The sequence below is a fragment of the Enhydra lutris genome, unplaced genomic scaffold, assembly GCF_002288905.1.
Source record: "Enhydra lutris kenyoni isolate GAN:26980312 unplaced genomic scaffold, ASM228890v2 scaffoldscaffold4, whole genome shotgun sequence".
Classification (NCBI taxonomy): Eukaryota; Metazoa; Chordata; class Mammalia; order Carnivora; family Mustelidae; genus Enhydra; species Enhydra lutris.
In genome coordinates this window covers 2,482,124-2,554,212 of record NW_019154088.1, presented here as the reverse complement: position 1 = coordinate 2,554,212, position 72,089 = coordinate 2,482,124, and the positions used below count along the sequence as shown (strand labels likewise).

At 37.8% G+C, this 72,089-nt stretch overlaps 1 protein-coding gene across 1 annotated transcript; it reads right to left on the bottom strand.

Moving 5' to 3' along the window:
* Nucleotides 1-30,036: 30,036 nt before the first annotated feature.
* On the bottom strand, nt 30,037-67,836 carry LOC111160950 (katanin regulatory subunit B1 like 1). Its single transcript, XM_022524355.1, has 10 exons — nt 67,686-67,836; nt 42,614-42,744; nt 41,662-41,702; nt 40,040-40,319; nt 34,980-35,098; nt 34,005-34,055; nt 33,831-33,920; nt 33,428-33,517; nt 32,521-32,614; nt 30,037-31,023 (listed from the first exon to the last, which is right to left on the bottom strand). The coding sequence occupies exons 2-10, from the start codon at nt 42,728-42,730 to the stop codon at nt 30,991-30,993; spliced, it is 915 nt and encodes a 304-aa protein (XP_022380063.1). The 5' UTR covers nt 42,731-42,744; nt 67,686-67,836; the 3' UTR covers nt 30,037-30,990.
* Nucleotides 67,837-72,089: the final 4,253 nt, after the last annotated feature.

Below are 72,089 nucleotides of genomic sequence, written 5' to 3'. Positions count from 1 at the left end.
AATTGATGTTGAGCATCTTTCCATGTGCTTCTCAGCCATTTGCATTTCTTCTTTGGAGAAATGTCTATTCAAGTCCTTTGCCCATTTTTTAAAGATTTGTTTAAAGATTTTGTTGTTTTGGTGGTGGTGGCTATTGTTGAGTTATAAGACTTTTCATACATTCTGAATATTAACTCCTTTTTTGGATATATGATTTACAAATATTTTCTCCTACTGTGTGGGTTGTCTTTTTCACTCTGTTGATAGTGTCCTTTGATGTATAAAAGGTTTTTTTTTTTAATGTAGTACAGACATATATACATGGAATAGAATTGAGAGTACAGAAGCAAACCCTGACATTTACATTCAAATTATTTTTGATAAGGGTACCAAGATAATTCAATGGGGGAAAGAATAGCCCTTTAAACAAATGGTCCTGGGACAACTGGATATCCACATACCAAAGAATGAAATTGGACCCCTACCATATGTCATGTAGGAAAATTAACTCAAAATGGATCAAAGACTTAAAGATAATAACTAAAACTATAAAAATCTTAGAAGAAAACATAGACATAAATCTTCAAGACCTTGGGTTAGGCGATGGCTTCTTAGATACGACACCAAAAGCACAAACAGCCAAAGAAAAAAATAGATTACATGGATATCATAAAAATTTAAAAATTTTGTGTTTCAAAGGACACCAACAAGAAAGTAAAGAGATAATCCAAATAATGGGAGAAACATTTTGAAATTACATATATGATAAGGGACTTGTAGCTAGAATATATAAAAAGTCTTACAATTAACAACAAAAAGACAAATAATCCAATTTAAAAATGGGCATAGGCTCTAAACAAACATTTCTCCAAAGAAGAAATACACATAGTCAATAAGCACATGAAAAGACACTCAGTGTCAGTACCCATCAGGGAAATGCAAATCACAATCTCAATGTGATATACACAAACACCAGGACAACTATAACCAAAAAGTCAGATAATAACAAGCATTGCTAAGAATGTGGAGAAGTTGAAATCTTTATATATTGCTGATAGGAATATAGAGTGGCCACTTTGAAAATAGCCTGCCAGTTCCTTGAAATGTTAAACAGAGTTGCCATATGACCCAGCAATTCTACCCTAAGTATGTACCCAAAATGTACAAGAACATATGTCTACACAAAAACCAGGGCATGAGTATTCATAGCACCATAATTTATAATAGTCAAAAAGTGGGAATAACCCAAAGCCCATCTACTGACAAGTGGCTAAACAAATGTGGTATATCCATACAATGAAATATTATTTGGCTATAAAAAGGAATGAAGTACTGATACATGCTCTAATAGTAAGAATGAACTTTGAAAATAATATGCTAAGAGAAAGAAGACAGCCAAAAAGGACCACAGATTATATTATTTCACTTATATGAAATGTCCACAGTAGGTAAATTCATAGAGAGAAAGCAGACTAATGCCGGGATCTGGGGGGAAGTGAGAAAATTGATTGCTAATGCATACGAGGTTTTATTTCGAGGTGGCAAAAATGTTTTGAAATTGTAGTGAGAATTGCACAGCTCTGTGAATACACTAAAAGCTTTAAATGGATGAACTGTATGAAATATGACATATCTCAATAAAGCTGTTAAAAAATTTTGGAGGCGCCTGGGTGGCTCAGTGGGTTAAGCCTCTGCCTTCAGCTCAGGCCATGGTCTCAGGGTCCTGGGATCAAGCTCCACATTGGGCTCTCTGCTCAGCAAGGAGCCTGCTTCCCCCTCTCTCCCTGCTTCTCCCTTTCTCCCCGCCTGCCTCTCTGCCTACTTGTGATCTCTGTCTGTCAAATAAATAAGTAAAATCTTTAAAAAAAATTCTTGATGTAGTACAATTTGTCTATTTTTACTTGTGTTGCCTCTGCTTTTGGTGTCATATCTAAGCAATTATTGCCTAATCTAATGTTACGGGGCTTTTCTCCTGCATTTTCTTCTAAGTTTTATAGTTTCTTTATTGTCTTTTTACGACCACCTCTTCCACATTTGTTGGAAGATTCCTCTCCTTCTTAAGATCTGAACTACTCATTTTTTGATGGGTAGAGGTGGTGTTGACCAAGGATTTCTCTCTCTCTCTCTCTCTCTCTTTTTTCCTCCTCAGTCATGTCACTTTTGAAGAATTCTTCCCTATTAGAATGCAGAATAGTTCCTAGGTATAGATTCTTCTAAAACTGACAGTGCCTTTCAATTTTCTCATGCATACATATCACCTGAGGAATTTGTAAAAACCAAACCAAACCAAAACAAAACAAAACAAAACAAAAAACAAACCCGAAAACACATTCTGATTAGGAAGCTCTGGATAGGGCCTATGGTTCTGCATTTCTGATAAACTCCTTTATGCTGCTAGAGCATGGACTATATTTTGAGTAGGGATGTTGTTGGGAGAGCTGTAATCAATAAAAATGGTCCTCCATTCATGGGTAGGCTATGAGTATCCTCCAGTCCAGATGCTAAAATTCAAGTTCTTCCTTATGATCACATGACAAACAGTTCCATAAAACTTCATATAACACTAAATGATATGTTTTGTAAGTTATTAAGAGTGATTGCAATTTGGCATCCATGGGCTACATTAGCAGAGTATTAGAGTTTTGCACAGAGCCTTATGATTTGGGGAGGTTCTAGGCACTTTTGCCTTTGTTGACCTCTTCTTCCATTAAAAAAAATTAAAATTCTATCTTGTTACTGCACTGGTATAAAGACAAATGTAATTCAGGCAAATTCATTATTGTTTTATTTATTTTCTTCTTATTTTAAAAGAAATTAAGATATTTTTGTGGGCTCCCTAAAAGTCTCCTGGGCCCTAGGCATTGTGTCACTGGTGCTTAATATATAAGTCGGCATTGGTTTGCCAAAGCTAAATCAGAGTTCCATGAGGAATGCTGGCAGTCATACAATACTTGGCAGGCTGCTGCTGAGCTCCCACAATTAATGAGCAGTCAGATAGTTAGAATTCCTACAATTTTCAGACAGGATGCTGTCTGAAACACTGCATCAGCAGTGTTGTGAGTTGGTCACAATTTTTAATTGCTGCTTTTCTTGCTTTTTAATTATAAATCACAGTTACTGCACCTTATCTGTTAGTTTGCGTGGAAGTTAACCCAAGAAAGTTTAGTGTAAAAATCAATGTATTTTTCCAAAAATTAGACTTGAAGATATATATGTATTATTGTAGTTCTAAATGTCAATAATTCAGTCCCTTTTGCTAAAGCAGATATAGAATTTCCCATGGTGTAATTTTCAGTTGTCAGAGCATGTCTATATGTTCATATTATTCTCTTATAAAGTAAATACAAATGACTCATAAATGGGGTTTTATTACTATTGTTCTTTGTTTTACATCTGAAGAATCAACTTGAGGGCCACCTGGGTGGCTCAGTCAATTAAGCATCCAACTCTTTTTTTTTTTTTAAGATTATTTATTTATTTATTTATTTGACACAGGGAGGATGAGAGAGGGAGAAGCAGGTTTCCTGCTGAGTAGGGAGCCTGATATGGGTCTCCTTCCAGGACCCTGGGATCATGACCTGAGCTGAAGGCAGATGCTTAACGACTGAGCCACTCAGGAGCACTAAGTGTCCAACTCTTCATTTTGGCACAGATCATAAGATGCAGCTCTGTGTTGGGCTCTGTGCTGGATGTGGAGCCTGCTTAAGATTCTCTCTCTCGGGAGCCTGGGTGGCTCAGTGGGTTAAGCCGCTGCCTTCGGCTCAGGTCATGATCTCAGGGTCCTGGGATCGAGTCCCGCATCGGGCTCTCTGCTCAGCAGGGAGCCTGCTTCTTTCTCTCTCTCTCTCTCTCTGCCTGCCTGTCTACTTGTGATCTCTCTCTGTCAAATAAATAAATAAATAAATAAAATCTTAAAAAAAAAAAGATTCTCTCTCTCTCTCTCTACCTCTGCTTATCCTCCCTTCTCCTTCCCTAAAATAAGTAAATACATAAATAAATAAATAAAATTATTTTTTAAAATGAAGAATCAACTTGACTATTGAAGAGGTCATCAGTGATGGTAGGTGTCCAGCTGTAAAAGAGGAGGTGGGAAAATATCTTGAATCAGTTGGCTAAGAGCAGCAAAGAGAGATCAGAATAATTTCAGGAAAGAAGATCCATGATACAAGGACAACCGGCTGCAAGTATCAGAGGAGACAGAGGAGAGTGATGGCTTCTCATTCTGGCCCCAGGAAAAGGATATTGGGAAAGGGACTGTGTCATATTCTGGTCCGTAGAAAGAATAGTGAAAAGGAAATGGGTCCCTGGAAGAAGGAGTGTTAGAGTCAGAAGTTCTTGGACAGTGAAGACATAAATGTGCTTTTTCCTTTGAGCTTCAAAGTAGCAAATCAATCACAGGAAGCTGGTGTGCACTATATTTCTCATTTAGAAGAGACTTACTGACAACCGCCAGGTCTTTAGAAGGTCCTGAACATCTCACAGAGAAAGTAAACAACATCTTCAACCTTCAATCTCGTGGCAACATCTAACACAGCATGCTAATGATATTAACATAAAATGGAACACTCAGAATGCTTTGAGAAAATGTAAGATCACATTCCTTTTTCTGCCATTTGGACCTCTCTATTTAAATATCCCCAAATAAGTCTCTCTCTATAGAATTGCTAAAATATATATTTTTAAAAATATGAATCATGAATTTAGTCGAAGTCCTGTCATTCTAAGTGCCTCTCTCAGAAAGTAGCCTGGTCATGGGACAAACAGCTTCCGTTGCCCTGGTCATGGGACAAACAGCTTCCGTCAAATAGTAAGACATCCTGCGAACTTCCCAGAAAACAGCAATCAGGGAGTGACTTTCTTGAGTCGAGGTTTTGGCTGATGTGGGTAAGACATTCTGATAGAGGAGTCAGAACTAGGACCAGTGTACGAAAGCTCTAGAGAAATAGGTTTCACCTTGTTAAAGGGGCGAATTTCTAAGTCAGACGGAATAGACTGTTTCCAGGGAGTGGCCGCCATCTCACAGGAACTGGCCACTTCATCACTTGGTAGAGATGCTGTGAAAAAGAATCAAGTAACACATGATGACTTTAGTCTTGGGATTTTGTGATTCTTTATTTGGAGTCTGAATAGTTGTTGTGTTAAACTGCTTGAGATTTTTATTAATAGTGGTTACAAGAAATATAACTACCATTGCTCACATGCCGAATAAGAAAGACTTGAACACACACAAAACGGAGTGCTAGCTATTATCATTAACAATCTTTTAACAGGGAAAAGGAAAAATGAGGTGACAATCAGTTCCATTAGCAAAGATCATACCACACCACAGATGTTGCCAATTGATAATTATTCTATAAATTTAGACAGGATGATGGTTTGAAATTCATGAGTTATAAGTTAGCCATCCCTAAGCTTCCTATGAGGCCCTCAGTAAATCTACAAACCTGAGGATTATCATTCCTGAAAAGAGCCCTCCTACTCTTCACAGACCTCAGTGATTCAAAACCTTCTATGTGTCAGAATCACCTGGGAAGCCTATTAAACACCAGGTGCCCTGTCTCCACCCACGGAGATCCTGACTCAGTGGGTATGGGATGGGGCCCTGGGTATTTCCAGGTTTATAATCTCCCCAGGTGACTCTGATGCATCCCAAATTTGAAAGCTGCTGACCTAGCTCAACAGAAAACATTTGCATTAAACAAGCAGTCTAGTAAACTCTTAGAAAACAAAGTATAATATAAATGCTGACCTTTATTTTTAAACAGAATGCTTCCTGCATGGCTACTGTTAGCAAATTCCCAGAAGCAGGAATTATTATGTTCATATACTAGTTTACTAATGAATTTCTCTTTAGCTCAACTCAACTCTTAAAAGTGTAGGGGTTAAGTATGCATAAACCAGCTGTGGGGTTGAAGCAGCAATTGGCTGCTTCAATTACTAACAGGGAGACCTTGGCCAAGTGGCTTCACTTTGTCATGCCTCAATTTCCTCAAGTAGAAAAAACAGGAATTAGAGTACTTATTCCACAGGGTTGTTATGAAAATTAAATAAGCTAATATAAGTGGGGAACCTAGCACAGCTACAGGTATGTGGAAAGCACTCAATAAATGGAAGTACTATCATTATGATGACCAATCACTAGATGATTTCAGTGTGACCTTGCTGTGATTAATGCAGGATTTGAAATAGGATTGATTTAATGAGCTTTCTGTGACCATTTGTTCCCGGGGAGGGTGAAACATATGTGTGTATCCATTATACACACTTAAATCAATATTTCATCTATTTTAAAAATCATTTTATCTAGTCCTTTCCATTCCTCTTTTGTTTATATCACTTAGAAATAAACTCTCCTATTATCACAGGGATATGATTTTACAGAAAAAATTTAATGCCCTGAACAGGATGCCTGTGTCATATTCCAGACCACACAGCAGACATAAGCTATGGAAACTGGAGATTTGGGAGTTCTCCCTCCAAGCTGGAATGTGTTTTCTAAAACAAAAAAAGAAATTAGTCTTTCAGTGGTGACAAACATTTGTCCCGACACCAGACAGAAAAGTGATAAGAGTAATCAGCAAACATTAACCACTGCTCTTTTTGCTGGAGTGCTCTGACCCATTAAATTAAAATGAATATGAACAAGGATGCATGGGTGGCTCAGTGGGTTAAGTGTACCTCAGGTCATGATCCCAGAGCCCTGGAACCAAGCCCTGTGACAGGCTCCCTGCTGAGCAGGGAGCCTGCTTCTCCCTCTCCCGCTCCCCCCAGCTTTTGCTCTCTCCCTCTGCCAAATAAATAAAATCTTGAAAAAATAAAATGAATATAAACAGTTATTAGATAAATAATCAACAACTGTATTTCCAATAAAGCAGTTCAATCCCCCATCCCAGATTTACCCAACTCTGGTTCTCAAAGATCCCTAATCTTTTTCTATAAGAATAACTTTTCATGGGGCACCTGAGTGGCTCAGTAGGTTAAGCCTTTGCCTTCGGCTCAGGTCATGATCTCAGTGTCCTGGGATCGAGCCCCACATTGGGCTCCCTGCTTGGTGGGGAGCCTGCTTCCACCCCTCTCTCGCTGTCTGCCTCTCTGCCTACTTGTGATCTCTGTCAAATAAAAAAATAAAATCTTAGGGGCGCCTGGTGGCTCAGTGGGTTAAGCCACTGCCTTCGGCTCAGGTCATGATCTCAGGGTCCTGGGATCAAGCCCCACGTCCGTCCATCCGGGCTCTCTGCTCAGCAGGGAGCCTGCTTCCCTTCCTCTCTCTCTGCCTGCCTCTCTGCCTACTTGTGATCTCTGTCTGTCAAATAAATAAATAAAAATCTTTAAAAAAATAAATAAAATAAATAAAAATCTTAAAAAAAAAAAAGGACAACTTTTCATTTCCCAGATACTAGGATTTTGTATGAGGAGGGGCAAAGGGGAGGTAAGGCCAGAAAAAGGCTCACGGTGAGGTCCCTGAACAGAGGCGGAGAGTGCTGACAACAAAGTTGCTGAGCGCCCTATTCACATTCCTCTTGGGAACAGGTCAGCGGATCGACCAATGTGGTGAGCAAAAACCTTTAAGCCTGATCCTGATGAGCTGCTCCCCGTCCTCTGGGTTTTATCATAAGGATCTGCACACATCTATCAAACAATGAAACCCTAAAAGGTATTGTGTTGGGTACCTTATTGAGCAAGCACCTGACATTAAATCTGCAACAAAATAGGCAAGTCTTACAATCAATGATCCAAGTGTAAGGCAGCAAATCCCAATGGTAATAACACAGGGTTTGCAGATGTGCTCACAGACAGCACAGCGGGGTCCTGTTACGGGAGTTCTATTACTGAGTGAATCGTCCCTTGATAGAAAAACAGGTGCTCGCTGGTGGCTACAGCCAACAATGGATGACTGGTAAGTACAGGCACCCGGGCCTTATCTGAATATTCTAGTTGAGTAAAAACACCCAGCAGCCTTTGGCTCTTCGACAAATTTGTACAGAACATTTCTTCTTTAGGACGCACCAAGCTGGGAGGTGGGGATAAAATGGTGAGTTAAACAGACTGATCCTGCCTGAGAAGCTCCTGACAAGTAAATAGATAAAAATGCAGTAACTCAATTATACCATGTCCCACGAAAGGGGAAGTGCAGCGTCCCCTCAAAGCACAAACACCTGGCGTACACCAAAATTAGATGGGCAGAAGAAACTAAGACTCACAGGTTCATGGGAAAATTAAGAGAAGGTGGAGAGGATGGTTGGAGGGAAGAGGTGGAGAGGGAGGGAGGCGAATTCTTGGCAGAGGGAAGAGAAAGTTTGAAAGCTTGGAATTGGGAAATTGCAGGGCAGGTCAGACCTACCGGCTGAAGCACATGCTAGCTCCCAGCGGTGTGCGCGCATGCGTGTGACGTCAAGATGAGATGAGGCTGGAGGGGAAAGCGAAACCAGGAACCCGAAGGGTCCAAGGATGGAGGAAGCCAAAGCACTTCAGCCTGAAACTACAAACAACCACTGAGGAATTTCAAATCAGGAAACAAATGGTTCCAAGTTGGAGAGATCCATCTGTTGTCCCAAAAGAGAAGAGAGAAGACTTAGTCATTTTCTCAACTCCTACCTCTAAGACAACCTGCCAAATAGGTTCATGAAGTTTAACCATCCCAAACAGGAGCCCGTGGTATTTTCTAAATTTACGAAAACCATACTAAGGTTGCCAGGTAGGTCCAGCTGGGTCACCAGCAGCTGTGAGGTAAAGTGATGAACGCCAAGCAGATTCTGAGGCAAATTAAAGAGGGCTCGGCCAAACTGTGGAAGGAGCCAAGATGCCCTTCAACAGATGAATGGATAAAGAAGATGTGGTTCATATATATAATGGAATATTACTCAGCCATCAGAAAGGATGAATACCCACCATTTGCATCGACAAGGATGGAACTGGTGGGGACCATGTTAAGTGAAATAAGACAAGCAGAGAAAGACAATTATGATATGGTTTCACTCATATGTGGAATATAAGGAATAGCACAGAGGACCATAGGGGAAGGGAGGGAAAACTGAACGGGGGAAATCAGAGAGGAAGATGAACCATGACAGACTCTGGACTCCAGGAGCCAGACTGAGGGTTACAGAAGGAGGGTTACAGAAGGGGGGATGGAGGGATGGGGTAACCAGGTGATGGGCATTAAGGAGGGCTTGTGTTATGATGGGCACTGGTTGTTATATGCAACTAATGAATTGTTGAACACTACATCAAAAACTTACGATGTACTATATGCTGGCTAACTGAACATAATTAAAAAAAATAAAGGGAATGTGGTCAGCAGGAGAATTGGATCTACCATTTAACATTGAGTCAGTGACTAGCTTATTGTAACATTAACTCATATGAGATAGACATTATGCATGAGTAAATAATCATAGCTAGACATATTTTAAAAAATAAGATAAAGAGGGTTTGGCTTTTTTTGTATCTGCTGTATGTGTTGGTGCTTTCTCTCCTTATCTTTCCAAAACCTATCTAATCCCAAATAACCATAAAATTGAAGAACATGTTACTTTGGTTTATATCAGTAATAAAACTATTCTGATTAGAAGACACAGGTGAAGAAATTCTATCTACCATAAGCTTATATGGTATTTGAACAAATTAGGTATTTGATATATACTGCCTGAAATTGCTAATTTGAGGGCAGAGACCATGTTTTCCAGAAGCCCTTTAGGCTAATTGATCTCCAGCCAACCACAGCCACCAAAAAGGAAAATATAAACAAAAACAATAACACAACCATACCCCTCCTTCTACATGCTTTATGCTATTTATTTCAATTTTACTCTAGCGTGTTTCCTTATAGAGCCTATAAAACCTTGTACACAGCAGGTACATATAACAGGGTCTTTTTGCAATGACGATATGTTTTTATTTTTTTTTAAAGATTTTTATTTATTTATTCGACAGAGAGAGATCACAAGTAGACAGAGAGGCAGGCAGAGAGAGAGAGAGAGAGAGAGGGAAGCAGGCTCCCTGCTGAGCAGAGAGCCCGACGTGGGACTCGATCCCAGGACCCTGAGATCATGACCTGAGCCGAAGGCAGCGGCTTTAACCCACTGAGCCACCCAGGAGCCCCACGATATGTTTTTAAATCTGTGTGTTAATTTGTATAGCAATTTGTTGGTCATAACACACTTGAAAACTTAATTCAGAGCTCATGCTCTCCCAAACTTTGGTGTTGAATTGGACGGGAAAAGTAAAGTAAAAAAATAAAGTAGTGGAGACTTCTACACAGACCAGCCCAAAAGATTCCCAACATGGGCGAGAGGGTTGTCAAAGGGACCTCAGCTGTGCTGATTTCATATGCCCCTCCCATTGCAAAAACTCTACATTTAAAATATTTGAGATTATGATTGTTATCCTTAAATGGTGCTCTGTGGTACTCCCGACCTTTACGTTTCTGAAGTAGTGGGTTGATACGGGCTGGCTGGGCCCAAGGACCTAGAGGGGTCCTGCAGGACCAGCCAAGAGCATTCTTGGCTTCACAAAGGATAGAAATAAAATGCAAGTGGCAAGGAAGTGAGAGCAGAGTTTGTTGAAGACCTGGAGGGAGTGCAGATACAGCCAGGATATTTGGGAGATTTGGAAAGGAAATGAGAGTGATTCTCCCCTTTCTTGGGATCTGGGATTTTTATTGAGGACTGTGGTCTGGTGTACATGTCTTCTCAAGGCATCCAGGAACTTGTTAGTACCAAGACAAGTGTTGAGATGTTCTCCATAAGTTAATTATGCCCTGGAACCAGGAGGTCTTGGTGAGTCAGTGGTCTGGAAAACCTGCATGATTACCTTGCCAGGTTGCTCCTTAGAGGGCATATATTGGATTGGAAGACTCCACAAAGAAATCATTAACTTCTTGACCTTTACATGAAGGACATACATTATCTGAAATACAAGGCGTGTGGAAGGTGAGGGTGTAGGTCCTAGCCAGAATAGAGGCAGCAAGAAAAGCAGTCTTTCCTGGTCTCCCTTCAGTTTCCCTTAGAGTAATATGGTGATGGTCAATGGAAAACCCATAACCCATATTCTATGGTATCTTTGTTTAACTGTTTGAACAACTACCACGCTGTGTTCCACAGTGGCTGCAGCACTTTACATTCCCATGAGCAGTGTACAAAGGCTTCAGTTTCCCTACATCTTTACCAGCTCTTGCTGTAATCTGTGTTTTCTATTGTAGCTGTCACAGTGGATATGAGGTGATATCCCATTGTGAATTCGATTTGCATTCCCCTGGTGGCTAATGATTTGAGCAACTTCTCTTGTGCTGGTTTGCCGTGTCTATCTTCTTTGGAGAACTGTCTATTCAGATCCTTTGCCCATATTTTAATTGGATAGTATTTTTATTATTAAATTGTAATAGTTCTTTACATATTCTAGATACGAGTCCCCTACAGATATGTGATTTGTAAAAAATTTCTCTTATTTGGTGGGTTGCTTTCTCACTCTTTTACTAGTGTTCCTTGAAGCACAAGTTTTGGGTTTGATAAAGCCTAATTTATCTGATTTTTAAATTTTGTTGCTTGTGCTAATAGCTAAGAAACTGTTTACTAATCCAAGGCCAACGATTCATGCCTATGTTTTCTTTCAAGAGTTTCATAGGTTTTGGTCTGATATTTAGGTCTTTGATCCGTTTTAAGTTAATTTTTTGTGGGTGATATGAAGGGTCCAAATTCATTCCTTTGCGTGTAGTATCTGATTGTCCCAGCAACATTAATTGAAAAGATCGTTCTTTGCCCATCTGTTTTGGCACCCTTGTGGAAAAATCAACTGACTGTGAATGTGAGGGTGTTCTTCCTATCTCCACTCCATTTCATTGATCCATATGTCTATTCTTATGCCAGCACTACCTTTCTTGGTTATTATAGCTTTGAGCTAAGTTCTGAAATCACACAGTGTGAGTCCTCTAATTTTATTCTTCCTTCTCAAGATTGTTTTGGCTCTTCTTTCTTTTTTTTTTAAAAGATTTTGTTTATTTATTCGACAGAGAGATCACAAGTAGGCAGAGAGGCAGGAAGGGGGGGGGGTGAAGCAGGCTTACCGCTGGGCAGAGAGCCCGATGTGGGGCTCGATCTCAGGACCCTGAGATCATGACCCGAGCCGAAGGCAGAGGCTTAACCCACTGAGCCACCCAGGTGCCCCTGTTTTGGCTCTTCTAGTTCCCTTGCAATTCTTTTTTTTTTTCATTTTTTATTTTTTATTAACATATAATGTATTATTAGCTCCAGGGGTACAGGTCTGTGAATCATGAGGCTTACACACTTCACAGCACTCACCGTAGCAACATACCCTCCCCAATGTCCATAACCCAACCACCCTCTCCTTACCCCGCTCCTCCCAGCAACCCTCAGTATGTTTTGTGAGATTAAGAGTCTCTTATGTTTTGTCTCCCTCCTGATTCCATCTTGTTTCATTTTTTCCTTCTCTACCCCCCAAGCCCCCCACAGTTCCCTTGCAATCCTATATGAATTTTAGGATCCTCTTATCAATTTCTGCAAAGTCAGCTGGGAATCTGATAGTGATTGCATTGAGTCTGTAGATCAAGTTCAGGAGTATGGCTGTCTTAACAATATGTATTCCAAACCATTAACATCTTTACATTTCTGTAGGTCTTCTTTAATTTCTTTCTACAATGTTTCATAGTTTTCAGAGTATAAAATTTCTTAGGTTATACTTATTTCTAAGTATTTTATTCTTTTGTGCTATTGTAAATGGAAGAGTTTTCTTAATTTCATTTTATTTTTTTAAAAGATTTTACTTATTTCTTTATTTTGAGAGAGAGAGAGAGAGAGTGTGTGTGTGTGTGTGTGTGTGTATGTGTGTGAGTAGGGGAGAGGCAGAGAGAGAGAGAGAGGATCTCAAGTAGACTTCCTGCTGAGCATAGAGCCTGAAGTGGGGCTCAGTGTTGTGACCCTGAGATCATGACCTAAGCCGAAATCAAAAGTTTGTCACTTAACAGACTGAGCCACCGAGGTGCCCCCAGTAGGTTGCCTTTTAAAACAAACTACTTTTGATATAATAGCAGCATAATTGTTTCTTTTCTCTACCATAACTTAAGGCACAGGCTTATTAGCTATTTTAGCATCAAATTTTTCTTTCTTTTTTCTTGTTTATAAATACCATACATTTATTTTACTTTAATTGTGGTAAAAAACACATAACAAAATTTACCATCTTAACCAGTTTTTTTTTTAAGGAGGCCACACACCCAGCATGGAGCCCAACATGGGGCTTGAACTCACAACATTGAGATCAAGACCTGAACGAAGATCAAGAGTCTAATGCTTAAACAACTGAGCAACCCAGGTGCTCCCCATCTTAACCACTTAAGTGTACAGTTCGGTAGTGTTAAGTGTATTCACATATTGTGCAACAAATTTCCAGAATGTTTTCATCTTGCAAAATTAAAAATTGAAGCTCTACACCTATTAACCAACTCCCTATTTCTCCCTCCCTATCCAGCTCCAGGAAACTGCCATTTTACTTTCTGTTTCTATGAATTTGACTTATCCAGAGAAGTATCTTGATAACTAGTAGACTTATCTAGGGTAGTCTACTCATATGAGTGGAATCATACAATATGTCTTTTTGTGACTGGCTTATTTCACTTAGCACAATGTCCTCAAGTTTCACACACGTTGTGGCATGTGTCAGAATTTTCTGCCCCCCTTTTTTTTAAGATTTTATTTATTTATTTGACAGACAGAGATCACAAGTAGGCAGAGAGGCAGGCAGAGAGAGAGGTGGGGAAGCAGGCTCCCTGCCGAGCAGAGAGCCTGATGCAGAGTTTGATCCCAGGACCCTAGGATCATGACCTGAGCCGAAGGCAGAGGCTTGAACCCATGGAGCCACCCAGGCGCCCCAGAATTTTCTTCCTTTTTAAGACTGAATATGGGGCGCCTGGGTGGCTCCGTGGGTTAAGCCTCTGCCTTTGGCTCGGGTCATGATCTCAGGGTCCTGGAATCGAGTCCCACATTGGGCTCTCTGCTCAGCGGAGAACCTGCTTCCTCCTCTCTCTCTCTGCCTGCCTCTGTGCCTACTTGTGATCTCTCTCTCTGTGAAATAAATAAATAAATAAATAAATAATCTTTAAAAAAAAAGACGAATAATGTTTCATTATATACATGTCACATTTTGTTTTGTTTCCATCTCTTGGCTATAACAAATAATGTTGTATGAACATGGGTATAGAGTTATCTCTTTGAAACAGAACCATGTTTAAATCTTAGCTGCATTCTGCTCTGTTAACTTGGCTTATTTTAACCATTAGGAAATCAATAACTCGACATACAAGACCACCCTATTTTTGCAGTATTTGTTCACGTTGTATCATACAATTGTAATCATGAGGAATGCAGCCTTAGTGTAGCTGAGTGATAGGGTTGGAAGGACCTGGCCTCATACCTGGGCAGGTTTGTCTGCAACAGACCACATCGCTGCCGCAAGGGAAGCTAGAAGAGTGAGCATCAACCATTTTCAGCTTCAGGTACATAAGATGAAACGTCTCTACACAAGGTGGTAAGGAGTCATTGCTGTGCAGGGAGACAGAAGAATAATTTAGCATCAATTTTCTTAAATAGTTTTGCCTGTCTTTTATAGGGTATTGATGAATTATAATATAGTCACAGATTGAGCCTGATCTTGCCGATTTTGATGCAAAGAAGGTTTTGATATCTACTAAAAATATCCACAGTTAAAAAATAAAAGCAGAAACACCTTTGATTTCTTACTGTATTTAACAAAATAAATTTTTTAAAGTTTTTGTTTAAATTCCAGTTAACATACAGTGTAATACTAGTTTCAGGTGTACAATATAGTAATTCAATACTTCCATACATCACCCAATGCTCATCACAATTGCCCTCCTTAATCCCTATCACCTATTTATCCCATTCCCCTCACCCCCACCTTCCATCTGGGAACCATCAACTTGTTCCCTATAGTTGAGTCTGTTTCTTGGTTATATTTAGTAAAATAAATTTTAGACAGAAATTTTACTTTCTTGCTCTACCTTTAACTGGAAAGGCACAGCACCATGGGATTATTTTGTGTGGTGCTGTGTTAACAAAGATACATGGTTAAAAGTATGTATCTAACAGGTATGAACACACAAGATATATTCTAGACCTTATTACAGAGAAATGATTACTACTGAGAATAACAGACTTAGTAGAAACTAATCAAAACATCCATTAAGATTTATTATGTTCTCTATAATTGAGACTGTTTCTTGGTTTGCCTTTTCCCCCCTTTGTTAATTTCTTTTGTTTCTTAAATTCCACACGAGTGAAATCATATGGTATTTGTCTTTCTCTGACTTACTTCACTTATTATAATACTCTCTAGATCCATTTATGTCATTGCAAATGGCAGGACTTCATTCTTTTTTATGGCTTATATTCCATTATATATATATATACAGAGTTATATATATATACACCACATCTTCCTTATTCATTCATCAGTCAATAGACCTTGGGCTGTTTCCATAATCTGGCTTATTTCCCTTATAGGGAGTGCTGCTATAAATATCGGGGAGCATGTAACACTCTGAAACAGGATTTTTGTATTCTTTTTTTTTTAAGATTTTATTTATTTATTTGATAGAGCGAGAGACACAAGCAGGCAGAGCAGAGAGGGAGGGGGAGAAGCAGGCTCCCCACTGAGCAGGGAGCCCAATGTGGGGCTCGATCCCAGGACCCTGGGATTATGACCTGAGCAGAAGGCAGTTGCCTAACCAACTGAGCCACCCAGGCGCCCCAAGGATTTTTGTATTCTTTACGTAAATACTTAGTAGTGCAATTGCTGGATACCAGGGTAGTTCTATTTTGAACTTTCTGAGAAACTCCCATACTGTTTTCCAAAGTGGCTATATCAGTTTGCATTCCTACCAACAGTGCAAGAGGGTTTCCCTTTCTTCACATTCTTGCTGTCTTGTATTGTTGATTTTAGCATTCTGACAGGTGTGACATAGTATCTCATTGTAGTTTTGATTTGTATTTCTCTGATGATGAATGATATTGAGCATCTTTTCATGTGTCTGTTAGCCATCCATATTTCTTCTTTGGAAAAATGTCTATTCATATCTTCTGCCCATTTTTAAATTGAATTATTCATTTTTGGGGTGCTGAGTTTTGTAAGTTCTTTATATATTATGGATAACTCTTTACCAGATATGTCAGTTGCAAATATCTTCTTCCATTGCATAGGTTGCCTTTTAGTTTTATTGATTATTTACTTTTCTGTGCAGATCCTAACAAGAAACAATCTTTTTGTTTTTAAAGATTTTACTTATTTATTTGAGAGAGACAGCAAGAGAGAGCATGAGCAAGGAGAGGGACAGAGAGAGGGGCAGAGGGAGGGATAGAGGGAGTGAGAGAAGCAGACTCCCTGCTGATTCGGGACACCTTGATTCCCAGGACCCTGGGATTGTGACCTGAGCGGAAGGCAGATGCTTAATGCACTGAGCCACCCAGGAGCCCCAAGGAACAGACTCTAAAGTATAGGGAACAAACTGATGGTTACCACAGGGGAAGTGGGTGGGGGGATGGGTGAAACAGGTGATGGCATTTGAGGAGTGCACTTGTGATAAGCACTGGGTGTTGTATGAAAGAGTTGAATCACTACATTGTACACCTGAAACTAATATTACACTGTATATTAAGTAACTGGAATTTGAATAAAAACCTTAAAAAGAAAAAAATTTGTCATCCTTTTTCATTTTTTGAAAAAATTCTGCCTTGCCAGAGGTGAATTTTGCTTTTTTTTTTTTCTCATTTCTCATTCACTTATCTTTATTCACCAACAAAGCCTACTAAATGCCATGGTAATTATCTTTGGAGTTTCTGCATTTAATATACAGCATAGAAAAAGTATTCTCTATTACTCAGGTTATGTTTAGTGCTAATTTTAAATGCTTTTAAATATACAGTTGTGACATTTTTTAGTCTTCAATACTCACTGGTAAGATGATGTTTAAATGTCCTATCAATCAACCCTCACTTAGTTTTTTCATTACTAACACTAGGGAAAATAATAAATTAGTATCTCACCAAAAAAAGAATTAATATGTATCATACGAAAGAAAAAATATCAGATGCATATCTAAAGAGAGTGAAATATTCTTTGGAGAATCACAAAATTCGCATATTTTCATGGAGGGTAGTAGTACCAATTTAATTTAATGCCATATTCAAAGGTCAAATTTTACTCAAACCTTCCTACCTTTACCCTTCCTTCCCACCTCCTTTCTTTTACTGTTCTGGGAGAGGAATATAGCTTAAAGGTTAAAAGCACAGATAGTGTCAGGGTGCTTGCTTTGCCACTTAATGAACTGTGTATCCTTGGGCAAGTCAGTTAAATTCTTTGTACTTCCATTTCCTCATAAGAGCCGTGATAGTACCTACCATGCCACTGAGAACAAAATGAGTTAATACCTGTATTGCACCCAGATCACTGCTTAGCGCACAATTAGTATTCAGTGTTAGTTATCATCATGATCTTTAGAAACTGTTTCTTCTGAGTATCTTCAAAGACAGCAAGGGCTTCTAAAGAGTGAAATACTTGTGTTAACATTAACTTTGATCTTCGGTAACACGCAGATATGTCCAATGTCAACAAGAAGTCAAATGATCAGAAAAATGTTTATTAGCAAAGTCTATAACAACTCTTGAGAGAAAAACGTAGGGAGCAGGGAGGAGAAAAAAGAATCACCTGCTTTTCATAAAGTTCTCACTTGCACAGATAGTCTTGGGTAAATTGGTATGACATGTTGGAAGAGCTCATGAGTGGGTATCAAGATTTGAATGTAGGAATCAAAAATGTGCTGGTGGGATATGATTACAGCTTCGCTGGTGCTTCATAGAAATGTTTAGTTCCCTAAAAATACTGCAGAAATCACGAACTGAATCAAGTGACTCAGCAAATGCTATTAGAAGGCAATGAATTTACTGAATGCTTTTCAAATAAAGTATAATGTTTCTATGATTACAGAAACTCAAAGCTTATAACCAGCTAGTTGTTGTGTGTTTATAGAGCTCTTTAATAACCTAAGTATACAAAAAAATGGGCAGGTCAGACTATGGAGAAGGAGGTAAGCTTATTAAGGATTAAGGATTTACCTCAGCTCCTGGACTAGCCTTCATAAATATAAAAATGTCTCAGCTGATGTAACATGTATTTCTTTCCATGCCGAACTTGACATGGCTTTATCATGATGCTCCTCCTCTGTGGGGTCCAATCACAGGTGAGATAGTATGCTGAGGAGTTATTATCATGGACTGAAGTTAATCATGATTGTGGGGTTTTGAGCTGAAGTCAGACTCAGTTCTCCTAATCCACATAAATAAAACCTACTTCACCCAATAACCTCCCCGAGCTTGTTTTGAGGTGTTTCGGACTCAGGGTGCTCTGGTTCTAGTCCCGTGCTCTTCCCCTGTCACACTGCTTGTGACTCAGCGTGTGCTCAGGGACAGCTTCCTTCTGAATTCTTGAAAGAAAAAACTCTGATGACCAGAACATAAGCCACTTCGGAATTAGAAGTTCAGCAATTTCATCTGAGAAAGTTTAGGAACTGGTTTTATTTTAGGCTAACCACACCCCTTCAGAGGTCATGTTTTTGGCGTGTGGTTTTCTCTGTGTTAGGAATGTAATCTGCAGTCATTGCATAACCGCCATACAATGCCAGTTCCATAGACCGTGGTATTTTAGCTAAAAATGGTATCTCAGGGAGGAGGGATATTTAAAGGCTATGATTTTACATAATTTATAACTTTTTTTCTATAAAAGATAATAGCATTACAAACCCAAAGATCTTCCATTTTGCTTTTGCATAGAATTTATAGTTAAACTGAGACCTTTCCCTGAAAAGCTAAAATAGCAATTTAGAATGTTGCTGTAACAATTCAAAGAATAAGTGAAAAATGGACACTTAGAATTTACCAGCCATTTATTCAGTATAGGGTAGGACACAAGTCCTGAGGGCACATGCTGTCTAGCAGACTTAAAATCCAAATTCAATACAAACAAGGGTACACCTGGCACATAGTGGCACATAGAATACAGAGGCATCATAAAGGAAGATGAAAAACAATTTCACTATTAGTAAAAATTTAAATTGGTTTCTTTAATGGAGCGTTCACCTCTGCTTCCAAAGGGATTAATGGCTAAACAAGATCGTCATTAAATACAGGCACTATGTTGTACGGCAGGTCTCTAGAACTCACTCATCTTGCACAAATGTAACTTGATATTCATTGAACCCCAGTTTCTCTCTCCTCAAATCTCCTGACAACCACATTCTATTACCTGCTTCTATAAATTAATTTGAGATACCTCATGTAAGTGGAATCATGTAGTATCTGTCCTTCTGTGATTTATTTCACTTAGCATGTCTCCCAAGTCCATCCATGTTGGCACAAATGGTAAGATTTCTCCCCGCCCCCACCCCCATGACTAATAACACTTTATTTTTATTTTTTTTGAAGATTTTATTTATTTATTTGACAGACAGAGATCACAAGCAGGCAGAGAGAGAGAGGGAAGCAGGCTCCCTGCTGAGCAGCGAGCCCGATGCGGGCCTCGATCCCAGGACCCTGAGATCATGACCTGAGCCGAAGGCAGAGGCTTTAACCCACTGAGCCACCCAGGCGCCCCGACTAATAACACTTAAAAAAAAAAATCCACTCGTCTGTCAGTGGACATTTGGGTTGCTTTGTCTTGGTTATTGTGAATAATGATGTATTAAACTACAATTTTGATGAGTGTAGATCTTGTGGTAAGTTCTTAACACAAACACAAAAAAGGACGCAAGGAAACTTTGGAGATGATGGATCTGTTTATTGCTTTGATTGTGGTCATGGTATCACAAGTAAACATCTGTGTATATGTTCAAACCCATCAAATTGTGTGCATTAAAGATGTACAATTTTTATCATTTATACCTCAGTAAAGCTATAAAAAAAATTTAAAGCAAGCTTAAGATGATCTTGAAATGGTGTCATCAGAATTCTTTTGGGCCAAGTTCTTGTAAGGAAAACTTCCCAGCAGCTACCTGTTATACAAGTCATAATACGCAGGGAAAAGGTGGAAAGACAGAATGTCCTTGAAAGTTGTCCTTAACCCCCTGATGCCACCATTCTAAAAAAACAGTGGTGTGGATGATAAGCTAATATAGAAGTGTGAATGTATCTAAATGTATCTAAATTAAAAATAAACAGGGTAGGGGCGCCTGGGTGGCTCAGTGGGTTAAGCCGCTGCCTTCGGCTCAGGTCATGATCTCAGGGTCCTGGGATCGAGTCCCGCATCGGGCTCTCTGCTCAGCAGGGAGCCTGCTTCCCTCTCTCTCTCTCTCTCTCTCTGCCTGCCTCTCTGTCTACTTGTTATCTCTCTCTAAAAAAAAAAAAAAAAAAAAATTTTAAAAAAAAAAAAAAAAAAAAAAAAAAAAAATAAACAGGGTATACAAAACTCCCTATTAAACTTATTACTTAAGTTTTGATTATAAAGGTTGGAGGGACTTACCAACAGCAGGACAAATAGCTTCCCTCTTCTGCAGTTAGTCATCTAGTAAATAGTAACATGGACTACATAAAGAAAAAATTTTTAAATGTTTAGTATAGTACCTTGGGCACTTGTGAAACTGCTTAAATCTCAATCTTCCTAAAAGTATAAATTAAGAACTAAAGTTTTCAAAGTCTTTCCCAATAGCGTGGTTTTAGAATTGTAGTACATTTAGTAGTTTATAACAGCTCTCTGATAGCCACTGTACCTAACCTTTGTGCTTAAGATCAATAAGCATATAACAAGTAATCTATTGATTATGGACAGCTTCGCTACTGCAACCAGTTGACATATTATTACCTACTGGGTATCTGGTAGCTTAATGCCTTTGTTTTGCAGGAAACATTGACCTGCAGTAAATAGAGAACTTTAGGCATTGCCTCAATCATACCTGTTAGCGTTCATTGGGACTTAAACCACCTCCTTAATTTTCCAATAAAAGTTTTGGGAAACTTAACTTGAAATGTGACTTCTAGAGAGCTGCATAATTAGACTAACAGGAGAAATTTTGATTAGCCTAACTTGAAAAAGGAAAAAAAAAATCTATAGATTAAACTTTAATTTTGAGGCTGTTTTTTTAAATGAAACTCATATTAATGACTTAATTGTTAAATGTTAAACCTAGTGTTTCTTTGGTATCTGTAAACACTTGGCTGTACACATATATTTCTAAACTATCCATGTTAGAATTTACTCAGATCGCTGCTAATAAATTCTACTAGGATGTTCTTGAGGAAGCTTTTCCTTGTATATAGTCAGCTGTCACTTCTTCTCTGAAAAGGCTGATCAAGAGATAAAAGTAGCAGACATGAAACTCACACCACAATACGACAAATGGAGTGTACCAGCTGCTACAAGCAGCTCACGGAGGCAGTGTATAGTTTATAAATATCTTTTAATTGAAGTATTTGATTTCAAGGACATAATGCAGTTCCTCAAATATCACACTAGTCAACAGCTGAATTAACATTTAGAAGCACTAAGTTTTGTCATTTAAACACAAAACTTGTAACTGAGTCCTACCATGTCAACTTATATTTTCAAAGAATTATTGGGCCCCACTACCTAATAAAGATAACAGAAAAAGAAAGTCAAGTTGTTTTCATTTAGTTCAAATTACAAAAGTATATCAAGGAAACTTAGTCCAAGAAATCCTTAAAAAGATAGTGTAATACGATCCTAAAACATCAGCTATGGTTTTGAAGACTACAGCAAACACACATCAATTATCAGAATCACTATAGCTTTCATTATTTAATTCCAAACTTAGGTCAGCATTTAAATAATTATAGAAAATTACTTCAGATGAATAATTTTACCAAAGTAGTAATTATCATCAAAAACTTTTGATATTTCATATTTTAAAGATTTGTAGAACAAAGTCACTATATACATTAGCTATATAAGTTCTGATGAAGCAAAAATGATTAAATTATTACACTAAGGTAACAACAACATGGCCCTGAATCAATACCATCAGACATTCTTAAAAGCCTAAAATGTTAGGTCTGTTTTGTTTCAATTGCTATATAGTTATCTTTAATTAATTTATCTTTAAAGTTTATGAGTAACAAAACAAAAAAAATCACAAAATATTTGAATATTTTAAAATTATTAATAGAAGGGTACTAACAATTTTCTGTTGATCTGTTTTACTGTTACTTGTCTTAATAAGTTCAAAGGAAACAAAACTATACCTGGCTAGATCGCCAATAACTTCACAAATAATATGGAGATTGAAGTTTTATTGCTCTTCTTTAAAACAAACCTTTAAATAGATGTGAAAGCAAGCCAATGTAAAGTGTGACCTTAGAGTTGACAAAGACTAAGGAATTTTACCTAGTAGGTGGTATAAAAACACTAAGAAGCTATAGGAGAATTCAGTAAAAGTCATTAGTGCATCCATTTATAAGAAAATCCTCTTCCCTGGGGCTCCTGGGTGGTTCAGTCAGTTGAGTTGTTGGTCTCTTGGTTTTAGTTCAGGTCATGATCTCACAGAGACTGAGCTCTGGTGTTGGGCTCCACCAGTCAGCCAGTAGTCTGCTTGAGATTCTCTCTCCCCCTCTCTCTCTGCCCCAGCCCCATGCTGACTAGCGTGCATGTGCACATGCACGCACACACACACACACTCTCTCTCTCAAATAAATAAATCTTAAAAACAAAAAGAAAATCCTCCTCCCTTTATTCCATATGAAGATATAATAATCTTTATGGTTGATTACAGCATAATCCTATTCTAGGATTGAATAGGTTGATTCTAGGTATAAGAGAATATTCACATTTTTTATACACCTGAATGTGTGTGTATATAATTACTTGTTTTACCTATCTCTGTTCCTCCTATTCACCATTAATTAATTTTTCTCCATTTCTAGCATTACATAACTTTCCTTCAGGACAGAATACAATGGTTACTTTTTAGTTAAGAATACAGAATCTGGGTCACCAGGTGGCTCAGTCGGTTAAGCATCTACCTTTGGCTGGGACATGATCCTGGGGTCCTGGGATAGAGCTGAGTCAGGCTCTCTGCTCCGCAGGAAGTCTGCTTGTTCCTCTCCCTCCGCTCTCCCCATCACTTGTTCTCTATCTCTTCCTCAAATAAATAAAATCTTAAAAAAAAAAAAAGAATCTAAGGAAACTTATTTAGGCAGAAGAGAAAATTATTCAGTTAGAAGCACTTCATTAGATAGAGTTTCTGGTGCTCACTTCAGCAGCACATATACTAGATAGACTTTCTGTAGAAAATATACTGACAGGTTATTAGGAATTGATTTATTCAGATAGGGCTGAACCCTAAAAATCAAATCTTAGTTTTATACTGACTTGATATTCAGAGTATTGCTTAACATTATCAGTTTCAGAAATAAAGGCTGACCTAATTAGAAAATTAGTTTGATCGCTAGAATACACCAGAACATAAGTTGAAATTTTGTTCCTAATTACTTAAGATCATTTAAACACACCTACGTGTTTCTTTTTCAAAATAGAAAAATTGTTTTTCCTCATAAACCCTCTTGCTAGCATTTTTTAAAAATTAGGTAATAAGTAGCAATTGCCAAAGAAAACAGAATCTTATAGTAAAAATGCTTCAAAAGTAATTCTTACATTTTTTTTGGCTACTTCCAATTTCACCACAGAAATTAATAACTGCTCAGAATACATAGCTTTAATAGGCAAAAAGTTTTTCAGTCACCTTCAAGCTTTTCCAGTATATGGAAAGTAGGAAACAATATACCCAATATCAATATTAGAGTTTGAATCCATTTACATTAAAAATATACATATACCTGGAAGAAAATCTGGAAGGAGACACATTGGCTCTTCCAGGTAGATAAGATAATGGATAATTTTCTTTTTATTATTCTATTTTCTTTTTTTTATTATTATTTTTAAAAGATTTTATTTATTTATTCAACAGAGAGAGAGATCACAAGTAGGGAGAGAGGCAGGCAGAGAGAGAGAGAGAGGAGGGGAAGCAGGCTTCCTGCTGAGCAGAGAGCCCGATGCGGGGCTTGATCCCAGGACCCTGGGATCATGACCTGAGCCGAAGGCAGAGGCTTAACCCACTGAGCCACCCAGGCACCCCATATTATTCTATTTTCAAAAATAAGTATAAACTACTTTTGTAATTTAAAAAAGAAACTTACAGGGGGGAAAAAATCCCACTGCACCTCATATGATTCTCAATTATTTTAAGATAAAAGAAGAGGAGAAACACAAGACATCAAAGAGATGCTCTAAATTTCAAGCAAATGTGTTTTACACATTACATGAAAATACCTTCACTTTGCACTTTATAGATGGTCCTCTTTTACATGGATCTTGTGTAAAATGTAGAAACTATACAATAGAAAAACAAATGTAACAACCTTTAAGAATCAAACAGGTTTTATCTGTTGTAGCATGAACATTTACAAACCAACTTCCTAAAACAAGTGAGGTAAGAAAACTGGGTATTTTTATTCTAAAATTACACATTTTAGCTGCTATCACAAACAGCTTTGGATTATTCAATTACTTCCTTGATGTATGCCCAAAGATATCACATCCTTGCATTAATTTAATGCAATTAAATTAATGCAATTAAGAATCAATGCCTACTGCCTGCCAGGCTTTGTGCTTGGTACTGGAGATGTGACAGAGAATATAGTCTCTGGCCCCATGAAGTTACCAATCTAGCTGGAAAGACAGATGAACAATTAGAAAACACATATATCGGTCGTGTTAGGAGAACAGGGTTAAGATAAGAGCGTGCAGCAAATACCTCTTAACAGTTTTAAGACGTGTTTATACTGTGTTTAAGCTGAGACCTGAACATTAAGGAAATGATAAATGAGAACTCGGGAAGAATGTTCAGGCAAACAAAACCATTTGCAAAGAGTGTTTTCAGCATTTGCAGTTTTCCCAGAAACTGAAACGAGTTCATTCTAGCTGAAGTACTGGAAGAAGGGAAGAAGTGCGGTCAACACACAGTATGATTGTAAATCATACTGTTCACTCTAAGAGGCTTTAAGAGAAAATTTGTGCTTTATAGACCATTCTGGGGCAGCATGTGTGAAGGATAGCATATAGAGATGCAGGACCAGTGCGAGACCAGTCTGGGGGCTGCTGAAATTAATGCAGACTAAGATAATGGCAGGAGAGGTGGAGAGATACAGAAAGATGAGAGAAATTGAGGAAGTCGCACCAAGGATTTGATGATTCAAAGGATGATGATTCAAAGTTCTGCAACTTGATAATTGCTGATATTAGGGCTATTCAGTGAGAATGGAAGCCCAGGACCTAAGCAGAATACCTTCTGTCCCTGGGGGGATGGGGTGGGGGTAGGAGTGAGGGGTGAGTAGTGTTGATGGAGGGGAGTGGAGGTGGATAATGAAGTCAATTCTGGATATACCAAATTTAGTATGTCTACAAGATGTCCCGCTGGATGTTCCTGTAGGCAATTGCATGTATAATTTATGAGCTAAGAGATTTAGGGCAAGATCTCTATTTCAGAATGATAAACGTACAGTTCAGTGTTTTCACAACCTTTAAAAAAAATCCACGTCCATTTGATCCGCCAAAAAGTGGCCTCCTGTCCATCCCCAAAATGAGAACAATTAATGTAGATAGTAAAGAAAGTCACAGGAAGAAACGTTTTTCAGGGAACTGGTAGTGAGAAGAGACCTTAAAATAAAACCTTGGGTTTCAACCTCTAAGGGACAGGCAGAGAAGCCTTCAAAAGAAGAGACTGAAAAGTGAGTTGGGTATCCCCTTTACTGATTTCCAATCTATTCGTAGTAGAGGAAATGGAATCTGGATGGGTAAAGGGAAAGACAGGGCTTTTCTAAAGCTTTTTGAAGCTTTAAAATCTGCCTAAAAGTATCAACCTTCATTTTTCCTGCTGTTGTTGAGGTTAACTACAGTTTTATAGAAAGGAACTGGTGAGTGGACTGCAGGTCAAGTGAGGGGTGAATTAGGCCCTCATTCACCTATTTAACTAAATTTATACAAAGGGCAAATGAAGTTTTTTTTTTCTCTTTATTTTTAAATCAAAGTAGAAAAGTAAACGAATGCTAAAAACTTTCCTCTTGACTTCAGGAAGGTGACATCTAATTCTAATCCGCTCCATGTTGCAGGTTTGGTTGATAAATGCAACATTGCTCATTCTAGAAGCAAGTAATTCTGGCAATTCACTGTATTCCAGAACTACCACAACTTTTTCTTACCCTAGAAAATACTTAGATCAACTCTTCTTAGCTATGGTATAAATTCATAGTGTCACAACAGTCTTGGCCAGGTCTAAGACATTGTAAAAAAAAAAAAAAAAAAAATCCTGGTTTAAATCCAAATGAAAATACAGAATACTAAAAAGGATAAGAATCAATAGTAGTTCAAATACTTAGATCACCAACAAAATGGACAAATATATGAGGGTATATTTTCACAACAGAATATCATATCATCCTGGAAGCAAATGAACTAGAGCCATGTGTATTGACAGACATGAATCTTAAAAATATAATATAGTATAATATTAAGCAAAACCCAGCAAATTACAGAAGGATGTGTAGTGGGACCCTATTTACATGAAAACTGTAAAATGCATAGGGGGATGACAGGGGTGTATTTAGAAGAGCAAGTCACCTTGGAGGAAGGAAATAATGGGACAGGGGAAGGTACATATGGGGTTTCAATTGTATCTGTGGTACTTTATTTAAGGTGGGTGATATTTGTTATATTATAAACAATACTTTAAAATTTTTGACCTATGTTATACTTTTTTTGAGGTATACCTTGTGTAATAATGGGCGTATATGTGAAAAAAAATCAATACTAGTTCAAGTGTATTTGGGGGCTGAATCCTCCTCTAGACTCCTGACATCTCTTATTTGAAAACTTTGTAGCTCAGATAATAGTAATTCTGTTTATTAAAGCAATAACATATAACAAGCTTTGTTATGAAAAATACAGGTAGCTCTAGGGCTGTCCTTTCACAGAACTGGTACACAGTCACTGTCTTTTTGTGTTTTATTATAGTCTATAAGAGAAAATACTGTGGGGTGTGTGTGTGTGTGTGTGTGTGTGTGTGTATGTATATATACATATATACATATGTACATGTATATGTATATATACATATGGGTGTATATATACATATATACACAATGTTTTATATGTACTTAATTTTTACTGACGCTTGATTTTAGCAGATGCTGTTAAGTCAATGATCTGACCCATAGAACATTACACTGACTACAATATTTTAAATGTTATTTTAAGTACAGAACTGGAAAATATACTTGTCATACTAGGTATATAATATGCAGTATTCTTATTGTTATACTTGATGCTGTTACTGAATTAATCAAGCTATCTTACAAATTAGAAGCATATAGTGTTTAGGGATGAATATTTTATTCTATATCTTGTTACAGAATAAAAAAGGAATAGGAATAGTTGGGAAAGTTTTATGACAATTTTCATAGTTAGAGTTAGAAATTAAGGGAGAATGAATAGGAGTGAATAAATACCTACCAACAATGTCCAGCAATATTATTTCCATTTGAAGTAAATCCAGAAAATAAAAGTTCATATTGAAAGATAAGTAGTGCTTCCAAATGGATCACTCCAGTTAAGTCAGTTGCTTGTGATTCTTTTTTTTTTTTCCTTCTTTAAATCAACAAAGGTAACTGACATTACCATCTTGCTCTTAAGAAGAAAGATAACTGGGAATGATTGCTAAAATACTAACTTAATTTTTGCTTTTTCAAGTTCCTTGATTAATTTAAGTAATTTAAGTAACTATCTAAATGTTATTCCTATTATCAGCATTTAATAGCTAATAACCATTTCTCAAATCATCCATTAATGTTAATTATATCCACAACTTGCCAAACACAGAAATGTTCTAAGTTGGCCTATTTCAAAGGCCACAAATGTAGCTCTGAATCTAAATGACCATTTTTAAGATTAGGACATAACATGTATCAAGAATGTTCAAGGTCATTTAGATTTAATTCCTCAGTAGTCCTTAGAGTTTAGTCCTGATATTAATGACTCCCCAAAGTGGATACAGGATTTAGATCCAAATCCTCACATCTCAGGATTCAAGTAAATAATCTGTGTCAATTACTTTTGAAATTGCTGCCAAAAGATTAATTTTAAAAACCATCTGATAATGCTTGCTTCCTTTTAACCTTTATTCTGATCATGACCACTTATTACAAAATCCATTCACTTTATCTCTAGCAGAAGCAAATTACTTGATTACTTGATTATAACCCTCCATTACCTCAATAAACTTCCGGTCCCTAGACCTGCAAAGTTAGCAAAGTCAAGTACAGAATATCTAAGACGGTAGAAGAGGTAAAAAGGCATAGAGATGTTGGGTAGTCCCTCAGTTCTGGATACTGCTTAGCAGCGCAATATCAAATGAGCAATGACAGACATCAACTATCCTCATCTAGGTCAGTACAACAGCCAAAATACTTTGTAAACTCTTTCTTTGGCTCTTTCTAGAGATCAAATCAACACTGTTCTGATTAAACAGCATGCGAGGAGCTTAAGAGCAACCTAAGTATTCAACAATATTTACTTATCTAACATCTTTTATCAAAAATTTGTACTAAAAATAATACTAATCATAACTCATAACTGAGTAAAGTAGGTACTAACGTAAACTGCAAAGGCCAAGAATAGAAATTAGGAGTTGTGTGATACTGAATAGTATGTGTGAACTAAAGACTCTGCTGCCTTGTATAGCACCAAGTATGCTTTCCTTTAATAAACCCAAACTTAGGCACAAGAACTCAGTGTTAACAGGATTTCACCTTTTCTTATTATGTTTTATTTGTATTTGTACCTATTTTTTACTGAAAATTTATTGAAATTTAATTTTTTAAAGATACTATTTAGAAAATGGTCTTACCCAGAGAAAATTATAGTGACATATATTTTAGATATTACATTATTATGTTTAATTTAAATATTAGATTAAAAGTCTATAGTATCACATATACCAATTATTTAAGCTTTCCATTTGAGATGAAAGGCTTATGCTAAGCTATACTCATCACCTTCCCTGTGACTAAGAGCTGAATTGCGAGATATATACCTACAAGAAGTGGCAATCTGTAGCTATGAAGAGTTCTGCGTACGTGTGTAAAGCTAATGGACCTATAAAAGGATTGAACTCCCATCCTTAGCCGCATTAGCACCATGCTCCAACTGAGTTAACTGGTTCAAAGTGTTAGATAAGACAGTGATAACTAAAGAAATAGGAACAAAGAAAGGTTCTATTTCATCATCTTAAGGTTTCACAGAGATGACGCAGGTTTACTATTCAAATTCCCACCTCCTGAAAAACAACTTCTTAAATAACTCTCAAATCACGGAAATGCAGTAATCTTAAATTAATCTAAAGACTTAAGAAAAGAACCAATTATTAAAATTGATGTTCGCTGTGAGGAATACATAGCTATATAAAATATAGCTACACAAAAAATAGAACTCAGTGAAAGATAACATTTTTAAAGCAAAAAAGTTGCTTGGGATTCACATCAGTAGTGGCTAACTGGATAAATGCTAAAGATTTACATTCAAGTGCTTGTAGGATTACTGGAGACAAATTCAATTACTAAAAATCTTTACTCAGATGCCTCTCAGGGTTATAAAGATGAGATGATGCACAAACCATCAACAGTGGTATTTTGAATCCCTATCATTTTCAAGATAAGATATGCAGCTGTTAAGACATTCCAGAAGTGGGTTCATTGACACTAAAAATGGTATTAAAAAAAAAAAAAGACCTCAGACAGTCTGCTGGCATTTCATATCAACCATTGGAGGAGGTAGTAATGTAAAGTGTTGGAATTTAGAACACAAGGTCAGCACTAACTGTAAACAGTTCTAAAGCACTGTATGTAATTCCTTAAAACATAAGTAGTGAAAAAGAATTAGAACTGATATAAAAGCAGAATTTAAAAAAGCAAAAAATAGAAATATTTAGTGAATTTACTCAAATGAAGAAAGCTTAAATGATACAGAACTGAAAATATTAGGATTCTATATACAATAAAAAGTGAATATAAATTAGCCAACTCCATGGACATTTCTAGTTAAGCATTCATAGAAATACATATTCACCTTTTTCTTTTATATAGTAATAACACATACACATGACACAATGATTCTGGCAAAAAGAAAAATCAGAGATACTAAAAATATTCTCAAGTTTTAAAAATGGTATGGAATAGTTTTAACAACATTTTACGAGTGGAAACCCCTGATTTAATTCCATGATCTTATCATGCCAGAAGCATGGTTGGTTTTAATTTTTTTAAACAGATATTGGTATCATATGCATTGGCTTATTAATAATTAAGGCATTTTGTATACACAGTATCTCAGTGTGGACAAATTTTTAGTATTGATTATTTGCTATGACATTTTAAACTTGCAAAGTCTTTTCAAAATAAGAAAATAGCTGCACACGTTTAAGTGTTTTCTTATAAAACACAATCTTCACAAAAGTCACGATGATTGGTTTTTGTGATTCCTAGTAATAAGTCCTGTCTTCTTTCTGACATAGTATAAATTATATTCTTATGCAGGACTGCATTAAGACCCAGTAGTTCTTAAACAATGTTACCAAATAACCATATAAATCCCAAATGCAGCAAAGGCGAACAATCTTCATAGTGCATTTTCACCTCTTTGAAGTTGAAGCTGCTCCTTTTGGATATTTTTCCACTTCAATGTGAAGTAGATTGCTAGGGTTTCATTAGTGGTTTCGTATGTGGCTTTTTAAAGTAAAAAAAAAAAAAGGGGTTTGATCTCTTCCACAGTTCACAGTTCTCAGGTGAGACTTTCTTTCTTTCTTTCTTTCTTTTTTTGGAAATCTAGTCTGGGGGCGTTTTGAATAATCAAATGCTCTTTAGTAGATGAAGTCTCTCAATGCAACTGTAATAAATAAGCATCTACATCCTTAGAAAACAAAACAAAAAACATTTCATTAGCTGGTACAGTAAATACACACATGCACACTCCATGTTCTTCTCCCTTTTTATCACTTAATTTGCTTTAGCTTCCTTGTGATCTTCTGAGAGTAAAAAATGTGTCGTACTAAACTTTTTTAGCTGCGTTTAGCATGGTGTCTAGCAGATGGCACATCTGTTAGGTGCTGAGTGAATGTTCTGGTTCCTGTGATCAAACAACTCTGCCTTTATAGCTAAGCAAAATCATTAAATCATTCCCAGCAATTCCTTTAGTGCTATATACACTCTAGCCCAGCCTGAGGACAGCCTTTCTGATTTCTACTCTGGAAAAATTGCAATTGAGGGCTTTAACACTGTAAAAGAGGTTTAATCACAATTTAAGAAACTTCACAGAACTTTTAAAATCACTCAATACCGTCTTCAATAATACGGTATCTAGAGTCATAATCAAAATAAAGTTTCTCTCTTTATAAAATATTGTAATTGAAAGCAGATTTCTAAGGAGACAATATATTTTTCAGTACTACTAACAAGAATGCATGGTACCTCCAGAACAAGGTGATATATAATACATACTCTATATTCATTTTCTATCAACTTTTACTTCATTTCCCCCTCATTATTGAAAGAACAACTAAAACAACAACAAAAAACTAGGAAATTGATATTTGTTTATAAGATTTTAATCATTAAGAATTCTACAGAGTAAAATTATATAAGTGGTCACATACTTGTTTGAGACATCATTTTTGCTTCTTTTCTTGAAGGTATCCAAGGAGAATTTCACAATTAAGTCCACAATACAATACCTCTTACTTAGAATACTGTATATTTTAAACTAAAGAATGCTTGTATATTTCTGAATAATGACCATTTATGATAGCAGTATGCCCAGTAAAAGGGTGCAAATATTTTTTAATAGTGATTTTTTCCCTCTGCAATTATATTTAAACTACCAATGTTTTCTGGAGTTTAAATATTAAAATCCAAATGAGCAATATATCTTTTCCTTTAAGAGCTAAGAAAATAAATAAAGAACAATGTCAAATTCATACTGTGATCTGAACATTTACTGTCCCAAAAGCATGACATTAGCAAAAGCCAAGTGAAAAATAATATCCTGAAAACATTTGTTACACTCCTCACCCCTTGCTTTCCGAGTGTCACTCTTTTTTGGATGCCTTCTTAACCTTATCTCTAGTTGGAGCTAGTTCATTAAATTCCCTCTAGCAATTTACTTCCACAGTTGCACCTGAAACACATTCAATGGCTAATTCCTGTGTTCCTTGCCAAAATCATATTCATATCCAGAGGACCTTAAACATTTGTAAATATGAAACTGATTTTAGGTTTTATTAGAATAGTACTGTACTGGACATTTGAAAGACTTCATGTATAAATGCATAATACTAATATATTATTTCTAATATTCAATTAAGCTTAAATAGATATTTTAAGCATTACTTTTTAAGTTAACTTTTTTTACCTTGGCTATATTACCAGTATATCCTGGAACCAAAGTAAGATGGTTTTCTTGTTCCCATAATCCACTTAATTGTTGTTTTAAAATCTGAATATTTCTATGAGAAAAGAAAAAAGAATGCAAATATAAGAACACGGACTTTGTAAATAGCACTTAATGAACACAGTTTTAAATTTTCAAGTATTTATCAGGAGAAATTGTACCATTTGAAATGAAGCAACTCTTTAAAATACTACTTGTCAATCTCGGAAATTAAAGATTACTTATTTGTTAAAGTAGGAAAGAAAACTAGGCATTTGGAGCAGCATTTGGACAACCTGGTCTTGGGTATGAAGTGGGAAATTTTTGAGAGCCTAGAGAAAAATTTTAAGACTGTTGGGAGGTATTTTTTTGCAGCTTCATGATAATCTGATTCATCTGGTAGAATACCAACATTTTTACATGAAGGCAATATTCAAATTATGATGATTATAGTATAATTTTTAGAATTATGATCATCCACATTGGATTCTCAGGTTAATGTTTACGTAGTCAAAAGACCTATAGGATACAGGATGCTTCCATCCCTGTGCCTCAATACTTAACCCACCAAAAGCCATCTCTTTTTTTCTCCCTTACTCATTGTAACAGGTATGAGGGTTAAACCACAGTTGTGCTTTTTCCTCCTAAAACGAAGTATAAGATTCTGCCAGAGAAAGAGATAAAGGAGGTTATTGGACTCTGGAATTAAACTTCCATATGTAATTTTCACATGTGAACACTATTTCAATTTAATATTTCTCTGAAAATGAAGAAAATAAATTTTTATTTAATGATGATCATGGAACGGAATTATAACCTAGCTTAATCAAACCACTTTCCTGAAAAAAATATTTTATTAGACTGAGTTTATTTTTAAAGATATACTCACCCATCATTTATAATTTCTGCTTTGGATGACAGCTCAGACCACCACCTTTTTATGACTGCTTGAAGCCAGTTTAAACCAACTATTACATATCTGAAATGATATTTTGTTATTCAAGCGTTTTCACCCAAAAGCCTTTACAAAAAAGACACACTCTTCCCCCACCTCAAAAAGCACATATTCACACTGATTTTTCCCATTTTGGTACTTTAAAAAGCTGTAGTTTATTTAAGTTGTTTATAGATGCTTTTGTAATTACTCTTCAATCAGTTCATATTCTTTTCCTAATTGGGCTATATGCTCCTTGGAAACAGAAACCATGCATGTCTCGTGACAGGCACTCAAAAGCAACAAAATCAAGGATGTTGAAAGAGAAAAATGAATTGAGAACCACATTAGCACTTACTCTTCAAACTTGCTTTTAAGTAGAGACTTTACTAGAGGCAACAAATCCACACAGCAGCCAAGTGAGATGTATTGTTTTTCTTCCTGTAAACTAAAATAAAAACTAAGTTGTAAAAATAAGTACAAGTCATTTGTCCTTCTTTAAACTTACTTTTTTTCTGAAAAATATTTTTACCTATTGGTGAGCACAGGAAGGCAATCCACAACAACTCCAAGGTCTTCTATCCTGTGGGTACAAAACTGCTTAGAGTGCTGATTTCCTTATTTATAACCTTCACACTGCTTTTGAGAAATTTACTCATTCAGCACATAATCTGAGTCTCTACGATGAGCCAGGTGCTGGGGATGCAGCAGTAAACAAAGAGACAGTACTTGTATTTCAGAGTGTATGTGGGGATCTGGTGTGGAAGAAGGCAGAGACAGATAACAAGTAAAATATACAGAGCAAGTTGACGGTAGTAAGTGGTATGGAAAAAAATAAAACAGGAGAGACAGGGAGTGAAGAAATATGTATTTTTAAACAAGGTGGTCAGGGAAGGCCTTATTAAGATAATATTAGAGAACTGGGATGCCTGGTTGGCTCAGAAGGTTAAGCATTCGACTCTAGATTTTGGCTCAGGTCATGATTTCAGGAACATGAGATCTAGCCGCGTGTGGGGCTCTGAGCAAAGAGAGTGCTCAAAGACTCCTTCCCTCCCCCTCTGCCTGCTTGCCACCCTCACTCCCCACGCTCCCCACCTGCCCTCTCATTCAAGGGGGGAAAAAAAAAAGATGATGTTTGAGAAGAGACTTGAATATACGAGGAAAGCCATGCTTAAAATTTTGACTCAAAGGGGATTTTTAAAAGGTTACTCTCCCAAACTGGTATCTCTTAGTTTTACATGTAAGGATCCTAGAGAAGGTAATAGCTTTGTTCAATATGATGAAACAGATGGTTTTCTGTATTTTGGCTACTCTTAGACTGGTGATAAATGTAATTTAAACTATATTGTTGCAAAAAAAAAAAAAAAAAAACAACTATATTGTTGCTATTGAAGCTAAATGAAGGAAGTTTAGAATTTTAGCCGGCATAACACAAAAAAGAAGAGGCACTTCAAGATAAAACATGGAAATTACTTAACTGAACAAAAGCATAAAAGGTCACACTTACCTCACCAAATAAGCTACAAGTTCACTTATACTTCTCTTTCTCCAGAATGTTAAAGCTACATTCAATCTCAAATTCCTGCTGAACAAAACCTGTGCCATTGTTTCATGGTCCTGAGAAACCTGAAAGGCAGTAATCTACTTTGTTAAAAAACATACTGAAACATGACATGAAACCATTTTTTTCCAATTAAATTATTCTGGTAGACATGTTTTAAAATTATGCATAGGTGACTCCTTTTGCTGACCCCAAAAAAGGAATGTTGCAGTTGAACATAGTAAACAAATGATCTGAATAAATTTAGGACATATTTATTTATTTTAAAAAATATTTTATTTATTTATTTGACAGAGAGAAATAGCAAGAGCAGGAACACAAACAGGAGTAGTGGGAGAGGGAGAAACAGACTTCCTGATGAGCAGGGAGCCTCATGTAGGGCTCAATCCCACAACCCTGGGATCATGACCTAAGCCACCCAGGCACCCAGGACTTGTTTACTTTGTTTGTTTGTTTAAAGATTATCTGACAGGGAGAGAAAGACAACAAGAGCAGGAACACAAGCAGGGGGAGTGGGAGAGAGAGAAGCACGCTTCCCACCGAGAAGAAAGCCCAATGCGGGACTATAGCTATCCCAAGACCTTGGGATCATGACCTGAGCAGAAGGCAGACCCTTAACCAACGAGCCACCCAGGTCCCCAGCACTTGTTTATTTTTTTTATCAGTACTTTTTATTTGTTACCATTTTCTTTTAAAATCTCAATAATTTGTAAAATAAATTATTTGTAACTCACCTACAAACCTAGGATTTAATTTATTTTGAGGATTAAAGGCAAAGGTAAATATATACTGAATAACATGGGAAGGGAACCACAAAAATTCAGTTCTATGACCAGTATTTAAATTCATTCAGTCATTTTTTAATATAATAAGGTAATATGTTCCTATTGTAAAAAGCTCAAATAGCACAGAACTGTATCAAAGAAAAAGTGAATAATCTCTATCTGCCCAGATAAAATCTAGTAATACTTCTCAGAAGTAATCAAAGTTAACAGACTGGTATGCATCTTTCCAAATCATTTCTAGACAGACAAATTATAGATACAAAATTAAAATATTATTATAGCTGTGTTTTTTAAAACCTTATTTTTCACTTATATATTATAAAGATTTTAATGTCAAGCATAGATCAACCTCATAATTAAAAAATAATTATATAGTCTCCAGTTGTTATATACTAAAATTTATTTAGATTGATTCTGGTTTTTCCCTATTAAAACTATGCATCAGTGAACATCCTTTTTGTATGTAAATATGTACACTTAACCAAGTGAGCCACCCAGGCGTCCCGTAAATATGTACACTTATACATACATTTTGGTAAGATTAATTTTAGCACCACAACAACTAGATCCATTTTTTTAAATAACAGACTAAGGTATAATTCACATACCATAAAACTTAACCACTTAAAATGTATAATTTGGTAGTTTTTAGTGTATCTGTGGATTGTACAACCATCCCCACAATCAATTTTAAAATCAACATTTTCATCACCCCTAAGAGAAACCCTGAACTCCATTCTCCCTTCTTTCCAGCCCCTGGCAACCATTAATCTACTTTTTGTCTCTATGACTTTACCTAGTCTGGACAGTTCATATAAACTGAATTATCCAATATGTGGCTTTTTTGATGTGGCTTCTTTCACAAAGCATAATGTTTTCAAGGTTTATACATAGTGTAGCATATACTGGTATTGTACCTCTTTATAATGGCCAAATAATATTCCACTGTGTGAATATATGACATTTTATTTATCCATACATCAGGTGAAGGACATTTGGAATGTTTCCACTTTGGGCTATTATGAATGTTATGAACATCTGTTTATAAGTGTTTGTGTGGACATATGTTTTCACTTCTCTTGGGTATATATACATAGGCATAGAACGGATGGGTCAAAAGGTTATGAGTATTTGAATTTTGACAAGATAATGTTACCACTTTTAGATTTAGGTTTTTAGAGCAGAAACTAGTGAGTCAGTAAAAAAGGTATGAAATAAAAGATAAGGAGCTCCTGGGTGGCACAGTTGGTTAAGCAGCCAACTCTTGGTTTTGGTTCAGGTTACGATATCTGGATTGTGAGATCAAGCCCTGTGTTGGGCTACACAGCGCAGAGTCTGCTTAAGACTCTCTCTCCCTCTGTTCTTCCCCACTGCATGAACATGAGCACTCTCTCTCAAAACACATAAATCTTAAAAAAAAAAAAAAAAAAACAAACAAACAATAAACTTATTGTCTTGTTAGGGAAGGTTTGTGCAAGTAATCAAAATGAGAGCAAGTAAAAGGGGGACCTTGAAAAAAATGACTCACCATGGCACCAATTCAAATGTACAACTGAAGCTTTTTTTTGTTTGTTTTAAAGGTATTTGCACTCAGGGGCACCTCGGTGGCTCAGTGGGTTAAAGCCTCTGCCTTCGGCTCAGGTCATGATCTCAGGGTCCTGGGATCGAGCCCCGCATCGGGCTCTCTGCTCGGCAGGGAGCCTGCTTCCTCCTCTCTCTCTGCCTGCCTCTCTGTCTACTTGTGATCTCTCTCTCTGTCAAATAAATAAATAAAATCTTTAAAGGTATTTGCACTCAGAATGTTTGTTCCCTCAATTCAACTGACAAACCAACTTAGGTCCCAATCTAGGCCAGATTTCTGGGTTATATAATCATATGTTCTTTTTCTTCAGGGTATGTAGTTTCTTTGATTATTTGATTAGTGTTGGGCCTCGTCACTTCTCTAACTACATTAAAGTAGGAGCAGTGCCTGTTTTTCATCTACCAATGTAATTCCTCAGAGCCTGCAGAATGCATTACAGAGTTGGGAGCCCTCAAAAAGTATTTGTGAGTGAATTAGCATGACAGTGATTTTCTTTAACACTAAGTCTGGTTACCATCCTATTCTCTAGGGTCCATGTTAATTCACTATTAAATCAAATAGTTCCTGATTCCTTTTTTTTTTTTTTTTTTTAAAGATTTTATTTATTTACTTTAGAGAGAGAGAGCAAGCATACACATACGCATAGGGAAGGGAAGAAGGGGAGGGAGAGGAAACGGGAAGAGAATCCCAAGCGGACTCCACCCTGAGCCTGGAGCCCTACCCACGACTCAATCTTATGACCCTGAGATCACGACCTGAGTGGAAACAAAAAGTCAGACACTTAAGTGACTGAGCCACTCAGTGCCCCCCTACTTCCTTTCTTCTCACAGATTCTATATGCACTTCCTTCACTTCACCTGGAATTACTTTCTATTACTCCAGGATCTTATTTTTACAAGTAAGAACATATTCACTGGCAAATACAATTTTTTTGCATCATTTTATTATGGTTTTACTTAATAACATTTAAATTTCCATCTTTCTTTCATCTTACTCATAATTATTATTCTAAACGTGATGCTCATTTTCATTCACCTATGCATTATGACCATTTTAATTAAAACCAATTTTGGGGTGGGGGGGATGCCTGGGTGGCTCAGTTGTTAAGCGTCTGCCTTCAGCTCAGGTCATGATCCCAGGGTCCTGGGATCAAGTGCCACATGAGGCTCCCTGCTTGGCGGGAAGCCTGCTTCTCCTTTTCCCACTCCCCCTGCTTGAGTTCCCTCTCTCACTGTGTCTCTTTCTGGCAAATAAATAAATAAAATCTTTAAAAAAAATTTTTTTTTTCTGGGGTGCTTGGGTGGCTCAAGTTGATTAAGCTTTAGACTCCTGGTTTCTGCTCAGGTCATGATCTCAGTTCATGACATGGAGCCCTGTGTGGGGCTCGGCACTCAGCCAGGAATCCACCTGAGATTCTCTCTTCCTCTTCCTTCACCCCTCCCTCATTTGTACATGTGCACTCTCTCAATAAATAAATCTTTAAAAAAATATTTTTCTGTTTGTATGCCATAGAAAATGTTTTTCTTTTTTTTAAAGATTTTATTTATTTATTTGACAGATAGAGATCACAAGTAGGCAGAGAGGCAGGCAGAGAGAGAGAGGAGGAGGCAGGTTCCCTGCTGAGCAGAGAGCCCGATGTGGGGCTTGATTCCAGGACACTGGGACATGACCTCAGCCGAAGACAGAGGCTTTAACCCACTGAGCCACCCAGGCACCCCTAGAAAATGTTTTTCAAGCTGTCATGCCAGATAGAAACAATACTAGGTTTAGCAAATCATAGTAAAAGAAATTAACATTATGTATCCATCAAAAAATTGTAGAAGGATTATTTAATTACATGGAAAAAAATCCAAATTTATTAAACATAAAAATCAAGTAATCAAGCAACATGTACAATATGAAGAGAAAAGATATGTCAAAAATTTAATACTGTTATTTCCAAATGTTGAGATTATGAATAATTTTTTCCTTTGGGTTCATTTTCTACAACATATATAATAAATATATAATAATAATTATTATAAACTCATGTTCCTAAACTATTCCTTCAAATGAACATTTTTTAAAAAAAATTTTGAGGCATTATATCATAAAACTCTCCAACTGAAAGTATGTAATACAATTTCTAATAAATTCACAGAATTATACAACCATCATTACAAACCAGTTTTAGAATATTTCTTTCAAACCTGCCCTCCCCCCAAATTCCCTTGAGACTGTTCAAACATCTAATTTCACCTGAGCTAGAAGAGCAGCAAACCTTAGCAGGCTTGCCTGAACAAAGTTTCCAATGGCAATTCCAAGAGCCAAGAAAAATGTTTGTTCCTGGATAACTGGCTTTGGTGGTCTACTTTTTAGTGCAGATTTCTTCTTTTCCTTTACTTTAAATTTCTGCTGGCCAACTTGCCATTCTGAATATTTATAGCAGCTTGTCAACCATTTCATTCCATCTCAGATATCACTAACTCAGTGAAATGGAGTAACTACTGATTCAAATTTGGTTAATCTAGAAAACTGTCTCAGGGAATTAGAATCACTTAGTCTGAATTCAACAGGCAATGAATGACTCTGCTAGCAGAATATGACAAAAAAGCGAGTAGTATAACAGGATTAAAATTAAGTTCATTTAAATGACTTACCTCAGAAAAAAACCCACTATATTTTGATGATGGGCTTTCTGTCTGTGAAGAACCAGAATCACTGGAGTTAATCAAATATGTTCGACTATCATGGCGTAATTTTTCAGGCAGGTGACCTGCACAAGCCAGTTCATTTTCTTTATTTGCCATGTCACAGCCCCCACTTCTAGGGGACTGTTTTTTTCTGTAACAAGGATTTGGAAAAGGATGATACACTTTCTTTCTGCGATAGATCACCTTACGTAGTTTATCTGGGCTTTTCACAGCTTGTCCAACTGTTCTGTAAGAAGAATTGATTTGCTTAAATGAAAAAGAACTACATGAAAACCTTTACAACTTTTTAAGCAGAAAGATTTAATAGGCCACATTTTGTGATCACAATCCATTAAAATTAGAAGTAAATTAAATTTTAAAAATGTTAACTCTTAGATCATAGAGGAAAACAAAAAGGAAAAATTACAAATCATCTGGATACTTTATACTAAATTAAACCAAGAAGCATAATAACTAGATTTTTTTAAAAAATGAAATATATTTGAATTGTGCAAATATGAGTATACATATATATTTTAGAGATTTTTTTTATTTTTTCATTTGAAAGAGACAAAGAGAGGGAGCAAGAGAATGAGTAGGGGGAAGGTTTGAGGGAGAGGAAGAAGCAGATTTCCCACTAAGCAGGGTGCTTGCTGCAGGGCTTGATCCCAGGACCCCGGGATCATGCCTGAGCCCAAGGCAAATGCTTGACCGAGCCACCCAGGTGTCCCAAGAATACTTATTTTGATTAAACTTAAGTATATTTAATTTGTTTACAGAGGATAAAACACAACAGAGCAAACCTCACAGTTTCATATGGTGATTCTCAAATGTTTTGGCCTCAGGATACCTTGCAACTCTTAAAAATTGAGGTTTCAAAAAATTTTTTTTATGTGGGCAATATCTACTGATATTTACTGTATCACTCAGGAAACTTACTGATTCTTTTAAGAAATAATAACCTTATTACGTAATAACAGAATATTTTGCCAAAAAAACCCTGTTTTCCAAAATAAAATATAGTAAGAAGAATGGCACCATTTTTTACGTTTGTACAAAATCTCTAATATTTAGTTAAGAAAGCTGGATTCTCATATCTGCTTCTGCATTCAATTCACTATCAAATATCATGTAGCCCCTGGAAAATTCTATTTGTAAGAGTGAAAATGAGGAAGGTTAATTAATGTTATTGTTATGAATATTGTCTTGACCTCATAAACTACCTGAAAGGGAACCCCACTGTCTCAGATCCATTTTAAGAACCAGTAGTTTAGTAGAAAGTGCTTTTAGAGTTTAAAAGATCTGGGAACGAATGCCATTTTTACCACTTTCTAGCTGTATGACCCTGAACAAATCACAAATCTTTAGTTTTTCTCACCAACTATTAGAGGCAATGATACCTTCCTACTAGGATTGTTGTAAGGATTAGAGAAATACTGATGTGTTTTCCACTGTGACTGGCATAATGGAGTTATTTGACAATAAGTTACTTATTATAATAAAAGAGAAGACTTATTTTTTCCCCCTCTTTTTCATTCTTACCTAACTTTCAATACTTCCATTTCCCACAAACTTTAAAGAAGCCTTACCTATTTATGTAAGCAGCCAACTGTTTTGGAGATTTCTTAACCTGAAAAATAAAACTAGATAGTTAACAGCATATTTAGGTTCTTCTATAAAGCTATGTAAATTCTGTGACTGATATCAACAAATCTGAAATTCCATAGTTAAATTTTTCATATTAAAGCAGCAGTTTCGGTCTGTAGCTAAACACCACTGTGCATAGGTATATTTGACAAACCAATATAACCATCTCCCTATTTTCCATGCCACTGGTCATATATTTTACTTACATGGTACTTAAAAAGTGTATTGACTTTTAATATCGTTTAAAAGAAATATCAGCATGAATGAGCCTTGCAAAGGTGAACAAAAGCACCTCTGAGAGTCCTCTTCAGAATTAAACTACAATATTCAAATGGTATCATATTAAAACAGCATACTGTCCATAAAGTTTTTAGAGTTTTTGGAATACAAAGTTTTCAATATTTCATTAATTCCACTTAATTCTGGGAGATTAAGCAAATTATCATCTTCCTACTGTTTAAATAATTTAACCAAAACTATCTACAGACTTAACAGTTTAAACTATCTGTGATGTACCAAATGACCATGTCTCCTCAAAATTCACATTGAAATCCTAATGCCCAAAATGAATGATATTAGGAGGTGATTAGGTCATGAGGATGATCCCCTCACGAATGGGATTAGTGGCCTTATAAATGAGCCCCCAGGGAGCTCTTTGCCCTTTCTACCATGTGAGGACACAGCATACAAGTCAGCCAACTATAAGCCAGGAAAGAGGCTCTAACCAGATACCAAACTGGTTAGGGCTTTTATCTTGTACTTCTGCCCAGCCTCCAGAACTGTGAGAAACAAATTTCCTTTGTTTGTAAGTCACCCAGTCTATCGTATTCTGCTATAGTAGCATGAAAAGATTAAGATACTGTCTTATCCATTACCTAGAAACCATGCACTTACCTCCTTCATGTTCTTATTAGTAAAATTAGAGATCCTTTTTCTAGGAAGATCAGTGGAATGATCCTCAATATTATTACAAAAGCCTCTTTTTTTAACATTGTGGGCTTCAGATGCCATAATCTCTTAAATACCTAAACAGCAAAACAAAAATAAGAAATGGAAAATACAAAATGCAAAAGAGCCTGATCATTAACAGACAAAAATACAACACTATATAAAAGAGGTTTATGAGTAAAGCAGAGAACATAGTTCTAATTTATACACGTATTAAAACCTTAAACAGAGGAAACACAAGGCCGTGCATTGCAGAAAATTAGGCTCCTGTTCTCATTCCTTATTTGCAATCAGTTAAAAATAATATGAGGTATTTTTTGCCAATGCAACATGTCAATCTCCCCATTTTCTATGTCACTGGCCATATATTAAATTTAAATTTAGAGGTTATGAAGTCAGGTATAAATAGTATATATCAATGACACCCAAATGTATAGAAGCCTAGTTTTAGAATCAAATCAGTGGTTCAAATACAACTATAAGGGGGCGCCTGGGTGGCTCAGTGGGTTAAGCCTCTGCCTTCAGCTCAGGTCGGGCTCTCTGCTTGGCAGGGAGCCTGCTCCCCACCACCCCCCCCCACCGCCTGCCTCTCTGCCTACTTGTGATCTCTGTCTGTTAAATAAATAAATAAAATCTTTAAAAAAAAATACAACTATAAACAGCAGGGGAACAAAAATCAAACTATATATATATGACTAGTTTTATGCCTGATCCTTAAATTTTTCTTTCATTCTTGCAGTAAGGTCTCCAGAGCTTTCTTCTACCTTTGAAAAAATAATTCACCATTTCCCATTCATTCAATTATCTCAAAGAAGGGAAAATAGATACTATTACTTCCTTTATATAACAATAAATTAGTGATTTCCCCCACTTGCATTCAAGTTTCACACAGGAAATTTATTTCAGGCCATGACCTGAACACAAGTTCCTCCCTCGTTCCTTTTTAAAATGTTTACTGAGCATTCACTATATGCCAAGCCCCAGAATTAATGAAGATGACAGACCAGAGATGCTCTTCTAAAGAATCACTTGGGAAGCTTTAGAAAATATATCCTCTGGCCCCCAACTTCAGATTATACCTCAGCAGGTCTCTGGAGTGAAGCCCAAAGCAATTATATTTTTAAAAAGCTCCACAGCATTTCTGATGTACACTCTTAGAAGAAAATCTGCCTTAGAGAATTTTCCAAAAATATGCACAAACATGAAAATTTACAAATAATTTCAGGGTATTCTGAGATTTCCTGCCATTAATCCATGGGCATCCCTTCCAGCTGCACGCCCAGATTAAAAAACCTTTAGGATGAGACTTTTTAAGAAATAAATAATTGCAGCAATACAATAAACACTCCAATAGAGGGGGCAGTCATGTGAGTCAGCAAAGCTTCACTGAGCAGAGACTTAAGGGACAAATAGCACATTGAAAACATAGCATGTGCAGAACTGAAAGGCATGAAGCAACATGGCTTGTTTGGCAATCTCTTAAGAAGATGCATGTGACTAGAGTTTAGGCTGGAGGTGGACTGTAGCAGAATAAAAAGTGAAGCTGGAAAGACAGAAACTGGATCATAAAGGATCTTTTGCACAAGGTAAGCTTTTCTTTCTTAAAGAAAGGGGGACTTTTAATTAAAGATAATGGACTAAACTTAAGCAATTACTTCTATCCTTCCCTGAAACCTCATCACAATGATAGTAATGGGTTTTTAAAGGCATAAAACCCTGGGGCGCCTGGGTGGCTCAGTGGTTAAAGCCTTTGCCTTCGGCTCAGGTCATGATCCCAGGATCCTGGGATCTAGCCTTGCATCGGACTCTCTGCTCAGCAGGGAGCCTGCCTCCTTCTCCTCCTCTCTCTCTGCCTGCCTCTATGCCTACTTGTGAGCTGTCTGTCAAATAAATAAAAATCTTAAAAAAAAAAAAAAGGCATAAAACCCATAAGGACAAAGAAGAAAAGATGAGTTGATGGCAGTAACATTTTGGAAACTGCAAAGCAAAAGTGATAAATGAAAGCAGATCTGAGAAAGCCAAGTCCTAAATCAGCAATGAGGAAAGGTAAAAGCAGAATCCCCAAAGGTTCAGGACTTGGCAATATTGAAGACCTCAAGAAGTGGGGGGAAATGTGGGCTTAAGAAGAAGGAGAATGACTGAATATCCATTTAAGACAAAATTAGCTCCAATTTCACTTTCCCCATTCCAATAAATATTGTATGGAAAATTTAAAACAAGAGTCCTTGAGATAGGAAACACCAGGCACAAATGAAGGAGAAGAATATTGTCTAAAAGGGCATCAAGTGAAAGTTTACATACATGTTGAGATCTAAGCTTCTTTCTACCATTTGTCTCATGGAAGCTTGCAGCCAGCCTTATACACTCCAGGAAGAGAACAGAAGATCCTTTGGGAACTCTGATCAGTCCCAGAGGAAAACACACATACATACACACACATCTAAAAATACTGACATCAGTGATGGTTCAAGTCTCCCAAAGAACTGTTTTCCATCTTGATTATGGTGGTAGTTACCTGTCAAAACTAATGTAACTATGCACCAAAAAGAGTGAATTTTTATCATATGTAAATTATATCTCAATAAACCTGACTTTGAGAAATCCTTGAGAGATAAGAGCAAATTGTATATGTGAAACACAAATGAGACAAAAAACAAAGATTTAGAAATTAAAAACAGGATATAATAAGATAGCAAAAAAAAAAAAAAAATCAGTAGAAAGCTGGAAGAGAAATTTGAGGATATCTCCTGAAATATAAGGGGGGGAAAAAAGGTAAGATTGGCTTAGAGGAACCAATATCCAAATAAATGGAATTTCAGAAAGAGTACAGGGAAAATAAGGAAAAAATCAAAATAAATAACTGAAAACTGTACAGGACTGAAGGACATGAATTTCCACATTGAAAGAGAACAATGAGGGGGCACCTCGGTGGCTCAGTCCGTCAAGCACCTGCGTTTGGCTCAGGTCATGATCCTAGGGTTCTGGGATCAAGCCCTACATCAGGCTCCTTGCTCATGGGAACCTGCTTCTCCCTCTCCTCCCCACTCATTTTCTCTCTCTCATTATCTCTCTCTCTCAAGTAAATAAACAAAATCTTAAAAAAAATAAAATTGAAAAGAGTACAATTAGGGTCAGCATTATAGATGAAAATAGACCTACAACACACATAACTGTCAAATTTCAGAGCACCAAAGAATCTGAAAACGTATAAAACAAACAATATCCCTTCCCAATGACTGATGGAACAGACAGACAAATTCAACAAGGCTATGAGACAATACCATCAATCAACAGGATAAAATCAACATTAATAGAAAACTCCAACCAACAACAACAGAACATGGATATACCATGATAGTGATGAAAGTTAAAACAACAATGGCATACTGTTTCACAACCACTAGAATGGCTATAATAAAAATGACATACAGTAACAAATGCTGAGAAGGATGTGGAGAAACTGGAATCCTCACACATTACCATATAAATATAAAATGACATAATGACTCTGGAAAACATTTGGCAGTTTCTTGAAATGTTAAATACTGATTTACCACATGACTCAGCAATTCCACCCCTACATATTTATTCATAAGAAATGAAAGTTTATATTACACAAAGAACGGTATGCAAATGTTGATAAAATAAATTATTCAGAATAGCCTAAAGGTAGAAACAACCCAAATGTGTATCAGTTGGTGAATGGAAAAACAAAAGGTGGTATGTCTGATGGGAATACTACTCAACAACAAAAATTGAACAAAGTAATAATACATGCAACAATGTGTACAAACATCACACCAAGTGAAAGAAGCCAAACACAAAAGACAAGAGATTATGTTATTTCATTTATATGAAATGTCCATAAAAGTAAATAGCATAGAGGGGTGCCTGGGTGGCTTAGTCAGTTAAGCATGACTTCAGCGTTGGGTCATGATCTCAGGGTCCTGGGATGGAGCCCCAAGTCAGGCTCTCCACTCAGGGAGTCTGCTTGTCTCTCTCCCTCTGCACCTCCCCCTGCTTGTGTTCTCTCTCTCAAGTAAATAAGTAAGATCTTTTAAAAAAAAGTAAGGAGCATAGAGAGAGAAAGTAGATTAATGGTTGCCTATGGCTGAAGTGGGAGTGAGAATAATTGCAAATGGATACAAGGCTTCTCTGGGGGTGATGTGGTGATGGAATGTTCTAAAATTAGATTATGGTTGATGACTGTACAATTCTGTATATTTTTAAAATCAGCAAACTGTACATTCAGAACAGGTGAATTTTATGGTATGTAAATTACACTTCAATAAAGCTTTTAAAAAGTAAATTATCAAATTATAATTGGTAAAGTATAAATCCATTACAAAGGATTTTACACTACAAATTCCATTTTGCTTAATATCTTATACATTTGGTAGCATCTTTCTTGGGCAATAAGATTATCCTTTCCCCTCCAGAGCGTCTGACAGGACTACTAAAATAGTTTAAAGTAACTGCTGGGGCTCCTAGGTGTTTCCACAGTGCTGCCTGAAAAGATACAAAAAGAGAATAATCCGAAATGGGACTGAGTATTTGAAGACAACGATTAGAAAGGATAGAAATTAGAAAGGATAACCTTTTAATGCAAAAATTAAAAAAAAAAGCCTAAAGAGAATAAAAAACAAGGGCTGAACTGTTCTGAACATTGACTATAACACGTATTTTCTTAAATAAAGATAAGACAAAAAAAAAAAAAACAGTGATTGCTATGGATATTTTCTTGAGAAGGCAGGAAAAAACTGGCACGTAGAAGGAATTGGAGGGTTGAATTCCCCTTATATATAGCTATCTCTTATCAGAAAGATGAAAAGGGATCTATTCATATAATCTACTACAATGGCTGCCAAATGAAGAGATTAAACAGCTCTAAATGTTCACATACTCCCTACCTACTCACAATGATGAGAAAAACTCATCATACAGGTATGAAACATGTCCAGACTTTTTTCTCTAATAACTTGCTACAGTTTAAGATCAAATTAATTTAAGCTTCTTTTTATACTAATATACTAAAGCACATCAATTATTTACATTGCATTTAACTCTGCAATTTCACTAGGCAATTTCATTCCTTTTCTTAAAAAGCAAAGCATGGTTGGGGCGCCTGGGTGGCTAGTGGGTTAAAGCCTCTGCCTTCGGCTCAGGTCATGATCCCAGGGTCCTGAATGAGTCCTGCATCAGGCTCTCTGCTCAGCAGGGAGCCTGCTTGCCTTCCTCTCTGCCTGCCTCTCAGCCTACCTGTGATCTCTGTCTGTCAAATAAATAAATAAAATGTTAAAAAAAAAAAAAGAGCAAAGCATGGTTGTGTACAAAGAATTATAATAATTAATATTCCTGGTATCAAGTATTCTCCAATTACTATCACAGACTTTCACAAAGGGCTTGAATGATATTCCCCAAGAGTCTTGAGGTTGAAAACTGAACATAAACATTATTATATAATAATAAAATACATAAAAATAAGAACTAAAGAGGCTTTAGAATTTAAGGCTTTAGCCTAACTTTTTTTTTTTTTAAAGCCCAGGAGATGAAGTAACTTGCCCAAAGACACTAGGCTTAGTTAGTGGCAGAGTGTAGGGCATAGAATCCATGCTATTTCACAACTTTGTTTTCATTAATCAAATGCAACTCATGCCTAACCACAATACAGTCAACCTTCAACCCAGAATAGTTGAATTAAGATGAGAGTACTAATTCTTCTTAGATGACAGGAGAGAGACAAACGAACATAAACTATAAGGGAGTCCTACCTCCTATCTTTCCCTTACTCTGTAAGGGTAACCTTTTCTTCTCTCTTCTAAGTCCCACTAGTGGATTTTTAAGGCTTAAAGACAAATCACAGGTTTCCCCCATAACGCAGCTGTAACACAAAAAAATGAATGGAAAGGATGAACATGGCCTTTTTTCTTCAAGAATTTCAATGAGGGGGGCGCCGGGGTGGCTCAGTGGGTTAAGCCGCTGCCTTTGGCTTAGGTCATGATCTCAGGGTCCTGGGATCGAGTCCCGCATCGGGCTCTCTGCTCAGCGGGGAGCCTGCTTCCCTCTCTCTCTCTGCCTGCTTCTCTGTCTACTTGTGATCTCTCTCTCTGTCAAATAAATAAATAAAATCTTAAAAAAAAAAAAGGAATTTCAATGAGGGGGAGAGGAACAGAAGGTAAAGATGAGATTTTTCTGGTACAATCTTTAGAACCTGTGGATATGGATTCCCTCCCTCTATATTCAGCTACCAGATACTTAGAACTGCTTCGGTATCTGCAGCACTTATTTAAATGTTTAACAGTGAAATTTGCATCAGGTTAAAAAACAAGGTGATAAAAAAGGGAACTGAGGGGGCGCCTGGGTGGCTCAGTGGGTTAAAGCCTCTGCATTCGGCTCAGGTCATGATCTCAGGGTCCTGGGATCGAGCCCCGCATTAGGCTCTCTGCTCAGCAGGGAGACTGCTTCCCCCCCCCCACTCTCTGTCTGCCTCTCTGCCTACTTGTGATCTCTGTCTGTCAAATAAATAAATAAAATCTTAAAAAAAAAAAAGGGAACTGAGAATGCTAAGCTTGATCCAAATGGGAGCAGTGCTTAAAATGAAATATTACAAACACTATTTTCAAAGAATGTTTTGTGAGTGGAAGATTCAAAAAACAGGGGCGCCTGGATGGTTCAGCTGGTTAAGTGTCTGCCTTCGGCTCAGATTATGATCTCAGGTCCTGGGACTGAATCCTGCATGGGGCTCCCTGCTCAGCAGGGAGCCTGCTTCTCCCTTTGCCTTTTGCTCCCTGATTGTGCTCTCTCTCACTCCCTCCCACTCTGTCAAATAAATAAAAATATTTTTTAAAAAATGGCATTATAAAGAGGTTAAAAAATGGTTATTCAAAAGCTATCTTAACTAGATATATGTGTGTGTGTGTGTGTGTATAATATATAAATGATTAATGCATTCAAAAGAGCTGTACCAAAACATCAACATAAGTTATCTATTGCTAGTGAAATTACAGGTAATTTTTCCCTTCATTTATAGATTTCTCTATTTTCTACAATGAACATGAATTATTTTCATAATCTGAATAAATACTTTAACTTAGTGAGGCCACTGTATTATAAAATACAGTTTAATTATACAACTCCCTTATAGTAAAAAAGTGAAAAAGGTGTGAATGCCAACACATAAAGGTAACATTTCATAGGAAGGCTCTATTTTACCTTTTCCAAAATTAGGACAGCTCTATCTAATTTTCTCGGTTGTTGCTGTCCCACCTCTTTTAGAACTTAGCTCCCTGCCCCACCCCACTTCTATATCTTCATTTCTCCCTTTGAACTGATTCCTCCCCTTCTGCTTTCAAACATGCTCAGGTTTCCTCTATCAACTCCTATACTCTTTCTCTACTTTTCTTCCCTGCCAAACTTCTACAATGAGTGCTTTTTAGTTTCCATTTTCTCTTTAACCCTTTACAACCTTGATTTTATTTTGTCCTCTCATCTGAAAAAAAAAAAAAAAAGTCCATCTTCAAGGTCACTTGCTGCTGTAAGGGAACCTTTTATAACACCGATGATGCTCATATCAAGGTCAGGCAAGCCAACTCTAAAAACTTTGCTCATTCTTAATCACCATTTAGCTTTTTCACCATTTCACTGCACCCCAACACACACACACACACACACACACACGCGCACACAGACTATCTATTCATAGAACACAGCACTACAGTATCTTGAGTCTCCTTGCTCCCTTACTCCCTTTTGGTTCCTTTTCTTTCAACAACTCTTATCTCTACATTAAAATCAGAAAAACATGCTTTCAAGGCTTCAGCTATTTCTCTAGACCCAGTCTCTCCTCCAACTTCTATTTGGCCTCCTGACCTGGCATTGGTAGTCCAAGTCAACACATCTAAAACAAACTTCTTCAATCTCTTCCAATGTCAAACCATCTAACTGCCCTTCCTAGCTACCACATTTTAAATTGCTGGTATCAAACTTCTCTCAACTAAAAACCTGGGAGTTGTTTGACTTCTCTCTTCTTCCTTCCAACTGATCACTAAGTCTTCTTGAATCTTTCTTCAAAATATTTCACGGATCCATTCTGACCTTTTTTTTTTTCTTCACTGAATTATGCTAGGTCAACAGGCATAAACCAGGTTTGTCCCAAGCAAACTGGGATGTATGGTCACCTCATCTTGGTTAAAAGATTTATTTTCTGAGATTGATTTTTCAATATTTTTTCTATAAAAATTACCAACTAGTCAGCAATAAAAAGGAAGGAGTTACTAATACACATGACAACACGAATGTCTCAATCTCATTATGCTAAATGAGAAGTGAGATTCCTAATGCTATATACTATACAACTTCACTTTTATGACACTTCAGAAAAGGCAAAACTATAGGGAAAGAAAAACAGCAGTGGTTGCCAGAGTCTTGAGGATGGAGGGACATGTTCTATTTCTTTATTGTGTTAGTGACTATACACATACAACTCTGTGTATGTCAAAACTCATGTCAGGGGCGCCTGGGTGGCACAGTCGTTAAGCGTCTGCCTTAGGCTCAGGTCATGATCCCAGGGTCCTGGGATCGAGCCCCTCATTGGGCTCTCTGCTCTGCGGGAGGCCTGCTTCTCGCTCTCCCACTCCCCCTGCTTGTATTTGCTCTCTCGCTGTGTCTCTGTCAAATAAATAAATAAAATCTTTAAGGAAAAAAAAAACTTCATGTCCATGATGACGACTCAATAACCTGACTTTAAAGGACTGGGGTGTAAAACACACATCATTCATGGCTTTTCGTTAGGCTCCTTGAACACTCAACACTCACTTGACAAAGTAAAAAATAAGGTTCCATTGGGCCCACATCCATTCTTCTCCAGGAATTGGCCCAGATTTCAGTGCCGGAGGTTCCAGAAACATTCCTCAAAGCATCTCAAATATATGTATCTGCTCTGAGTTGTGATTACCAAGGCCTGCCCTTCTGGTTCTATGTTCTACTCATCTATGTGGGCTGTCTGGCCCTGAAGACAGGAGATGCCCTCAGTGCCCTCTGTCAATGATGGGGGGTGAGTGCTCTCACCTGGAGGCTAGTGGGAGTTAAAAGTTTAACCTGCAAAGGCTTCCAGGCTCCTCCTGCTTCTCCCAAGCTCTCTGGAAAGCTTTTTGCTCACTATGTAGTAGGTATCAAACCTCACAACCTGGGTGAAAAATTAAAGACTCATCCAACCTTAAAGTTTAGTGTAGCTAAAAGATTAGGTCAAATTGTCCCATGTTCAAATCCCCAAATTTCCAGCTTAACTAGCTATGTGACCTTGGAACCAGCTGGGCCTCATTTCCTCAGCTGTAAAAGTGAAAATGTCTGTGTATGTACCCTGCCTTCAAAAGTAAAAGAAAACCTGCAGACAATAAAACACATTTTTTTGTTTTGGTTTTGTCTTTTTAATAAAGGAAAAACGGAGGACAAAGAGAATGGAGGTAAATAAGTTAATTACCTAGCTGTCAAGACTGAAGAGAATACTTTAACTGATTAAAGAGATTTCAAAGCAGTAGGCAAACTTCAGGGAGGGACAGCATTAACACTGGAAGTTCACAGAGGGAGCAAGAGTGTCAAAGATTTCTTTTTAAGATTTTATTTGTTTGTCAGAGAGAAAGAGAAAGATGGAGAGAGAAAGAGAGAGAGCACAAACAGAGGGAGCGGCAAGCAGAGGAAGAAGCAGGCTCTTCACTAAACAAGGAGCCCGATGTGGGGCTCAATCCAAGGACCCTGGGATCACGACCTAGGCCGAAAGCAGGCCCCTTAATCGACTGAGGCCCCCAAGCATCTCAGAAGATGGCAAAGATTTAAGAAGTGAACCATATTAACACTTTCAAAAAAGAAACAGAGAAAAGGGTAAAGACTCATTGTAACCACTCTTAAACAGAAAAAGCATACTTTATAACAATAAGTCTCATTTGTTTTGCTATTAATACTTCCTGCCCTTCCTGATGTTTCATTTTTTTGGTAAACAGAATGTTTCTTCTTTTATGAAACAGAAGTGTCCCTTTCAATTCCATCATAGCCTATCAGACCATGACTGAGTTAAAATCTTCCTCTCTCAAATCATTTCTTGATTCCTATCTTCAATGATCTCTTCCTTCACCACCTTTTTATGGTACATAGTAAATTAACGTCACATAGTTTAGGACTCTAACAATTAACAAATAACTGAGGGCCTAAATGAAGACATGACTGAGCGCTGACTGATCCAGGTGTGTCTCCTCTTGCCAATTAGACTTCAAAACTACTCATGAACAGGAGCTGCATCTCACACCTTCAGATACACAGTCTAAAGGTAATTAAATAATTCTTAATTTAAATATATACAAAGATACAAAAATATATCCTTATATAGTGTATATCCTCTAGAGAGCAACTGAATATCATCACAATCAAAGTACTAGCATTTTAAAGTTCATTTTTTAAATGATTAAAGAAAACACATGTATTTAACATTCATTTACTGAGCACCTACTATGTATCAAGAGATGAGTAAGAAGTACATGTCTTATTTCTCAAGAAGCTCATGGCCTGATGGAGGGAGAGTGACAAGAAAGTAATAAAGTCAATAAATATAAAATAGTAAGTGCTACAGAAGACAAACAGTACAGGTTGTTAAAAAAGCAGCAGCAGTGAATCTAATTTGAGAGGCAATCAAGTATCTAGAAATACATCTTATGTCACACCAGATCTGAGTCCTGAAGACAAAAAGAAATTGTAAAAATGAAATAAAGGAAAGCTCTCTATTTAAGCAACCACAGTAAAAAGTCTTAGGTACTCAAAAATCATAATCTACTAGAGCTTTCTTTATTTCCATATTTTCAGTTTTTCTCCAGAAATGATTGTTCGATTTGAGCATGAATACAAAGCCAAAACAGATACGGAAGCTGACAGGGAACTGTATAATGGATATATCAAGCCGATAACATCCAAACCACTCATCAACTTTAGCATCACAAACAAGGAGACAGTCAGACATTACATGTCTCCTGATGTGATACAATAGGAAATACACTTCACAACACTTAAATATTCTTGCCAAAAAAATTTAGCCTGAACATAAGCTTCAACTGCTTTTTACCAACTACCAGTTTAAAGGAAATAGAAGTCAGAGAGGAACCTGTTAAACACTACCACGAAGATATAATTAGAAAAATCCAGAAAACAGAAATCTTTCAGACACAAAACTCAGTTTCCTCAACAAATATTTTGCAAGAAAAAAAAAATAAAGAGGAGGCTATATATTAAAAGACATTGCATCAACTGAATACAATGTGTGGACATTGCTTAAGATCCTATTTTTTAAAAGCCGTTAAAATGTATAATAATTAGGGAAATTTGAATATTAAGTGGACATGTGATATTAAGGAATTACTTGTTTATAACCCTAAACTGTACATATTTAATATTTAGTGTGTGTGTGTATACACACACACACACACACACACACACACACACATATATCCATTAAACCACTACCACAATCAATATATGGAACCTATCCATCATCCTTTTTAAAGATTTTATTTATCTGATAGAGAAGCACAGGGAGCAGCAAGCAGAGGGAGAGGGAGAAGCGGACTTCCCGCTGAGCAGGGAGTCCAATACAGGGCTCGATTCCAGGACCATGGGATCATTACCTGAGCTGAAGGCAGACGCTTACCCACAAAGTCACCCAGGTGTCCCTTTATCCACCATCTTCAAAAATTTCCTGTGTCCCTTTATACTTCTTCCCCAAACACTTGATCTGCTTTCTGTCACTACAGATTAGTTTGCATTTTCTACTACTTTATACAGAAAGAATCACATAGTATATACTCTTCTTTGGAGGGGGGGTATGGTTTTTTTCACTCAACATAATTATTTTGGGAATCATTCTGATGGGAATTATGATGGGAATCATTCGCTGTTATATGTATCAACAGTCCATTCCTTTTTACTGCAGAGCAGTACTCTATTGTGTGAGTATATAAAAATTTGTTTTCCATTCATCTGCTAATGGACATTTGGGTTGTTTCCAGTTTTGGCTATTACTAATAAAACTGCTATGAAGAGTCTTGTACGAGTCTCAGCGTGAACAGATACTTTCATTTCTCTTGGGTAAATACCTAGGAGTGGGATGGTGGTAGGTATATGTTTAACTAAGAAAACTGCCAAACTTTGAAAAGTTGTATCATTTTACATTTCCATTAGCAGTGTATGACAGTAAGGAAACACCATTAGTTATTTCTAGTTGAATGGTATTATTATTATCACATCTTTTTTTTTTTTAAGAGTCTTTTAGAGAGATATATACATACATCATATGGAGGAAAAGAGATGATGTTTGGGATTTACAGAGTAGGGGAAAATCAATGAAACAAGAAACACTGATAATGGCTGAAGCTGGGTAATTTGGATGGATATTCATTATACCATCCTCCACAGGATTGAAATTTTTCATAAAAGAAACAGATCAGACAGCAAAGCTTATGTGTGGGCTATATAAACATATATATATAGCAATGTTCTGCAATGATACCGTTTAAATGGCGTGTCATGTCCTTGCTCTTTGGGTTAGAGGTAGTATTCCCTTTAACGACTGTAGATGCAGTCAACTTTGTCTCAAGAAGAGTAATGTGGAAGTGGGGGCAGGGGAGAGAGAGAAACAAAACATGTGGGCAGGAAGTCTATGATCCTGTCTCTCCCTTTGTAACTCCACATTCCTAGATTTGGAGGCAGAAGGAAGTATGCTGCATAAAAGGAAAAAAAAAATCAGAAATAAACATGGATTAGGACGCCTGGGTACCTCAGTTGGTTAAGGGCCTGCCTTCAGCTCAGGCCATGCATAATCTCAAGGTCCTGGGATAGAGTCCCTCATCAGGGCTCCTTGCTTGAGAGCCCTGCTTCTCCCTCTGCATCCCGCTCTTCCCTGCTTGTGCTCTCTCTGACAAATAAAATCTTTAGAAAATAATAAAAAATAAAATAAACATGGATAACAATGACCTCTCTCACATTAGAACATCCTAACAAACACTGAATGCTTCCACAGAGGTGAACCACACAGCTGGGAAACAGTAGAGAAACTTTTTTACTTTATGCTCCCTTTATACAAAATTTTGTCTTTCATACAAGTATTACCTGCTATAAAAACAAGTCAAATTAAAATAAAAAAAATCACTAATAATTCAACCACCAATACTATTCTGGTGCTTCTCCTCTCATGCAGTTTAGTTTTTTGTTTGCTTGTTTCTTAAGATTTTATGTATGTATTTGACAGAGAGAGACTGAGAGTGAAAGCACAAGCAGGGGGAACTGCAGAGGGAGAAGGAGAAGCAGTCTTCCCACTGAGTAGGAAGCTGGATGCAGAGTTCAATCCGAGGATGCTGGGATCATGACCTGAGCCAAAGGCAGATGCTTAACCAACTGAGCCACCCAGGTGCACCACCATGCAGTTTAGTTTTATAGGCTGCATTTTGTCATTAACATGGTTTTCCTACATATTAGAAAGTTTTTTTGAAAATGATTTAAATGACAATACTATTTTATCATAAGAATATTTTTATTTTTGGGGCGCCTGGGTGGCTCAGTGGGTTAAAGCCTCTGCCTTCGGCTCAGGTCATGATCCCAGGGTCTTGGGATCAAGCCCCGCATAGGGCTCTCTGCTCAGCAGGGAGCCTGCTTCCTCCTCTCTCTCTGCCTGCCTCTCTGCCTACTTGTGATCTCTCTGTCAAATAAATAAATAAAATCTTAAAAAAAAAAAGAATATTTTTATTTTTGCTATATCAGAAAATACTTTTTTAAAAAAGATTTTATTTATTTGACAAAGAGAGAGAGGTCACAAGTAGGCAGAGAGGCAGGCAGAGAGGGGGAAGCAGGCTCCCCGCTGAGCAGAGAGCCCTATGCGGGGCTCAATCCCTGGACCCTGAGATCATGACCTGAGCCAAAGGCAAAGGCTAAACCCACTGAGCCACTCAGGGGCCCATCAGAAAATACTTTAATAGACATATATGTTTGTACAAAATTGATTATTTCCTCTAGATAAGTTTATTATTGGGTCAAAAATATGATTATATTCATATTCAAATATATGATAGAGGCCCTTTCATATAATGTGACTGGGAGTGGTAATTTTTTTTATTATTAGTCAAAAAATCATTTAAAATTGAAGATTCATTTAAAACAGAGATGTAGGGACGCCTGGGTGGCTCAGTTGGTTAAGCAGCTGCCTTCGGCTCAGGTCATGATCCCAGCGTCCTGGGATCGAGTCCCACATCAGGCTCCTTGCTCGTCAGGGAGCCTGCTTCTCCCTCTGCCTCTGCCTGCCATTCTGTCTGCCTGTGCTCGCTCTCTCTCCCTCTCTCTCTCTGACAAATAAATAAATAAAATCTTTAAAAAAAATAAAAAAATAAAACAGAGATGTACACATGTACCTTAAAATAATGCATATGCATCATCTATGATTTCTACATTGGATTTCTTTCAAGTGGCCAAGAACTAATGCCACTCACAAAGCACTATCAGTACAAAATTCTTTTTTTTTTTTAAAGATTTTATTTATTTGACAGAGAGAAAGATCACAAGTAGGAAGAGAAGCAGACAGAAAGAGGTGGGGGGAATCATGCTCCCTGCTGAGCAGGCCCGATGTGGGGCTCGATCCAAAACCCTGGAATCATGACCTGAGCCAAAGGCAGAGGCTTAACCCACTGAGCCACCCAGGCGCCCCAGTACAAAATTCTAAATGACTATGGTTTTACTTCACATATCTTTAGCTTTGTAAGCTACACCTAAGTTGATACGAAGTTTTTGAGTCACACTTCCCTTCATCTATTCTACCTAAACCATTCCAATTAGTTTTCATAGAAACAATTTTTTTTTTTTAAGATTTTATGTATTTGACAGAGAGAGAGAGCAAGAGTATAAGCATGGGGAGTAGCACAGGGAGATGTAGGCTACCCAATGAGCAGGGAGCCTGATAAATATGGGTTTTGACCCCAGAACTCTGGGACCATGACCTGAGCTGAAGGCAGACACTTAACCAACCCCAAAACAATGCTTTTAAACTTCTATTTTAAACTGCTGCATTTACTGAACTGGGCAACTATGTAAGCCTGGCAAATGGGCAGATGGACAGCTGCCCTCCAATCCACACTCCTGCAGACAGAGGTGGGCAATGACCACTATCGGCACCCTTGATAACAGAAGATTCTGTATTATGAATTTTTACCCCAGAGAATTTGACAGACAATAAATAAGATTATGTTTTAGTTTGCATCTGAAAGAAGTAATATGAAGTTGTACTTTTCTTAGGTGATTAAACTGAAAGGACGAAGCCGTATGTTGTAACCAGGTGACACAAGTCCTAGAGTCAGATTCCCTGGGATTGAGTCCCACTTTAACCGTTTAATAGTTATGTGACTAAAGGCAAATTACTTAACCTATTTCCAGGGTAGTGTTGTGAGGATTAAATAAAATAATCCATTTGCCACAATGTCTGGCACATGGTTAATCACTCTGTAAATGTTGGCTATCATTAAGTTACACATAAATATCACTGATGAAGCAGAAGGTGCAGAAAAGTATGTTACAACTTATGTAAAAACAAAATGTGTATGGGGGTGACTGCCTGTATATTCACTGAATATCTCTGAAAGGTTAAACAAGAAGAGAGGGTAAGTATGGCTCGGGGACGAGATGAGAGGGAGACTTTTCCCTTTTGGACTTCTTGAATTTTGTATCAAACGCAAGTATTATCTTTTAACTAAACTAAATGTACTGATAGTGTGGTGCCTGGCTGGCTCAGTTGGTAGAGTGTGATTCTCGATCCTGAGGTTGTGAGTTCAAGCCCCAAGTTGAGTGTAGACATTACTTTAAAAGAAAATCTTCCCCCCCCCCCCATAACAGATTCTTAACTACAGAGAATAAGCTAAGGGTTACTGGAGAGGAGGTGGGTGGGGGAATGGGTTAAATGAGTGATGGTTATTAAGGAAGACACTTGTGATGAGCACTGAGTGTTGTATATAAGTGATGAATCACTAAATTCTACACCTGAAACTAATATTAAATTGTATGTTAACTGGAAGTCAAATAAAAATGACAAAAATATTTTTTAAAAAGTTATAAAATGTCTTGATAGTATAATATACTTCTCTTCTTAAATGGCTACACACCTGAATCTTTAGGAAGACTTAGGGCTTCTAAAGCCAAGTAGATGATTATCTTTTCATGTTTTGCTGAATATCTTATTCTCTCTGTTACAATATTACAGTATTTTTCTGGAAACATTTATAGGGAGGAAAAATACTCTAATCCTTTCTTACAGTCTTCTTAAACTCAGAAATGTACATAAATATATACATATATAAGACAACATCACCTTAAGGATCCCTTCTGACCCCCTGTTCAGCTACTAAAGGTACTTCTGATGCTTTCAAGATAGATAAGACACTATGTATGAAAGGATATTCCAATAAGATATACAACTCCAAAAAAGACAAGCTAATTAAACTAATTTTAATGTGCTCTCTTCATGATTTAGACTAAGGTTATCAATCTATAATACTTGTGCCTAATTTTGAAGTTGGTGGGGGGGGGACGACAACAAAGGGGAGTATACCCTAACACCTTAAAAGAAAGGGTAGACTACCCTTTGAGAATTAAATCAAAAGAAGATGATGCTAGGGTCCTTTTATAACAAGTTTTTAATCCTTCTTACATTCCAACACTTGCAAAGATTACCACATATCCCTATCCATTACAGTGGTTTGTTACCACCATGTCCCCTGGGCTGAAATCAGAATATATGTTGAAAATGCCCTCTTCTCTTAGGGAACACCCTTTTCCAGCATATGAATCACACACTGCCTTAATGAGGTATAATGAAACCCGGTCTAAAACTTAACTGTAATCAAATCAAACATATTGACCTCATTAAAAAAAAAAAAAAAATGCCCCTCTCAATATTTCCCCTCAACTCTGAACTCGTATCACCAACTGCCTGTGAGTAGCTCCATGTGGATGTCAGTTCCACAGTCAATAATTCTTGAACTTAACATACTGAAAATAGAACCCTTAATATCCACCCTCTCAAATCTGATCCTTTCAACTGTTCCTAATTGAGTAAGTAGAACCACCATCCTCCCAGTTGCTGAAAGCTCCAAAGGATTCATTCTTATTTTCTCTTTTCATAAATTCCCTATCTCCAATCCACTGATTCTGCCTTTTTAATGTATTCCCAAACTATTCATTTCTCTCCATTTCTGTTACCACCATCCTAGACCAAACTACCATCATTTCTCTTTTGGATTATATGGGTTTCCTCCTAAATCCTCTAGCCACACTGGACTTCTATCCTTCAACATGCCAAGTTCATTTCCATTTTGTGGCCAAACCATTCCTTCTGCTTAAACATTCCTCCTATATACTCCCAGGGCTTCTACCTCTCAGCTCAGATGTTACCCACCCAAGAACATTTCCCTGATCACCCAATCAAGAATAACCCCAACCTTACCTCCATTCTCTATACCAGTACCTTGTATTTTTCCCCCCTACAATAGCAATGATCAGTATCTGAAATTAGCTTGCTTATTTGCTAATTGTTCATATCCTCCCATAGACTGTGAGCTCCACTGACAGCAGAAATCATGTTCACTGCATCTAAAAAAGTGCTTGGCACATAACGATGCTTAATAAATAGCTGATGAATGAAGGAACCTATCTAAAGAAAGACAAAGTCAACCCTGAAAGATAATGGTCAGCTGGGAGTGAGGAGTCACAAAATAGTTAAAAATGTCAGTGGGACGCCTTGGTGGCTCAGTGGGTTAAAGCCTCTGCCTTCGGCTGGGGTCATGGTCCCAGGGATCCTGGGATCAAGCCCCACGTCAGGCTCTCTGCTCAGCAGGGAGCCTGCTTCCCTTCCTCTCTCTCTGCCTGCCTCTCTGCCTACCTGTGATCTCTGTCTGTCAAATAAACAAATAAAATATTTTTAAAAAATGTCAATGGGAGAGTATCTAACTGTGGTAAAAATTAAAACTGTGCCATATTTCAATTCTCCTTTCACATATATGGTAAGTTTATACTTGCCCATCATCTTGAAGTTAGGTATGGTCATATGACTTGCTCTTGCCACTGAAATATAAACAGAAGCCTTTGAGAGCCACTTTGTGTGATTCACTACTATCACCATCCCTCTATTGTGGCAACTAGCAACAGGACAGAGATTAAGGTTCCATCTGTCCACATTCCTTAGCAAGGATAACATAGAGCAGAGCCTCCAGATAACTCACATGTAAGATGAATCAAGGAGAAATAAACCTTTGTTATTTGAAGCCACTGAGATTTGGGGGTTGTTACTGCAAAATAACACAGGCCATCCAGACTGAGAAACCATCCAAACAATGTTGTGGGCTACATAATAGTGGAGTCAGTCTCACTAAGTAGTCAACTGATGCCACTGAATATACATAAGTAATTTCCTTCTGATTATTACTCAGTTTCCAAACAGATCTGCCAACAAGAAGAGAAAAAACTGTTTACATGGAGGTTATGAGTTATTGTTCTTTATGCTATTTTTCAGTAAATATTCCCCAAATAATGAATGCCACCCTATAAAGGCATACCTACCAGTCTCTCCTTACCCAGAAACAGGTGAGAATAACTGCGCTTTTTGTTTATTATCTACAGCAACTATTCAATAATTAAATAGTTACTGAGTTCAGATCATTGTGGAGGAAACAAACTAGAAAAGTAGACTGGATAAAATGCAAAAGTCCCTAGATACTGGGTCAGGAACCTGAACTTTAATTTTATAGACAAAATACACTTATTGAGAAGCTTTGTATAGAAATTATATGATTAAAAACTATTCTTGGGGCACCTGGCTGGCTCAGTCGGTCAAGTAGGAGGATATTCATCTCAGGGTTGTGAGTTTGAGCCCCACATTAGGTATAGAGATAACTTAAGTAAACTTTTTTTAATTAAAAAAAAAAACTATTCTTGAAGATTATTTTATATGGCAGTTATAGAAATAGGATGACTGGAACAGGAATCCCAAGAGTACTAGTTTCCAACAGCTGTGCCATGAAAGGCCAAATTTTAATCAATCTCTATGATTTATTTTGGCTACAACACTAAACATACTGTTAATGATGGTACTAAGTAGTATAGGAAATAAGCAAGGCCTAAGTTGTTGTTTTTTTTTAAGATTTTACTTATTTTGGGGCGCCTGGGTGGCTCAGTTGGGTTAAAGCCTCTGCCTTCGGCTCAGGTCATGTTCCCAGGATCCTGGGATTGAGCCTCTGCTCAGCAGGGAGCCTGCTTCCCTTCCTCTCTCTCTGCCTACCTCTCTGCCTACTTGTGATCTCCATCAAATAAATAAATAAAATCTTTAAAAAAAAAGATTTTATTTATTTGAGAGAGAGAGGGTGTGTGTGTGTAGGGGGAGGGACAGAGGGAGAGGCAGTAGGTGATGCCCCGCTGAACAGAGAGCTAGATGAGGCTGAAGACAGATGCTTAATGATCTGAGCCACTCAAAAGGCCCAGTAAAGCCCAGATTTTTGCAAATAAAAGGCACACTCAAAAGTCAAGGTAGCACTAGAGTAAGATCTGGTAATGGACAAAACTGTATTCTAAGTATGAGGGGCAATCAGGGCAGTAATTACTACAGAGTTCTGAAAGGCAACCAAGTGAGCAACAGATGCTTTACTATCTCTTGGGAGGTATTTTTATATTACAGAAATGACTGGGTTGTAATCAAGTTGGGTGGTATTCGGAGTTCTTTCAAACAACTCAGAGCATCTGTGCAGTACTCCAAGTTGCAATTGCAAGTCCAGCAATCTGTGCAGTACTCCATCTTGCAGTACTCCAAGTTGTCTTTCCTCAACAACAATCGATTCCTTTCATTCAACAAATATTAAGTACATGTTACAGGCTAATTACCATTCTTGGCATTGAGAAAACATGAGTGAACAAAACAATGATCCCTGCCCTACTGCAACTTATATGCTAGTGGCAGTTAAATTCCATTCTAAAATTTCTCCCCCAATCCTATTACATGGGAGTAGTTTTTACAAATACTGTTGGAAGATATCATCTGATTAATGTATGCTAAGATGTGAAAGACTAATAGTCTCACCAGAGATAATTACCCTTGAAAAGTAAATACTTCACGATTCACAGACTCTTAGAGCTGGGAAGGACCTTGAAGATAATCTCAATTTACAAATGAGATTAAGAGATCTGCCCAAGAACACTCAGTTACCAGTAGGAGAGCAAAACCTGGAACTCCGAGTTCCAGTGTTAGTGTCTTTTCCACGTAATACCAAACGCCTGTTTTAAGATTATACCAGTGAGAAGAAGAGATGCTAGAATGGGGATTCATGATTCATACATAGGTGATACGTTTCTGGATGACTGTTCAAGGCAAAAAAGAATTTCAGGCAGTGTGTAAACTTGAAAGAGAGGTGGTTATAGGGGAAGCAAACTGGGAGTACATTTCAGAAGACTCTTTCCCCCATCTCTATCCTTATAATGCCGCCAGAACAAAGAGAGGAAATACAAAATTTCTCCAAAGTTAATACATACTAGAGAAGATACCTGGACATGAGCACGAAGTAGTAGACACAGCATTTGAATCTAGCAAAGTCAAACTGTAACTTATCCAAGCTGAAAGTGTACGTTTCCAGTAAAGGTACCATTTGTATTCAGTTTAAGGTGTTTTTTTTTTTCTTTTTAAAATTACTTTTCTAAATACATTTTTCAGAAAGTACCAAATTAACTGATATGAGTCATGAGTATAATCACTGACAAAACAGTAATGATTGATAAAACAAGGGTGATGTTATTATGAGGCACTAGGAAAGCATTTTTAAAGATAATTCCTCTTCCTCCAGAATGGTTACACTCACCTCTTGCTTATAAATTGTACCAATTTATACATTTGAAAACCAAACTCTCCCTTTAATCTCTCAAAGATTCATGAACAACCAACATGAGCCTTATTTATTCTAATAGAAACTGTACTTTAAAAAAACTTTCAAGACAAGAGAAAAATAAGACGTGCTAAGAACTGAAAAATCAGTTTTGTACCACCCCCCCCCAAAAAAAAGAACACCGAAGAAAGATTATTGATTTTAAGAATTTTATGAAAAGGGGTGCCTGGGTTGCTCAGTGGGTTAAGCCTCTACCCTCAGCTCAGGTCATGATCTCAGGGTCCTGGGATCGAGCCCCACATCAGACTCTCTGGTCAGCAGGGAGTCTGCTTCCCCTCTTCTCTCTCTGCCTGCCTCTCTGACTACTTGTGATCTCTATCAAATAAATAAATAAAATCTTAAAAAAAAAATTCTTCTTTTAGGAAGAATGTAAACTGACAGGAACAAGGATCCTCATTAAAATCTCATTATGGGTGTCTGTGATGGCAGTTTCCATACCTAAGATGAAAATTATTATGAGAAACCCCCCGCAAAAAATTATTATGAGACTTCCAATTTATTTCCATAGCTCTGCCATTCTTTTAGTTTCTGAGGCTTAAAACCTTGAAGATACCATAGACTTTTGCCCCTACTGTTTTCTATAGTCAGTCACCATATTCTGTATCTTGCTCAAAATGTCTCTTTTGAATAAAGCAAAATTTCCAATTTCAAAAGTACACACACACAACAAGGCCTGCGACCATTAAAAAGAGCATTTTTCAAGCAATGAGAAACAATCATATGACATTCTGATTAAAAAAAAAAAAAAAGGAGGGGCGCCTGGGTGGCTCAGGCGGTTAAAGCCTCTGCCTTCGGCTCAGATCATGGTCCGGGGATCCTAGGATCCAGCCCCGCATTGAGCTCTCTGCTCAGCAGGGAGCCTGCTTCCTCCTCTGTCTCTGCCTGCCTCTCTGCCTACTAGTGATCTCTGTCTGTCAAATAAATAAATTAAATCTTAAAAAAAAAAAAAGGCAGAACAATACAAACCCATAGGGGAAAAATGTATAATCCTAGTTTTACAGAAAGGAAAATAATTATCAGCATAAAAAATTTTTGAAAAAAACCACCACATGAAAATGTTAAAACAGTTGTTTTTTTCTGCTCGGGGTGGGGGTGGGAGGTTATAAGTGCTTTTAAATTTTTTCACACTCTCTACATTTCCAAAATTTCCTACAATGAACATGCATTATTTTCAACTCAGAAAAAAATGTTATTTAAATAATTGTCTCATTTTACCATTACATGTCATTCTCACTGCCCTCATCCTATTTCCTTAGTCTCCCCTCCTCCCAGGACTCCAAAAACAGCCACCGTCTTGAGGTTTCTGAGCCAGCTTCCCCCAGCTTTAACATTACTTGTACTCATGCTCCTAACATTCATCATTCATACTTAAATAAAACACATGGAAGCAGAGGCTGGCCATAGAAACAATCAACTCACAACAGGATTTCTCAACCTTACTACCACTGACATTTGAGGTAATTATTTCTCAAGGAGGGGCTGTCTCATCGCAAGATGTTTAGCAGCAGCTTTCCTGGCCTCTATCCGCTAGATGCTAGAAGCACCTCCCCCAATTCTAGTCATGACACCGCCACATGTCCCTTGAGGGACAAAAAGTGTCGTCCCCAGTTGAGAGCCACTGATTTAAAAGTTTTAAACTTGCAAAACCATCTGTGTATATACACATATGTCAAACCTAAACTTCTTTCCCATATGTGTCATATACAATTATACTTATTCTCAGTCCTACCCAAATAATCTCATTTTTCTCAAAAGGAACTTTCCAAATAGATCAGGTCCACTGTTCCCTAGAAAAATCATTTCATTTCACTCCCAAGTCTCTGAACACACTGTTTCCTCACTAAAATTCCTCATTCATGCTTCTATTCAATGCCCTACATCCATCCTTTAGTTGTTCTTTGCAGAAGCATTACTGTTCAGCCCATATACCCTCTGCATTAAACAACAGTATTTTATATTGCTGTTGTTAATCTCATATCCCAAACTAAGGTCTGTTGCCCTAGCACATTTCTCTTGCATAAACAATTGCACCTGGGAACGCCTGGGTGGCTCAGTGGATTCAAGCCTCTGCCTTCGGCTCAGGTCATGGTCCCAGGGTCCTGGGATCGAGCTCCACATCAGGCTCTCTGCTTGGTAGGGAGCCTGCTTCCCCATCTCTCTCTCTGCCTGCCTCTCTGCCTACTTGTGATCTCTCTGTCAAATAAATGAATGAAATCTTTATATATATAAAAAAAAAAAAAACAATTGCACCTAACACTTCTGGGCATAGAGACAATCAAAAGTTTGATAACTGATGAATGAAATTTAAATGCTCAGCTATAAATCACTGTAAACTGCTGATTTCTTATGATATGATTTTGCTTTGAACCTTTATTTCTTGTCATGGAGCTAGAAGTATAATTATTCCAAGTACAGAGTAACCACTCAATAGTGAAACAGACTTAGAACAAAAACAATATATAATGGTATATTTTAAGGAATATATAGGTTTCAAACTGTTCTCTACACTTTGAAGAAATGATACAAAGGAATTAAAACTACAACACAAACATGAACTTTATGAACTCCATTTATCTTAAAATATCCAGCAGAATTTCTGCTCAGTGCACAAAACTTAAGTATGGTCAACAAGAGCAGAGAACTGAATTTAATAGTGTGTGAATGTATATATACAGAAACACACTTCACATATATTATATTCCCAGTTGAAGAAGTAAATAAAGAGCTCTGTAAACTAAAAAGACACACATGTAAAGAATGCAGTTAAAGAAGCATAGTTAAGGGGCACCTGGGTGGCTCAGTGGGTTAAGCCTCTGCCTTCAGCTCAGGTCATGATCTCAGGGTCCTGGGATGGAGCCCCACATCCGGCTCTCTGCTCAGCAGGGCGCCTGTTACCTCCCTCTCTCTCTACCTGCCTCTCTGCCTACTTGTGATCTCTGTCTGTCAAATAAATAAATAAATAATCTTTAAAAAAATGAAGCATAGTTAAAAGCATGAAGCCAGCCTGCTTGAGTCCCAAATATATTAGCTGTGTATCCTTGTACGAGTTACTCAACTTCTCTGTGTCTCAGTTTCCTCCTTGTCCAAAAGGGGATAATAGTATCCGTCCCAAAGCAAAGCTCTCAAACAGTGCTTAGCATATATAAGTCCCAAAAGAAATATTTACCATTGCTATTATTACAATGCTAGCTATTAGCCAAGTAAAAGCCTCAATGTGTAACGTTCTGATTCAAGTCTGAAGCACGTTCAAACAAAACAGAATAAACCACTGACACAAGTTTAAGCTATTAGGTCGTCTAGGTTCTCAGAATTTTTGCTAGTGCTAAACTGATTACTACACAACTAATATTTGTTCCAGTTTTTTTTTTCTTTTAATCTGTAAAGAAACTGACATAGACACCTCTGTTTTCAAGGAACTTTACAAGCCCCAAGAAAACAACTGAACTCTTTGTTATCTCCATATTTAAGCCAATTTAAAAGCGTGGTAAAAGCCTAGGTACTGTTACAGAACAACTTTTCAGAAAATACAATGAGGTTTTTAAAGTTGCAGTCAGCAATTCTTATGCAGTTATGTCAAGTTTTTGTCCTGCTAAACAAAAGCTTATCTGTCAGGGAACCGACGACCCAGCAGAAAATAAGGAAATACCAAGGCCCGGCCTAGGCGGCTCGGGAAAACAGGTCCTTAAACAGATCGCCGCAGACGCGTTCCGTCCTTCCCCTTCCCGGCGTGCAGAAAGTCGGCCCCACCCGCAGATAAATTAAGTGACAGCTGGCCGCGTCCACGCCTCTCCCGACCCGGACCCCCGCCGCCCGGATGCTCCACGCCGCAGCCGGGCAGGGGCTCCAGCTCCGAGGCCACCGCCTCGCCGCCCCGCCCCTGACCCCGCAGCCCGGCTGCCGGGCTCCGACGAGCGGAGGCCGCAGTGGGGCCTCAGGTGGGCCCAGGGCGCGTCCGGGCGCGAGGAGACGCACGGCCTCCGCAGGGCAGCTGCGGGAGCCGGGCTTGCAGGAGCCCGGCCGTCACTTACCGGCACCTCATGGTAGCGCGGAGCCTCAGCCCAGCCCCGGCACTAACCAACTGCGCTCGGTAGCCCAGAAGATCCCTCGGCTCCCGGTTTGAGCCCCACTGCGAGCCATTCAAACGCAGCCGCGCGCGGAGCCCGCCGGGATAGCTTCCCGAGGGGCGGGGGGGGAGGGAAGTGGGGGAGGTCTGGCCGGCCCCGCCCAACGCTGGCTCCGCCCTCCTCGGGTCTCGCAGGATCAGAGGGAGGGGTAACAGACGTGTGGCCATCGTGCCCCCTGGTGGCCACGGGCGCGCGCGGTAGTCTTGCTATGGGGTGGCAAGTAGTGACTCTCCAGGAACTGACGGTGGACAAGGGGCAAAGAATGACCCTGAGCTAGTAACAGTCTGGTGAGGGAGACCATGCTTTAAATGTTGTCCCAGGAGATGAAACAATCTGCTTTAAAAGTATGGTGCAGAGAGAGTTGTATTCATTCAGTCCCATTTAAATGTACTAAGGCAAAGTATTTAGTCATGGACCCTAGAGCTATGTGACCTTAGGCAAGTCACATAAATTCCTGTGTGCTTCGGTTTGCCCATCTGTAAAATGGAGATTATAATAGTATCTGCCTCACAGGTGTGAGGATTAAATGAATTCACACATATAAAATGCTTAGAGGAATGTGTCTGGTATATATATGGCAAGCACTATACCTTTTGTTAGCTATTATAGTTCAGTTTCTATATGCATCAGACTCTATGTTAGACTCTGAAGAACACAAGAAATATGTATGATGCAAACCCTATCCTCAGGAAGCAAGCTCAAGCTCTTTGGTGTGGGAAACACTGGAATATGAGGTGAGGGTTGAGTCTGTCCCTCACCTACTTTGACTCACTGAGGAAAATTCTCTTCATCATAGTAGAGGCAGAGCGTACCCATCTTCAAAGGTAAACCACTGGTCAAGGTTAACCAAATTGTGACAGGAGCAAGATTGTCTCTGCTAGGCCTCTCGCCCCTTGCAGAAGCCAATCAAGTGGTTCATTTTTGATGAAACATTTCCTTTCTGCAATTACTACATTCCTTGACTCGTTTTTTTTAGACTCTTTTTTTTTTTTTTAACCCTCCAGGGCTTGCCTAGGCAATGGGTTGCTTATGTTTGGTTCAACAGTATCTTTGAGGGCCTACTATGTGCCAGGCTGACACTGTACCAGTTGCCATAGATAGCCTGGAGGAGCTCATGGTGGCTTGGACAAACAGGAAAAGAGATCATTCCAATACACTGTGGTGGGTGCGATGATAAACTAAATGTTGTATATACTAAATTAGCATATAATACTAAATTAGTATATCCTAAATGTTGTGGGAGTTCAGGGCAATGGGAGGCGTGGTAGACAAACTAATCAGAACTAAGATGTCATTAGATGATAACAAACAATAGATTTTTCTTCTCTGGTAACTTAATGCAAAAAATTAAGTAAAGGTGAAAATTTGGGTCACTACTTGAGTTGGTGGGAGAAATCTTTTAAGATATATTTTACGTAAGCGATGCCTTTGAGAGCCAAGCACAAGCAGGCACATGCCTATGTGTGGGGCCACACCTGTAACAGGTGGGACTATTGAGAGACTCCAGCAGGGTGCATGAGGGAAGGGAGCAGGAACCCTGGGTTCTAGGGCTGTGCAACACAGAACATTCCTTGAGTTAGACTTCCACTAAGTAGATGTGCTCTTTTAAAGAAAATAAAAATTCAACACACATGGGTGAAGTCACTTTTTATCAAGCTATTTCTTTATCACTCTCATCATAAACAGGAATTTCTTGATGACCCACAAAAGGCATCGTGTGGGGCCCTCATCAGAAGAGGACAAAAAGAGTGTAAGACACAGTACTTTACCTCAAGGGAGGCTGGTTGATGAGAGAAGAAAATAACGGAGTCCTAGGACTCCAGGGAATCTGCTGTGTTAACATAGAAGGATCTCAGCTAAAACAAGGCCTCAGGTGGTTTGAGGCCAGAGGAGAGTCCCGATATTCGCCTTTATAGAGCTTCTCAGGGCACAGTCTCTCAGGCAGTTCGTCCCTAGACTCTGGTTTTGAGGTTATACCAGCGATGGGCAGCCCTGACCCATAGATCTCATGTGGCTGCCAAGTGTCAACATAAGTTAAGGTGAAAATAAAGAAATTTGCCTTTGTATTGCTATGCTTGAAATATATACCATTTTAGGGGCGCCTGGGCGCCTGGGTGGCTCAGTGGGTTAAGCCTCTGCCTTCGGCTCAGGTCATGATCTCAGGGTCCTGGGATCGAGCCCCGCATCGGGCTGTCTATTCAGCAGGGAGCCTGCTTCTCCCTCTCCCTCTCTGCCTACTTGTGATCTCTCTCTGTCAAATAAATAAATAAAATCTTAAAAAAAAAAAAAAAGAAATATATACCATTTTAGTGATGAGAATGCAAGTCAGTTTCCTTCATTGACACTTTTTAGTCGATCAAAATTGATTTTTTTTTCCCTTGGAGCCCAATTTTTTTTTCCTCTTATAGATAAAAAATGATTTAAGAAAAAAAAAAAGAGGGGCACCTGTCTGGTTCAGTTGGTAGAACATGCAACTCTTGATCTCATGTTTGTGAGTTCAAGTCCCACATTGAGTGTAGAGACTACTTAAAAAAAAAATATATATATATATGTGTATATATATATTATGTGTATATATATATATTTTTTAAAGTATATATATATATACTTTATATATATATACACTTTATATATATGTGTGTGTGTGTATATATATGTGTGTGTGTGTATATATATATATATATAAAGTGCAACCCATACATATTTTTATTATCCCTCCACCCATCCTTGTCCCTGCTTGCCCTCACCTTGAGCGGTCTTCAAGGGAATTTACTCCCCTGACTATTCTCTCATTCCTTCGTTCTGAATACCTTCTCCTCCTTGCATCTAAATGAACTGAAGGCTCAGGCAGCCTTTCTGCCCCCACCCCATCTGCCTTTCTCAGGGGTATGAACGTCATTCAGGGTGTATAGAGCGTCACTGACCATAAACACCCATATGAAAAAAGAACTCTCATGCAAAGTCTTATGCCTCCTTCTAACTCATTGGGGAGGATCATGGGGGAAGATTTAAACCAGGCCTGAGAGGCTGGACAGGATTTTGACAAGCAGGGTACTCTGGACATTTTGGGGGCAGGGGAGGGAGTGCAAAGTAAGTTACTGTCTCTCCCAATCTGAGTGAGGGAGGTGGCTCTGCAGAGTATCGAGAGCAATGACTGAAAAGGTACGCAGTCACTTGACAGGTTGTGAAGATCTGGAATGATCAAGCAAAGGTTTTTGGGAAAGAAAAAAATCACTAGAAACCCTTAAAAGTCTATTACACATGCATAAGCACTATTTCCATTTGAATATGGGTTTTTTTCTGGTATTTTACTATGCAAATGTAGCTGTATCTAAGAACAGAAATGAGATTATATCCTACTTACAACTTTGTAAACTGCTTTTTTATGAGAAATATCATATTATATAAGCCAAACCATGCCAATTAATATAAATGTACATAGTAAAAATGGCAGTTAAGGGGCGCCTGGGTGGCCCAGTGGGTTAAGCCTCTGCCTTCAGCTCAGGTCATGATCTCCGGGTCCTGAGATCTGGCTTTCTGCTCAGCGGGGAGCCTGCTTCCCCCTCTCTCTTTCCCTGCCTCTCTGCCTACTTGATCTCTTCCCTCTGTCAAATAAGTAAATAAAAATCTTTTTTAAAATAATGGCAGTTAAAAAAAGGCATAGGCATTGAGGGAGAAAGTGATGAAGTTAAATCAGTACTTTAGAAGGATTGATCTGTCACCGAGTTGCAAGATGGCTAGTGGGACGGAGGGAAGACTGACAGCAAGAACGTTAGGTATGAAAGTGTTGTGGTTCAGACCAGAGGTTCAAGAAGCTACAGCTTTTACGGTGGTGTGTGTCATTCTCATCAATGCAGACCGATGCCAGGTCTGATAAAGAACAACGCTTGAAAAGACCTAAATAGGGGCGCCTGGGTGGCTCAGTGGGTTAAGCCGCTGCCTTCGGCTCAGGTCATATTCCCTTCAGCTCAGGTCATGATCTCAGAGTCCTGGGATCGAGCCCCGCATCGGGCTCTCTGCTCAGCAGGGAGCCTGCTTCCTCCTCTCTCTCTGCCTGCCTCTCTGCCTGCTTGTGATCTCTCTGTCAAATAAATAAATAAAATCTTTTAAAAAAAAAGAAAAGAAAAGACCTAAATAAAAGACAGCAATAGCTCATCCATTCCTTAAGGAACCACATCCACTGCTCAGCCTCAGAGCCTTTGGAAAAATTCCAGGCACTTGACTTTGGTAGTCAAAGTGGGGAAGTGGGAAGTCAGTCCTTTTTTTTCTGCTCCTCCCTTGCCCACCTTCCTGTGTAGACTGTAGAAG

Bases quoted from the DNA above. Each gene is read 5' to 3' on its own strand.
- LOC111160950 (XM_022524355.1), bottom strand. From the start codon at position 42,730: ATGGCATCTGAAGCCCACAATGTTAAAAAAAGAGGCTTTTGTAATAAT. The intron at 35,099-40,039 runs GTAAGTCATTTA...ACTGCCTTTCAG, and splicing joins ATAGTGGGTTTTTTTCTGAG to GTTTCTCAGGACCATGAAAC. The intron at 33,921-34,004 runs GTAAAAATATTT...TTTTTATTTTAG, and splicing joins CTTCCTGTGCTCACCAATAG to TTTACAGGAAGAAAAACAAT.